General features: G+C 43.4%; 5 protein-coding genes across 6 annotated transcripts; 4 read left to right on the forward strand and 1 right to left on the reverse strand.

Annotated features, from left to right (window-relative positions):
- Positions 1-15,560: 15,560 nt before the first annotated feature.
- Positions 15,561-18,189, forward strand: RB195_007285 (uncharacterized protein; the record flags this gene model as incomplete). The annotated part of the gene is made up of 7 exons (XM_013445973.2): positions 15,561-15,623; positions 15,974-16,132; positions 16,322-16,450; positions 16,596-16,772; positions 17,288-17,407; positions 17,459-17,788; positions 17,854-18,189. 7 exons carry the CDS (start codon positions 15,561-15,563, stop codon positions 18,187-18,189), a joined length of 1,314 nt encoding a protein of 437 aa, XP_013301427.2.
- A 5,113-nt stretch (positions 18,190-23,302) lies between these two features.
- On the reverse strand, positions 23,303-23,784 carry RB195_007286 (uncharacterized protein; the record flags this gene model as incomplete). The annotated part of the gene is made up of 3 exons (XM_064180835.1): positions 23,303-23,354; positions 23,422-23,619; positions 23,687-23,784. The coding sequence occupies 3 exons, from the start codon at positions 23,782-23,784 to the stop codon at positions 23,303-23,305; spliced, it is 348 nt and encodes a 115-aa protein (XP_064037674.1).
- Positions 23,785-39,643: 15,859 nt separating this feature from the next.
- RB195_007287 (uncharacterized protein) lies at positions 39,644-40,129 on the forward strand (the record flags this gene model as incomplete). The annotated part of the gene is made up of 1 exon (XM_064180836.1): positions 39,644-40,129. The coding sequence occupies one exon, from the start codon at positions 39,644-39,646 to the stop codon at positions 40,127-40,129; it is 486 nt and encodes a 161-aa protein (XP_064037675.1).
- Positions 40,130-40,403: 274 nt separating this feature from the next.
- On the forward strand, positions 40,404-40,931 carry RB195_007288 (uncharacterized protein; the record flags this gene model as incomplete). Its single annotated transcript, XM_064180837.1, has 1 exon — positions 40,404-40,931. One exon carries the CDS (start codon positions 40,404-40,406, stop codon positions 40,929-40,931), a length of 528 nt encoding a protein of 175 aa, XP_064037676.1.
- A 1,896-nt stretch (positions 40,932-42,827) lies between these two features.
- RB195_007289 (uncharacterized protein) lies at positions 42,828-53,853 on the forward strand (the record flags this gene model as incomplete). Of its 2 annotated transcripts, XM_064180838.1 has the most annotated exons (14): positions 42,828-42,931; positions 47,711-47,786; positions 48,620-48,776; positions 48,844-48,911; positions 48,973-49,103; positions 49,184-49,328; positions 49,397-49,535; positions 49,845-49,990; positions 50,071-50,142; positions 50,200-50,227; positions 50,472-50,545; positions 50,754-50,913; positions 52,869-52,993; positions 53,755-53,853. In XM_064180838.1, 14 exons carry the CDS (start codon positions 42,828-42,830, stop codon positions 53,851-53,853), a joined length of 1,524 nt encoding a protein of 507 aa, XP_064037677.1. The 2 variants fall into 2 exon arrangements, with proteins under 2 accessions (XP_064037677.1, XP_013293003.2); XM_013437549.2 differs by lacking the exons at positions 42,828-42,931; positions 50,200-50,227; positions 50,472-50,545 and adding exons at positions 45,048-45,124; positions 45,922-45,948.
- Between the last annotated feature and the right edge of the window lie 280 nt (positions 53,854-54,133).

A 54,133-nucleotide genomic window follows, 5' to 3' on the forward strand; every position in this document is an offset into this window, starting at 1 on the left:
GAAGCGACAGATAAGCAATAAATCAACCGAGGGCAACATTGGTCTAAAAACTGAATAGGAATGTCTACTTGTGACATTTATTAGTGAAATGTGAAGTGAAATTGAACGCAATGGATTCTAGAGAAGAAAAATGAATAGATTTGAGGAAAATATGAATCCATGGGTTTTGGCTGAGTAGCATAAAATCCCCCCGGAGGAGGAAAGTGACATGAAAGCGTTTCGGAAAGTGCAAATGTCATGCCATGTCTATAGTCGGCGTCAAACTGGTTGACACTACGCGGTCCGATGCGACGAATGCGAGCATCCCCGCAACGAGTAGCATTTCGTCGGCTAAGCAGGACCGAGTCAAAGAGGCCGGTGCCTTCGGAAGAGGCAGGGTATTACGGAGTTTTTGCGCCGAACGTGTCGCGTCAACCCGGCTGAAGGCACCGGCACTAAGAATTACGGTAAAGACCGTTTCTTTGATATTTAACTGCTTGAATGTACAGAAAATGTAAACTTCGTCAACGCAAAATTTATCGAAAAATCGAGAAAAAAAAACTCGAAATAAATTGGTTTCTCCGGGGGTTATTTGCTTTTAGCAGATGGGATAGTATTCATAGTTATAGGAATTACATGGATAGGTGATACGTTTACTTACATGAATAGTTTATACCGCATTTATAACATTTACATCTATTTTTACATTATTATTTTCCTATCTTTCATTATTTCATTTATTTTTCCTTTACTCATTATTTCATTCATTAGCATTTACATCATCATTCTTTTTTTTTTCTGTTTTCACATTTAAAGGGAAAGAAATAGAAAAAGAGAAAAAAGGAAGAAAGAAAAGAAAAAAGAAAAAAAAGAAATAAAAGAATTTGATTCTGATTGGAGGGGAAAAAATTGTGAAAATATGTACATTCCACTGGGTGGAAACACGAGAATTACGTCACTTTTGTTAATTATTAATAATTTGTTAATAATTCTTCCGTTTGAGGAATTTTTCTTTTTCGGAGTCAAAATGAGAAAAAACAAAAATCATTGAGACCAGTCTTCTAATCAAACAATTTTCTGGTGGTGGAACGAAAAACGATCACTTCGCATTCGTTCTTCCGTGAAGATCCATGAGAAAAATGGTTCAGCTACAAGATCGCAGTTCTAATAGGAGCGATAGGGAATGAGAAAGGGAACTCGCCAGTTTCCACCCAGGATTACTACGATGACTTCAAAATGAAGCGATTTCCAGTGCTTCTGCTACTGACTGGTCGAAAAATGGTCCTTTTTTCTTCACAGATCTCTCTCCGATTTCTCAGGAATCACATAAATTTGGCACGAATAGAATACGTAATAACATTTGAATATTCCGTACCCCAGAGAATATTATTTACCTGTTGAGAATTTTCAAAAAAAATATTCAAATATAACTAAAACAAAAAATATAGGAAATCTTAATATAAAAAGTAGTTATGAAATATATAAAATTCAAATATACTAATATTCAAATATGTGTGAACTTTACATTGTTCGAAAAAAAAGGAAATCTAGCGCAGAGATCGATACTTCCCCCTTTATAAGCCTTCCATAAGGAAGGAGGAAAGAGGAAAAAATGAATATCGAGAACAAATCCTAGAGGAGCTCAAAAATCCACGAAGTCAAAGATTTTTTTTTGGTGTTTTTCATTCTCAGATGATCGATTGTTAGGTGAATGTGTTTTTTTTTCGGTTCGGAAGAGGCGGTATCTCATCAAGATTCGAGAGCAGCAAGAAAAAGTACAGTGGCAAGCGAATGCTTAATGACATTTCTCATCGCGACGTTAAATGTCAAAGTGGATTTTTTCCCCCCAAATGTCTCCTACTCATTAGCCAAAAGGGCAAATAGTATAGCTGACCACTAGTATTGGAATGGTCACAGCGAAAATACTGTACTTAGACGATAGGAGTCTATAAAATGTTCCTAGCACAATTAGGGAAAAGAAAGAATGTTGCGGGGACGAAATTCAAGAGGAACAGAAAAATGAATTGAATTTAGAGAATTCTCACCCATCTATCCAAGAATTTAAAGAATTATTTATACTTAATTAAGAGAATTTCATCCATCCATTCAAGAACCAACAATTTAGAGAATTAAAGGCATCACCCCACGAATCTGAGGTGGTACGGATTTCAGGTGGAGTATTCGTATACGGGATGGGAGACTACGGAGAGGGGGCTGATTCCGTCCATTTCTTCCTAATTTCGTAAAAACAGCTCGGAAGATACGACTTCGAGCGTTCCGGCGCGCTATTTTCTACAACGAGTTCGATTGGAGCGCGCCAGCCTTGTGCACGCGCCGCATCTTCCGAGCCGTTTTTTACGGCAATTAGGAAGAAATGGACGGAATCACCCCCTCTCCTCAATCTACGATCTCGTATACGAATACTCCACCTGGAATCCATACCACCTCGGATTCGTGGAGCGATGCATTTAAAGAAGAGGGATTTTCCATTCTTAGATGATCAAATGCTACAAATGCTATTTTTTGGTAATGAGGTTATCTTAGGAATGAAATATAGGCACTCATTGAGGTTCTGGGCCTAAGCTCTCGAACAGCGTCGCCTCAATCTGATCATAAAACGGAACGTTTTGTTTGTTAGCTGCTCTTCCGCAGGCAGATAATCAGAGTATCCTTTCAGAATAAAAAATAAATAAAGAAAAAAATCACTGAAGTATCAATCCACTTGGGATACGCCAAAGCGTCTTACTGTAATTCATGATCGTTGAGGTTTTGGAACGCGTGTTGGCCTATAGAATGACTTGCGGGGGCCAGTCGATGATCAAGTCAGTGTTTTTGTCCTCCCAGACAAGTCTGGTACCAATTTATCGACCCCGGACGGATGAAAGACTTGGTTTGCAGCACTAGAACGGTTTCGAACCATCGACCGTATGGCTACAATGGATCTCTAACCGACTGCGCCACTCTCTTTCTCTCTTCCTCTCTCTTAGAGTATTTGTATAAAATTTCACATGGCCACCTAATCGCAAATTCTGACCGATGACTACGTATGCTCTACTGCACTGCACTAAGCCTTTTTTCTGAGATTTCTAGGAAATCTACATCCTCAGAAAAAAACAAACCCACCTACGACAGCATATTCCCGAGACTACAACAGAATGATAAATGAGAGCTGAGAATTTCTTTTAAAGTGTCACCTCTTTTTGTGGAAATCGTCCTCATTTTCCATTTTTTGAGATGATTCCACATAGAAATTTCCATGAGGACATTGACAAAGAAAGAAACCCAAAAAAAGAGACAGAAAATGACATTCTTCTTTCATCTTTTCCTTTTTTCCGCTGCACCATGGGTGTATGTGGATAAATAAAAAAAGATAAAAAGAACACTAAGAACAACGATGGTTCTTTTTGGATTACATCTTTAAAAGTTACTGTATTTTCGAATAGGATTTTCTTCTACAATAATGTTATCGAAGAAGATAAAATTGATGCTACAGAGATCAGTGAAAACACAAAAAAAGTGGTCCCTACACATACGGGTCAGGTAATTCGGCAACAGTTCGAATTGCTATTTTCAAAATGACAAATGCGGAAAAGGAATCTCGGCAGAAGGTTTTGTAGCTGACGAAAACAAAAGTGTAATTCTAGTGTGGTTATTTGCCCTTCACTTCAGTTGTCGCGAAAAGCAGCGCCGTATGCTCTTGAAACAAGCGGTTTGCTCGAAAAGAAAAATAAAAATTCGTTTACTACTGCGCGAAAGAATTATACAAGGTAATGAGATCATCTAGAAGGCTTTTCAAATTTGTTAGTTTAAGTGGTGAATATATGAGTGAGTCATAAATTCGTAACATTTGTTAGAATCTTATATTCTTTGATTGGGCCTAACTATCTCGTTGTTTGACGTGAATTTTATTCCAATATTGATTTCAAAGGGGTGGGTGTAGTGTAAGGGGTAGAGGGTTCCCCTCTTTCACCAAAGAAAAAAAGATAAAAACCCCCCTTAGTTTTCCCAAGGGACGCGCGGATAAAGAGAAGTGTTCAGAAAACACTGGCTGCACATCGTAACCCCCAATTTATCCTGTTATTCATAACCTAGGCTTTTAGCTTCATTTTATCATTGGATAAGTAGGAAGTTAGGGCGACATCCTTTATTTCGTCGCTAGAGGTCGTTAAATATCACAACTTCCGAACGAACTTGGAACTTGACAAACGAAGTTCTCACCGCCCGATCCGAATTTCCCAAACATCACACAGGTTCTCACACAATTATTGTGATGATTTCTTGTTATTGTGATGTATTGAGCTTCTCTGCTAACCATCTCGTTGTTTGGCTTGAATTTTGTTCCAATATTGACCTCTAAATATCGTCAACGAATTTTGAAGGCCAACTACCTTCGGTTCGTCATTCAAAGTCACATCACAAGAATGACGGAATCTGATAGAGAAATTTCTAACCGTCCGATCCCTAATCACCTTTTTACCATATACTTTGCATATTTTTTGAAGCCATGACCGCAAAATATTACCTTATTAAAATTCTCAAAGCATCACATCGCGTGAGTTCTATTTTTTTATTCTTCTTTTTCAGAGTGTACAAAAAAAATTAAACGTAACGTGCAAAACGCTAGACTGCTGTCTAAAAACTAAGCGAACCTCTGCTTCTATAGCAGGCAACGTCCTTTGTTTGGGTAACTCATTGCTTAGGTAAACAATTACAGGAGGTACGATGTACCTGGTCGGAAGTTATTTATGACTCGACCTGATAAAAGGATAAAGTTAAAATTTCTGGTGATAATCGATCCGCTTGGGACGCGCTCCCGCGTTCACTTCAATTCAGAATCGTTTGAGGTTTACGGGCGTGTAACTGGCCCATACAATGACTTGCAGGGGCCGGCCGATGGGTCAAGTCAGTGTTTTTATCCTCCCGCACAAGTCTGGTACCAATTTATCGACCCCGGAGGCATGAAGAGCTTGGTGGGCACTAGGGCGGATTCGAACCTCCGATCGATCGTGCAGGAAACGGAACCTCTAACCGCTACACCACACCCGCCCCTCAACCAACCTGGTATGTCGTGTAATTTCTCGAAACCTCGTGTGCATCATCTTTTTTTTTTGTTTTTAAGCAGCACTAAGAAATTACGAAGTAATATGACGAGCATGAGAGACCTTGATTGGAGCAGCAAATGGACAAACGTTTCAAAACTGCTGTCAAAATAGCTAGGGTAGTGGAAGACGTTAGGAATAAATGTATCGTCTTGAAAAGTCCTGATTAAAGGAAAAAAAAGGTGGCATTGGTGAAGAATAGGTGTGACCATATTGTGAAAAGAAAAAACTCATAATTAAGGAAAAAAAAAGAGAAAGACTAATGGAAGAAGTCTGTTATATGGTTCCAATGAAACTTTCTCATGCGTTCAGTGCAAGTAATGTTTTGACTTCAAAAGTCATTAAAGACACCTCATACATTAAACTAACTAAATAAATAAATCTTTTAAAGCCAAAACAAGTAGGAGGCAGTTGAGGAATATGAGAGTCAATTAGATACAGACATGACTAATGATGTAAATATGCGCCACATCAGGAAAATTGAGACCAATTTCAACTAGAATTCGTCACTAACTTTTACTTTCCCGTTAAAGGCACCATCCCACGAATCTGTGGTGGTACGGATTTCAGGTGGAGTATTCGTATGGGGGATCGTAGATTATGGGGAGAAGGGTAATTCCGTCCATTTCTCCCTAATTGCTGCAAAAAACGGCCCGGAAGATATGGCTTCGAGCGTTCCGGCGTACTACTTTCTACGAGTTCGATTGGAGCGAGCCAGCCGTGTGCACGCGCCGCATCTTCCGGGCGGTTTTTTTACGGCAATTAGGAAAAAATGGACGGAATTACCCACTCTCCATAATCTACTATGCCATATACGAATACTCCACCTGAAATCCGCCCCACCTCAGATTCGTGGGGTAATGCCTTTAAATGGATCTACACAGCGTGAAATCAGTACGCATTCATCACTAAATCTATGGTGAGGTGGAAATTATCGACTCAGCACGAGCTGAAATTTCTGAACTTAAACTTCATTTCTGAAGTCGCCGTGAAATGGAAATCATTACGGAGACTTCAGAAATTGAGTTTGAGAGCATCACTCCACAAATTTGGTGTGGCACTGGTTTCAGGCGGATAATGCCTATACGGGGTCGTAGATTGTGGGGAAGAGGGTAATTCCGTTCATCTCTCCCTATGCCCGTGTATACGAACGATCCCGGAATACTGTTTCTTATGACGGTTCTTATGACGGTCTGTTGTAATGCGCAACGTTTGCGCCCGCCCCGCCCCGTCCGAATGGGTTTTTGACGAATCACAGGCAAGAGGGGGCGCAAAAGTTGCGCATTGCAACAGAACCCGTCACAAGAAACAGCATTCCGGGGTCGTTCGATTCCACTGATTCAAGAAAAGATGAACGGAATCACCCTCTTCCCCACAATCTACGACCCCGTATAGGCATTATCCGCCTGAAACCCGTACACACCCCAGATTCGTGAGGTGATGCCTTTAAGTCATTCATTCTAATTTTCATTGTCAAATCATTCTACTCGAACCTTTTCCGTTCGTCAACTCCTATGTGAACCCCGATCGTTTCTACTGGTCTCACCAAAGGTTTTCCCTTCGGTAAAAAATTATGGAATTTTCTCATGTGTTTAATGAACATTCTCTCATTCACTGTAGTAATGTTTTGACTTCTTCTCAAGAATCCTCCTCAAACATTGGGAAAACAAAGGAGACAATGGTCAGAAAAAGGTGCAAAATCTTTCGAAAAAAAATCATAATTAAATTTCATTCGATCATTTCTACTGGTCCTACCATGGGTTTCCCCTTCGGAAAAACATAAAGGCAGCGTATCAGGATGGCGACGTGATACGGAAACCGCAAAGAAAACGTAAAGTTCAAGTTATAGATAACGGGAACAAACGTGGCTTTGCTAATCCTTCTCTAATCGTCTTAGAACATGGCGTGGAAGACGACATTCTTTCCTACGAAATCAGTCGCTAAACGCCACCCTTGGGCCACACGTTGCGTGCACGAGCGACTAAGAGTCCACTCAAAGATTAATAAGTACTCCTTGACGAGTTGTCAAGTAAAACCAATCCATAGACTGCTGAGGGACCGGAGCATGAACAGGGATGCGCGTTCAAACGTACCTCATAAGAACTAAAACGGTTTCCACGCCATTTTTTTGGAACGATAGGAAAGAGTTGAGTTGAACCTTACTGGTTTTCGCAAGCTATAAATGAAACTCCAGGTTTACGCTGTAGTTCCCAGTCAAAATCGTGGTGCGCTGCCTTTAAGTTTCATTTACTTCTCAATAAACAACTTTTACAGTCAAGTGTTCTTTGGTCTTTGCTTAATTGTATATATAGCTGCATCAAAGCGACATGAAGCATGGATGGTTGCTTAAGCGGCTGCGCTCGAAGCGGCGCGGTGGAGCGTAGCGGTTTGGGACCGTGCAAGGATCCTCGCTACCGCCGCCCATCTCTGCACTTCGCCATAGTCCCACCTCGATCCCAACCGCCGATGAAACGGCCACTCAGCCCATTTGGATAAGGCAGAAGATGAGATGGATGTCATGCGCATAAACTTCTGTGTTGGACTAGATGTACCACAATTATAGATAAGTACTGGCAGATAATACATCAGTTGTGGTGTACGAGGAAATAAGGTAAGAAAAATAACTCCCGTGAAACTAAACAAACAAATAATACAGGGAGAGTCTTTGAATCCTAGAAAGCGTCGGAATAAGAATCTTCGAGCAAAAAAATGGGTGTACACCGAGTGGTAAAGGACAAAGTGCTTAATATTGAACAGCCCCTCTGGAATGGTCCAAAACGCCTATCCTCAGTTGAGAATCCGAGAGGTTCATGAATGTATCTTCGGTCTTTACAATGCCTTCAGGGGTGCTAGTCGATGCATCAGGTAGGCACGCGTACTCAGAAGCAAATCTAGCACTTCAGAAGCGATTCTAGCACTTCAGAAGCGAATCTAGCATCAAATCATCGACTCCAGAGAAGATTTGGTCGGACCAGGGTGGTTTCGAACTTGTCAACAGTGCAGTCGCAGTGTTGACCGTGTTGTTGCTGAGAGTTTTAAAACCACCAAGAGACGCCTGTCTGAAGCCGCCTGTCTGAAATGTAAGAATCTTTATAATCTCTGGATCATAATACAATGTAGACTACACTACCACACTACGACTACACAGTGCCTCAACTACACGTCCAAAAAAGTGAAAAGTTTCTTTTTACCGCTCCAGTTTAGCAGCAGTCATATAATTCAAATTTCGTAAATTTCCGCGAAAGAATTTTCGGGTACCAAATGTGGATTTCAGTTGTTTTTTCAGAGCATAGTGTAAGTCCTGTGTATTCAACTAGAAACTAGTTCACAGTTCAGTTTATCCAGAGAAAAAACGACTTCTAAGATCCTTATCGATTCCTTATTTCAGCTTTGATTGATCTACTTCATGTCGAACCAAATCAATTCTGTTTATCTAGTCGAAGAAGAAGTTATTCAACTGAATTATAAATTTTTCAGTGGTCATCACTAGATAATATCACTTTTCTAGTCTTCTGTTGAGGTTTCAAGCTTCCCTCCTTTTTTTTCCTCCCTCCTTCAAGCTCTTTTTTTTTCAACTTTCGTCTGTCCCAGCTATCGCTTCAGCTCAGTTCTTCTTAGAAAAGTGTTACTTTGTTTCTTTTTCTCCTTTTCTAACCTGAGATCCAGATAATCCTGACCCACAGGTCTTAGATTAGTTCCTACTTCAGGGTTCTTAGCACGTTGGTGTTGATGGAAAATATATGATTTCTACTACCCATGGTCGTGAATCGATGAAATCTTTCATTTTTTTCTATAAGGTTCTCATCAAGCATTGACAAAATACACTACTATTAAGGTTGCATGGGAGTCATGTACAGAAACGTGAAAAACGTACCCGATACGAATTTCGCAATCGCTCCCCACAATGAATCGCGTGATCGCATCGAACGCTATCCGTTTCCCCTTTATCAAATTGATGAGTGTGAATAGAGTGGAATATGTGCGGCATTTAATCGCTCATTATTTGCATGCCACGTTGGTTTCATCGCTCCACGCCATTCTCTTTTGATTTTTCTCGGCATAACGTTTAGTCAGCCCGAATTCCATGCTTATTCCGCCACTAATGACATCAAAGAGCGATCCATACGACCCTTCGAATGTTCTTTGTTCGCATCTGATTTCTTCTAGTGATGAGTGAGCCAAAAAGAGGGTTTTTATTGGGTCGTAATCGGTTTAGAGTCATTCAACAACTCTCGTTATCAGTTTCGATCAGCTCGGGTCCAATGAGTTCATTTGTTTTCTCATTTATGTTGCAAACTAAGGAACTTGGGCCAGGCTTAAGTTAAAGGCATCACACCCCACGCATCTGAGGTGATACGGATTTCAGGTGGAGTATTCGTATACGGGATCGTAGATTATGGAGAGAAGGGTGATTCCGTCCATTTCTTCCCAATTGCCGTAAAAAACGGCCCGGAAGATACGGCTTCAGGCGTTCTGGCGCACTATTTTCTACAAGGAGTTCGACTGGAGCGCGCCAGCCTTGTGCGGTGCCGCATCTTCCGGGCCGTTTTTTTTACGGCAATTAGGAAGAAATGGACGGAATCACCCCCCTCTCCATAATCTATGATCCCGTATACGAATACTCCACCTGAAATCTGCACCACCTCAGATTCGTGGGGTGATGCTTTTAAGTTGAAGGATAAAGGATAAAGTTTCTGGCGCTTATCAATCCGCTCAGGATGCGCCACCACGTCCACCTCAATTCAGAATCGTTTGAGGTTCACGAACGTGCAATTGGCCTATACAATGACTTGTGGAGGCTAGCCGATATCTCAAATCGCTGCTTTTATCCTCCCAGACGAATCTGGCACCAATTTATCGACCCCGGAGGGATGAGGGACTTGGTGAGCACTGGGCTGTTTCGAACCATCGATTGAATTATATAGTTACAGCGGAATCTTTTAGTGACTGCGCTACACTCACCTCTGAGGAAAGTACTGCAAAATTCGCTGGAAATTCAAAAATGACAGCAACAATTAAGGTTGCATCGATATGAACTAGTATAAATAAATTAGTTAATATAGTATAAGTCATAAGTTACTAGTTACTATATTAAATGACCAGACTAATGGGCTATTCGAGAATGGTGCTAACAAAACGTGGTGCAAGCACTGGATACTACGCATTTCTGCAGAAATCTTTGCTTTTTGTCTCTGTCAAACGTTTGTCTCCCAAATTCTTTTACATATAGTTATTCCTATATTTATTTACTTATTTAAACTTCGAATAAGGTCGCTGATGGCTAAGGTGAAGGGATCTGCGAAATGTTTGCCGAGAATAAAGATTTCGTTAAGAGATTGAGATAGCAAGCCAAGAGAAAAGTTGTACCACACCACCATCCAGGAATTAATGGAATGTCGGACACGGCAACTGATTTATACATGCAAATTTTGCTTTCAAATGCTAGATCTACAGTGCACGTAATGCTTCTTCCCGTATTTAGCCTTCGTTTCCAATGCTAAAGTATGCAGCAACTGTGATAAATTTCCATATTAGTAGAAACTTGGAGGGAAGATTTTCTTCATGGTTTGAATATAAACTAATAGTTGTGGTGGCTGTAAGTTTGAAGACTAGTCCCCATTTTGCTTACACATGTACTGATGAACATTATGAGCGCCTTTTTTTTTTTTGAAATCCGTCCACACTGAAACACTAGGCATATATAGTAGGGTCAAAGCCACATGAAGCACGGTACAATTACGTAAGATGCGATTACGTGCGCTCGAAGCGGTGCGGTGGAATCGAGGTAGGACCGCCGCGAACTGCAGCAAAAAATGGTGTCGGTGAGAGTCCCTTCTTGATTCTAACCGCTACACTCCACCGTACCGCTTCGAGCGCAGCCATTTACATAACTCCACAGAATTTCGCGAGAGTCGCTTTAACCCGAATATATCCTTTTCTCGAAAGACTGCCATATCCATAGTGTGGAAATCTCTTCGTATCCAGAGGGGTGTTAAGAAAGAACAAATAAATCGACAGATTGAAATCCTAGAAACTTCAAAATATATTTTGAAAGAAGGAAGTTCAGACATATTCAAAGTTGAAATCTAAGATTTACATAGATATCGTAGACCTCATTTTCCAATATGTTTATGTGAAACTAATTTTATCTCTCACCGGCATCACATTTAGCCTTGAACTTATCTGCTTTTGTCATCTCTAGGAGAAGTTAGGATAGTACTCGTCTCTGCATTTTAGCTGTGCATCAGAGGGCATCACAGTTCCCTGACCGTTTCTTTCAAGTTATAACTTTTTCTGGCTTTTCCATCCTGAATTCTAAGCGTTTAATTGTCGTTGTTTGTTTTCGTTTCGCAGGAAGAATTCTATTTTGACGATTTTTGCTCCTGTTCTTCGCATGAAAGTTCAGGAGATGTCTAGGGGTTTTCACTAGTAGTAGCAGCTCACCTATCCTCGAATACCTGAAATTAAGCGTTAAGGATCTGATAAGAGAAAATCAAACATCCTTCTTGGTGACTTAGCGTGGCGGCAAATAAATAACAAAGTAGCTCTTCAAAATTACTGTGGTTCTGTGACCGATAAAGAAATGATGACTTTTCCACTGCACTGGCAAACAAACAGGTTCCTACATCAGCACCAAAAACACCTATGAAATCATGGAAGACGGCAACGAGTTGTGTCAGTAAAAATAGTGTCGACAGCACTCATCCAGAGATGGAAGAATAAAGTCTGGTTAAGAATAGGATAAAATTGCTATTGATTACACGAAGATCCCCGGCCATAGATGGCCGTAACAGCGGAAACGGAATGAAATTCTCCTCCTTCATCTGTGATGTGTTCAAAGATGAGGAAGGAATCATCGCCATGATTGGCCATTGATTGGAGAAAATGGAGCATCCGAGGAAGGAGAGGAATCATCGCCATGGTCAAAGAGAATAGGTAGAATCCGAGAAAGGAGAGGAATCATGGCGATCGGATGCTCCTTATTCTCTTTGACCAATTCTAGTCGCGATCATTCAGTTGAATACAATCGACGATGACCACATGCAGGTTAGGGAAATTTCACGTGACTAATCAAGCAGTAATTATTCTTAACTCTGGAATTTGCACTTGAAATTATACTCGAGTCCAACTCTGACATAAAACTTTGTGCAGTTACGTAAGCGGTTGCGATCGATGCAGTGCAGTGGAGCTGGTACTTGAGATCGCGGTGGGACCATCTCGTGCTGGAGCGATGAGTTGTGCTAGCAATGGCACCTCTTGATCCTAGACCTTACGCTCAACCGTACCGTTTCGAACCCAACCACTTATGCAATTGCACCAAGCTTCGTGTCGTTTTCTATTTAATAACTATTCTAATCTCTTATTTCCTTCATATTTAAATATTTATTCACTGTCGATCAACGTGTTATACATTATATATATATATATGCATATATAAGTCTAAAATATTATATACGTTATATTCTCGCAATTCACGAACTTCAAGATGTTTCCCGTTGTGCTGCTGATGGATGGACATACGGTCCACGCATGCGCTATAGGACCGCCGCCGCACCTATGGAGGCAGGACAATAGCTGTAATGTAATAATACGCTCATATTCAGCAGCGAGGGATTAAAAACAGCTCGAACCCCTCAAACGCAAACGTAACGTTGGGCCTTTGGCGCAGACGTAATCGTTTCGTACCGTACTGTCCGTCGAACTTCTCCACTATCAATCAATATGTGTGTGTGATTGATGAAGGAGAGCCGGTAGCATGGTATTTCCGATAACTTCTTCTTCTGCACTTCTATCAATCAATGAACGTCCTTGAATTGTTCTTAGATTTATATCATGTTTATAATCTATTGAAATAGTGATGAATCATTACCGATATATTCAAATGTTGCGCTTACAGGTTCGAAATTCTTCCATATCTCTAATTTATTTTCATATGATCTTTCTGGTGTCACGGTAAAGGTATTTTGACATCGAATGCATAGTTTCTTTCATAATATATGCTTACAAGTGAGGGAAAAGTTGGTTGCATGACATTTTCGACAACTCCTCTCCAACCCTTTTTCAATCAATCGATGATAGGATTTCATTTCGAAACTGTTCGAAACTAGTTTGATGTGCATTGTCGTTCAATTGAAAGAAAAAGACAAAGCACGTAGTCATATTCATTCATTCACCGCACATTCTAAAACCCAATTATGTCCTATTGAACAAAGCAAAAGCAGAAAATGGACGTTTTCGACGCGCTTTATTCTCTTCCAGAAGGTTTTGAGTGCGTGAAATGTTGTTAGTGGACAAGAAGAAGATAGGATATGAGATGTCTGGCCTTACTGGACCCACTTGGGATGCGCCACCACGTTCACTTCAATCTAGAATCTTTTGAGGTTCCCGAACGTGTAATTGGTCTGAAATGTCCCAACTGGACAACAAGAAGGTAGGACAAAGGATAAAGATAGAATATGGGATGTTTGGCCGTAATGAATCTGCTTGGGATGCGCCACCGCCTTCGCTTCAATTCAGGTTCGTTTGAGGTTTACGAACGCGTAACTGGGCTATACAATGACTTGCGAGTGCTAGTCCATGTATCAAGCCAGTGTTTTTATCCTCCCAGACAAGTCTGAGACGAATTTATTGACTCCGGATGGATGAAAGGCTTGGTTTGCACCAGGGCGGTTTCGAAACATCGATGGCAAATAAAACAAACAAATGGCTACAATGGACTCCTAACCGGCTGCACTACACCCTCCCCAAAGTAGAGTTATGAGTGACGAAGCCGCCTCGTTTTCAGCAGGATTCCCTTCCTCTGAGACCACTTTTATAAAGAAAGTAGGCTTTCGTGGAACACAACAACCCCTGATTAATTTCGCCCGATATGAAGAGGTTATCTCGAACGGATATCTGGAAGGAAATCGCGAAGATGTGTGCTATTAGATTAGATCGCATAGATAGGGAAATATACGCAGTAGGCATTATTTCTATGTCTTGTGTCAGTGTCAGTAACCCCCTTCTGGAATCCTCCTTTACTGCATAGATGCACTAATCTAATTAAGTCTGTTTGGAGAGTTCAGTGAATTTAAAGCATTAGTAGTTCCAGCACTCTTTTTCTTCACTTAGTAGCTTTAGTCTACATGTCACTGATCATCTAAGACTAATCCACATGTTTAAGGGTCCCGACTGATACAGTTATTCACTTCTAGTGGTGATCTATCGATTGATGAACCAGTGCCTTGTCGAATGTGAAAGTCATTTGACAGTTAGGAACGGTTCCTTGTGCTCTAGCAACGATCTTTGCGCTCCAATTGCAGTTCGATTCGATTCGAGCACCTTTGTGTCCTCCGAACATTCTATTTCAAAAAAAAAAGTAGTAGTGAACTACACCAAGGCACAAATTAGCTGCAATGTACTGAGGTCTCCGTCTTCTTCAACGCTGCCACGTTTTAGTGCTTGGTCGCCAGTCCCGTTATCTTTTTTTCGAGCAAACACAAACTCGATTGTTATCGCCTAGCGATGCCAACAACTTCAAAGTCATTTGCGTCCTGGTGGAGTCCGTGTCTATGACCTCAGTGATCGTCGTCTGAGTCAACACCGGCATGGCGTGATTCCTCTTATCAACATTCAGGGCGGGACCACATTGGGGCGGGACTTCGCCAGCTCTATAAGTAGCGGTCGATTGGCCTTTGCTGTGCCGTAGGAGTACGCGCTGAAAATGATGGAAAACACATCCGAGCATGGCCGTAAATTGAAGATTCTCATTCACAGTCCACATAGATGTCTCTTTGAAAATACTTACCTTAAAAAACATCACCGAATGTTTGAGTATATAAATTTCTATGGTTCTTATATCTTTGTTCCATTCCATATAGGCGTATTCTTGAAATGGGGAACTTTTTGAGACGAGGATGTACTTCACGAAAAAACCCTTCTTAGGAAGATAAGTCCTTAAAGGACCAGCGGTTTAGGACTTCAAGAGCGTGAAACGTTAAGAATTCAAGTCCAGTTGCAAATTTATTATCGTAGAATGTACATGGAATTAGAAGACAACTAAGACTAGAAACCTAGACAATCCAGGCAGCCTTTTCTTGCTTTTGAAAGCTAGTAATTTCTCTTGATTAGTATTCCATCATGTTTTTTTTTTTTCAGCTAACCACCAACTTTTAGCAAAACACTACTTCCACCTATGTATGATAGTGTATGTGTGTGAGACAGGACCTCATATTTTCCTCTGTTTGTACAGATGGTGAAATATGCAAGTTTGCAGTTTACACAATGCACTCCTTGCACATAGTACCGCCCAAAATTGCGATTTCAAAAATTTTAGGCATCTACCCTGTCAATTCAATATCGTGAAGACTATTCGCTTGTTCATGGATTATTCTTCTCTTCACATTTCATTTCTTTCAATAGCCTTCAATAGAATCCTCATCAGCGTGTCAAAGCATCTAGTTCCTATATCTGAATCGTACTTTTTCAGGTAAAAACGACAAAATGGCCGCTTCAAAGCCCGCCTATAAGGTCGCTGATATTAGCCTTGCTGATTTTGGCCGTAAGGTAAATTTTTAGATTTTGAGTAATAGATTAGTCCCAATATAATACGAGTTTACAACAATGTTAGATATTTGCTGGTTTGCAGGTTCACGGTTATATTCATTGCTATTTTGTTGTTTATTATTTGTTTCTTTAATAGCAGATATCATTTATTGGCTAATTAAACCTTGAACAGCCTCATTTACTTATGTAAACTGTTTTCTTTTATTCTGTGCCTATCAGAATTGCTATAATCGTAGGAAATTTCTAGAGAATAGCTTCGGTGGATCTACTATTGGTCCTTCTTTGTAGCTATGTGTGGAAAGAAAATTATCAAACACATGTTACCTTCTTTCTTACTCCTTTGTTTCTAGGAAATCATCATGGCTGAGAACGAAATGCCTGGGCTGATGTCTATGCGCAAAAAATATGGACCTTCCAAACCTTTGAAAGGTGCTCGAATCGCCGGTTGTCTTCACATGACCATCCAGACTGCCGTTCTCATTGAGACACTTGTTGAACTCGGAGCTGAGGTATTCTAACAACTTGTGTTTTCTTTCTCGTATTTCTCATTGGTTGTGGCTCAGAAGTGGTTATCAAAGTGTACGATGTGGTGAGGGTATCACCGCATCATACACTTGTTTATACGCTTGTTCCTAGAAAAAAAAACGCAAACAATATTTTGGTACATGTACAAATTAGTGTTAATTCCATAAAAACAGGTTCAATGGTCCTCGTGCAACATCTTTTCCACTCAAGACCATGCTGCTGCTGCTATCGCTGCCACCGGTGTCCCAGTTTATGCTTGGAAAGGGGAGACCGATGAAGAGTACGAATGGTGCATAGAGCAGGTAAAATGTGTATAATTTATTTGCTCCGGAAGCGGATTTGTGCGTTAAACTCTCGATGTAAGGGCTTAGATCAAAACTTTAACTATTTAACTTTAACTATTTGCAGTAACAAATACGTTCACTTCTAACCCATAATGATTTTTAGACACTTGTGTTCCGTAACGGCGAACCACTGAACATGATCCTTGATGATGGAGGCGATCTTACCAACCTCGTGCACAAAAAGTACCCGCAGTACCTCCCTGGAATTCGGGGACTTTCTGAAGAGACCACCACTGGTGTGCACAATCTTGCAAAGATGCTCGAGAAGGGAGAACTTAAGGTCTGTAGAATATTGTTCCCTTTTAAAGTTGATTTGAATCAACATTCGTTCCACTTTTTTCTCAAGCAAACTTATTTGTATGGATGTATTCCTCTCATTCAGTTGAAAGGAGAGTAACGATACGAATTTTCTTTTATTATTCAGACATTGCTCTGCGATTTTATAATATCTTATGTAGAACACCCTCTTGCATTGTACTAAATATTCTTTGAGAACCCTGAATTTGGATCTAACTGTCCTAATGTTCGTCTGTAAAGTCGGATTTGTAAATTGTGCACTTGATTTGTGTTGCTGGTGCAATTGCGCGTAAGCTAAGAAACGGCATGATGAAAAATGAAGTCCTAATGGAGTTAAAAGTAGTCCGACCACAATCACAACCGCTCTATCCAGCGCGTAGCTTCGAGCGCGGCTGGGTACGTAAGCTGTCGCAGGCTTCGTGACCCGACTATCTACAAGATGCTTCTTTTTTTACAACTTTTTACATCCTAACTTTCCCCAGAATTTGTTATTTTAAGATCCCAGCTATCAATGTTAACGATTCCGTCACCAAGTCCAAGTTCGACAATCTATACGGGATTCGTGAGTCGCTTCCTGACGGAATCAAGCGAGCCACTGATGTTATGCTTGCTGGAAAGGTATTCATTTCTATTAACCATTCTATTCTTATAAGTACGATTATTCTGCAGGTCTCAGTCGTCTGTGGATACGGAGATGTTGGCAAAGGATCAGCTGCCTCTCTGAAGGCTTTCGGATCACGTGTTATTGTTACCGAGATCGATCCTATCAATGCTTTGCAAGCTGCGATGGAGGGTTACGAGGTGACCACTTTGGATGAGGCAGCCCCGAAGGCCAACATTGTTGTCACCACAACTGGATGCAAGGATGTTGTTCTTGGGAGACACATGGAGCTTCTACCAAATGACGCAATTGTCTGTAACGTTGGACACTTTGACTGCGAAATTGACGTAAAGTGGCTTAATCAGAACGCTGTCAGCAGGGATACTATCAAACCTCAGGTAGGATTGGATTTTTTCTCGAACGGATATTTTCTCGAACAGTTCAGAAACGGCACTCATTTAAGGTTGACCGATACTTGATGAAAAACGGTCGACACATCATCCTGCTTGCCGAGGGTCGGCTTGTGAACCTCGGTTGTGCTACTGGACACCCTTCGTTTGTGATGTCGAATTCATTCACCAATCAAGTGCTGGCTCAGATCGAGATCTTCACCAAGTACGGAACTGCAAAAGAATACAAGGTTGGGCTGTACGTCCTGCCAAAGAAACTCGATGAAGAGGTCGCAGCTCTCCACCTTGGAAAGCTCGGTGTCAAACTTACTAAACTCACCGAAGAACAAGCCGCCTATCTCGGTATTCCTGTGGAAGGACCCTTCAAGCCTGAGAATTATAGGTACTAAGGGATCTTCTGACATTTCATCCAGACTTTTATCACTGTTCCTCGTTTCGCCTGTTTGAGTATCGTTCTTGTTCTTCTTACTTGATTTATCGTAATCGACTGTTGATTGTGATAAGGCATAACTCAATTTTCACAACGTTTTACGTTCTTATGGTTAGTTTTGTTGTTAGGGTTTGCCATTGCTGATGTGGACTTTATTGTTACATATACGGGAGCGCTTAATGAGAATGTGTCGTCGATAAAAGTGTCTCATGCGATAATGTGCTGCCAGCTGGAGCAGAGAGATACAATCGGGCACACCGGAAAGGGATAACGAAGCAGAGCTTAGTTAAACTCAGAAAGTCTATGTATTTTACGACGAAATGAAAACTCAAAGAAAGGATGAATACGACAGTTAAGAATTCTCAATTGAACATCTTCTCCATGCTTGCTCTGCTTGAACCGTATTATGTTAAGACGAAAGATTTAGAAAAATATTGGCTATTTAGTTAGTATATTTTCCAACGACAAAGTGGGGCCTTAAGACTTCAGTAATCTTTTCCCACAGTGATCTATGAACTGCACTGTTCAGTAGAATATCAAATGAGAGACAGGAAAGAAATCAGCCGGACCACCTAAGACTCCCATTCTTCTCTGAATTGATCGAACGGGTGCCACCAATGCCTTCATTTCTTCTGATCGTGCGTTCCTCAGTGTTTCTCCTTTCACAAAGGGCACAAAGTGTATCAAATCTTTCTATCCTTCTTTGAGAGAATCTCTCTATCTTTCTTTGAGAGGTTTCGTCAAAAAATTTGAACAGGAAGTCTTTCTGCAACACGCTTAATATCCCGTGTAAACCCAGTCGCTCACTTATCTGGTCCAGTGGTTGACGTTCAAACCCACAAGGTGTCCGGCCCATCTTATCTTACCTCTCTTGTAGAACGCTGAGGCGTCTCTGATTTTTGACCGCTGATTTAAGTCAGAACTTCGAATACTCTCTTTCAGCTGTGTCAAGTTGGATACTCACTGACACACGTTTCCGATCAAGCGACTAATAACGCTCAATTTCCTTCGACGTAGGAGTTTTCTGGTTCCCAGTGTTCTAAAGGGTAGGAGAAAGAACCTCATACCCAATCCTCCTCAAGCTACTCGTTCTCTCCTTCCCCAAGCCACATCCGTTTCCCATAAAGGCACTCTCTTGTAGGTTTAAAGGCATCACACCACGAATCTGAGGTGGTACGGATTCCAGGTGGAGCATTCGTATACGGGATCGTAGAGTATGGAGAGGTGGCTGATTCCGTCCATTTCTTGCTAATTGCCGTAAAAAAAAACGGCCCGGAAGATGCGGTGCACGCACAAGGCTGGCGTGCTCCAATCGAACTCATCGTAGAAAATAGTGCACCGGAACGGTCGAAACCGTATCTTCCGGGCCGTTTTCTACGGCAATTAGGAAGAAATGAACTGAACCACCCTTCTCTCAATAATCTACGATCCCGTTTACGAATACTCCACCTGAAATCCATACCACCTCAGATTCGTGGAGTGATGCCTTTAACTGAAGACGTTGAATTCGGCCAGCATTCGCTCCGCCTGGCTGATGACAGTTGATGACACAGGACGTCATCAACAAGATGCAGATAATGTAGCTACCCGGTATTAATTTCCACTCCCATGTTATCCCATTCCAACTTTCGCACTGCATTCTTGATGAGGGCACTAAATGTTGAGGGTGAGATTGTATTGTTGTCGGCATTCTCCCCTCACAGAATAACATATTTATAGAATGGTGATATTTTAGTTGCAAATTACTGTTTCAAGGTGATCTTCAGGTACTGACTGACCTTGGTTGTCCAGGACTTCCATCCATAACCCCATCCGTCCGAACTGAATCAAGGTCTTCTTAGGGTCAATGAATTGTCGACACAGCGGGATGCAACCTCTCATATTTCAATGAGCATTGAGACGGTGTATGTGTGGTCAATGGTACTGAGTCGCTTTCGGGGTCTGCTGGCTCGCAATGTTGGCTTTCACCCAATCTTTTTTTTTCGATTCCGGTAAAAGATCACTCTTGTAAAGAGCTTTCATGCAACGGGCAATAAGAAGATAGGCAGTAGTCGCCGATATAATTAGATCCACATTCTTCTACAACAACACAGTCCTGTTTTTCATCCACAGATAGGGAACAAAGTCAAGCTGTCAAGATGGAGTAAAGCAGTCGCGAATTGTCAGGCCGTTTGAGCATATCACAATTCGCCATTGTTCGCACATTAGCTATGGTAAATAAGGCACGCAAAATGAATTAGAACCCTAGTGTAAATATATCGGGCAGAGTCTTTCGCCAGCGAAATGGGCACTCCACAGATATACATCTCATTAAAAAAACCTATTGCTTCCGATGGAATGCCCTCCTGGAGCAAACTGTTCATCGTCATTTTAGTACAAGAGGAAAGTTTGGGTCCAAGAAATAATTCAGAAGCAAAACTATAAGTTGTTGTCTTTAGAAAGATCTCTGATCGCTCCTCTGGATATCCCCTGAAGAGCACTCCAAAAATTGAGGATTCCAACCCTGTGCAAAGCACATGTCAGCACCCTTTAGTACCTTGTGATACTGGGATTAATCCAGCCACGCTCACCTCCGCTGACAGCCGAGGTTTGCTGCGCCGTATACCCTCCTGGAGCAAACTGTTCATCGTCATTTCAGTATAAGAGGAAAGTTTGGGTCCAAGAAATAATTTCAAAACAAATCTCCTACTTATCACACCCAAGAAAGTATCTCTGATCGCTCCTCTGGATATCCCTGAGAGCCCCTGAAAAACTGTTCATCGTCATTTCAGTACAAGAGGAAAGTTTGGGTCCAAGAAATAATTTCAAAACAAATCTCCTACTTATCACACCCAAGAAAGTATCTCTGATCGCTCCTCTGGATATCCCCTGAAGAGCAAACTGTTCATCGTCATTTCAGTACAAGAGGAAAGTTTGGGTCCAAGAAATAATTTCAAAACAAATCTCCTACTTATCACACCCAAGAAAGCATCTCTGATCGCTCCTCTGGATATCCCCTGAAGAGCACTCCAAAAATTGAGGATTCCAACCCTGTGCAAAGCACATGTCAGCACCCTTTAGTACCTTGTGATACTGGGATTAATCCAGCCACGCTCACCTCCGCTGACAGCCCGAGGTTTGCTGCGCCGTATGCCCTCCTGGAGCAAACTGTTCATCGTCATTTCAGTGTAAGAGGAAAGTTTGGGTCCAAGAAATAATTCAGAAGCAAAACCATAAGTTGTTCTCTTTAGAAAGATCTCTGATCGCTCCTCTGGATATCCCCTGAAGAGCACTCCAAAAATTGAGGATTCCAACCCTGTGCAAAGCACATGTCAGCACCCTTTAGTACCTTGTGATACTGGGATTAATCCAGCCACGCTCACCTCCGCTGACAGCCCGAGGTTTGCTGCGCCGTATACCCTCCTGGAGCAAACTGTTCATCGTCATTTCAGTATAAGAGGAAAGTTTGGGTCCAAGAAATAATTTCAAAACAAATCTCCTACTTATCACACCCAAGAAAGTATCTCTGATCGCTCCTCTGGATATCCCCTGAAGAGCACTCCAAAAATTGAGGATTCCAACCCTGTGCAAAGCACATGTCAGCACCCTTTAGTACCTTGTGATACTGGGATTAATCCAGCCACGCTCACCTCCGCTGACAGCCCGAGGTTTGCTGCGCCGTATGCCCTCCTGGAGCAAACTGTTCATCGTCATTTCAGTGTAAGAGGAAAGTTTGGGTCCAAGAAATAATTCAGAAGCAAAACCATAAGTTGTTCTCTTTAGAAAGATCTCTGATCGCTCCTCTGGATATCCCCTGAAGAGCACTCCAAAAATTGAGGATTCCAACCCTGTGCAAAGCACATGTCAGCACCCTTTAGTACCTTGTGATACTGGGATTAATCCAGCCACGCTCACCTCCGCTGACAGCCCGAGGTTTGCTGCGCCGTATGCCCTCCTGGAGCAAACTGTTCATCGTCATTTCAGTGTAAGAGGAAAGTTTGGGTCCAAGAAATAATTTCAAAACAAATCTCCTACTTATCACACCCAAGAAAGTATCTCTGATCGCTCCTCTGGATATCCCCTGAAGAGCACTCAAATTGTTCCAACCTGTCAGACAGGTTGGGTTCAAACAATCTTTACCTTGTGATACTGGATTATCCAACCACTCCTCCGACTGTTACGGCCCGAGGTTTGGGTCAGAAATTAAATCTGAAGTATCTCTGATCGCTCCTCTGGTATCCCTGAAGAGCAAACTGTTCATCGTCATTTCAGTACAAGAGGAAAGTTTGGGTCCAAGAAATAATTTCAAAACAAATCTCCTACTTATCACACCCAAGAAAGTATCTCTGATCGCTCCTCTGGATATCCCCTGAAAGAGCACTCCAAAAATTGAGGATTCCAACCTGTGCAAAGACATGTCAGACCCTTTAGTACCTTGTGATACTGGGATTAATCCAACCACACTCACCTCCGCTGACGGCCCAGGTTTGCTGCGCCGTATGCCCCTGGAGCAAACTGTTCATCGTCATTTCAGTACAAGAGGAAAGTTTGGGTCCAAGAAATAATTTCAAAACAAATCTCCTACTTTTCACACCCCAAGAAAGCATCTCTGATCGCTCCTCTGGATATCCCCTGAAGAGCACTCCAAAAATTGAGGATTCCAACCCTGTGCAAAGCACATGTCAGCACCCTTTAGTACCTTGTGATACTGGGATTAATCCAACCACGCTCACCTCCGCTGACAGCCCGAGGTTTGCTGCGCCGTATGCCCTCCTGGAGCAAACTGTTCATCGTCATTTCAGTATAAGAGGAAAGTTTGGGTCCAAGAAATAATTTCAAAACAAATCTCCTACTTATCACACCCAAGAAAGTATCTCTGATCGCTCCTCTGGATATCCCCTGAAGAGCACTCCAAAAGGACCAACCCTTGCAGCACATGTCAGACCCTTTAGTACCTTGTGATACTGGATTAATCCAACCACACTCACCTCCGCTGACGGCCCGAGGTTTGCTGCGCCTCCTACAAACTGTTCATCGTCATTTCAGTACAAGAGGAAAGTTTGGGTCCAAGAAATAATTTCAAAACAAATCTCCTACTTATCACACCCAATAGAAAGCATCTCTGATCGCTCCTCTGGATATCCCCTGAAGAGCACTCCAAAAATTGAGGATTCCAACCCTGTGCAAAGCACATGTCAGCACCCTTTAGTACCTTGTGATACTGGGATTAATCCAACCACACTCACCTCCGCTGACAGCCCGAGGTTTGCTGCGCCGTATGCCCTCCTGGAGCAAACTGTTCATCGTCATTTCAGTATAAGAGGAAAGTTTGGGTCCAAGAAATAATTCAGAAGCAAAACTACAAGTTGTTGTCATTAGAAAGATCTCTGATCGCTCCTCTGGATATCCCCTGAAGAGCACTCCAAAAATTGAGGATTCCAACCCTGTGCAAAGCACATGTCAGCACCCTTTAGTACCTTGTGATACTGGGATTAATCCAGCCACGCTCACCTCCGCTGACAGCCCGAGGTTTGCTGCGCCGTATACCCTCCTGGAGCAAACTGTTCATCGTCATTTCAGTACAAGAGGAAAGTTTGGGTCCAAGAAATAATTTCAAAACAAATCTCCTACTTATCACACCCAAGAAAGCATCTCTGATCGCTCCTCTGGATATCCCCTGAAGAGCACTCCAAAAATTGAGGATTCCAACCCTGTGCAAAGCACATGTCAGCACCCTTTAGTACCTTGTGATACTGGGATTAATCCAGCCACGCTCACCTCCGCTGACAGCCCGAGGTTTGCTGCGCCGTATGCCCTCCTGGAGCAAACTGTTCATCGTCATTTCAGTATAAGAGGAAAGTTTGGGTCCAAGAAATAATTTCAGAAACAAAACTCCTAGCTTGTACCCTTAGAAAGATCTCTGATCGCTCCTCTGGATATCCCCTGAAGAGCACTCCAAAAATTGAGGATTCCAACCCTGTGCAAAGCACATGTCAGCACCCTTTAGTACCTTGTGATACTGGGATTAATCCAACCACCCGCTCACCTGCCCTCCGGCACTGGGTCGAAATAATTTAAAAATTCTCACACCCGAAGGTTTTCTGTCGCTCCTCTGGCTCTCCCCTGGAGCAAACTGTTCATCGTCATTTCAGTATAAGAGGAAAGTTTGGGTCCAAGAAATAATTTCAAAACAAATCTCCTACTTATCACACCCAAGAAAGTATCTCTGATCGCTCCTCTGGATATCCCCTGAAGAGCACTCCAAAAATTGAGGATTCCAACCCTGTGCAAAGCACATGTCAGCACCCTTTAGTACCTTGTGATACTGGGATTAATCCAACCACACTCACCTCCGCTGACAGCCCGAGGTTTGCTGCGCCGTATGCCCTCCTGGAGCAAACTGTTCATCGTCATTTCAGTATAAGAGGAAAGTTTGGGTCCAAGAAATAATTTCAGAAACAAATCTCCTACTTGTCACACCCAAGAAAGTATCTCTGATCGCTCCTCTGGATATCCCCTGAAGAGCACTCCAAAAATTGAGGATTCCAACCCTGTGCAAAGCACATGTCAGCACCCTTTAGTACCTTGTGATACTGGGATTAATCCAGCCACGCTCACCTCCGCTGACAGCCCGAGGTTTGCTGCGCCGTATGCCCTCCTGGAGCAAACTGTTCATCGTCATTTCAGTGTAAGAGGAAAGTTTGGGTCCAAGAAATAATTTCAAAACAAATCTCCTACTTATCACACCCAAGAAGGTATCTCTGATCGCTCCTCTGGATATCCCCTGAAGTCAAATGTGTCACCTTTGCTTGATACTGGTTATACTCTCTTTTATGCCTCCTGGAGCAAACTGTTCATCGTCATTTCAGTATAAGAGGAAAGTTTGGGTCCAAGAAATAATTTCAAAACAAATCTCCTACTTCTTACACCCAAGAAAGTATCTCTGATCGCTCCTCTGGATATCCCCTGAAGAGCACTCCAAAAATTGAGGATTCCAACCCTGTGCAAAGCACATGTCAGCACCCTTTAGTACCTTGTGATACTGGGATTAATCCAACCACACTCACCTCCGCTGACAGCCCGAGGTTTGCTGCGCCGTATGCCCTCCTGGAGCAAACTGTTCATCGTCATTTCAGTATAAGAGGAAAGTTTGGGTCCAAGAAATAATTTAGAACAAAACTCCAACAAGGTTTTGTCACCTCTTTAGAAAGTATCTCTGATCGCTCCTCTGGATATCCCCTGAAGAGCACTCCAAAAATTGAGGATTCCAACCCTGTGCAAAGCACATGTCAGCACCCTTTAGTACCTTGTGATACTGGGATTAATCCAACCACACTCACCTCCGCTGACGGCCCGAGGTTTGCTGCGCCGTATGCCCTCCTGGAGCAAACTGTTCATCGTCATTTCAGTATAAGAGGAAAGTTTGGGTCCAAGAAATAATTTCAAAACAAATCTCCTGCTTCTTACACCCAAGAAAGTATCTCTGATCGCTCCTCTGGATATCCCCTGAAGAGCACTCCAAAAATTGAGGATTCCAACCCTGTGCAAAGCACATGTCAGCACCCTTTAGTACCTTGTGATACTGGGATTAATCCAACCACACTCACCTCCGCTGACGGCCCGAGGTTTGCTGCGCCGTATGCCCTCCTGGAGCAAACTGTTCATCGTCATTTCAGTATAAGAGGAAAGTTTGGGTCCAAGAAATAATTCAGAAGCAAAACTACAAGTTGTTGTCATTAGAAAGATCTCTGATCGCTCCTCTGGATATCCCCTGAAGAGCACTCCAAAAATTGAGGATTCCAACCCTGTGCAAAGCACATGTCAGCACCCTTTAGTACCTTGTGATACTGGGATTAATCCAACCACACTCACCTCCGCTGACGGCCCGAGGTTTGCTGCGCCGTATGCCCTCCTGGAGCAAACTGTTCATCGTCATTTCAGTATAAGAGGAAAGTTTGGGTCCAAGAAATAATTTCAAAACAAATCTCCTGCTTCTTACACCCAAGAAAGTATCTCTGATCGCTCCTCTGGATATCCCCTGAAGAGCACTCCAAAAATTGAGGATTCCAACCCTGTGCAAAGCACATGTCAGCACCCTTTAGTACCTTGTGATACTGGGATTAATCCAACCACACTCACCTCCGCTGACGGCCCGAGGTTTGCTGCGCCGTATGCCCTCCTGGAGCAAACTGTTCATCGTCATTTCAGTATAAGAGGAAAGTTTGGGTCCAAGAAATAATTTCAAAACAAATCTCCTGCTTCTTACACCCAAGAAAGTATCTCTGATCGCTCCTCTGGATATCCTGAAACAGCCCAAACGAGCAAACTGTTCATCGTCATTTCGTATAAGAGGAAAGTTTGGGTCCAAGAAATAATTTCAAAGCAAATCTTGTTTCTTAAGAAAGATCTCTGATCGCTCCTCTGGATATCCCCTGAAGAGCACTCCAAAAATTGAGGATTCCAACCCTGTGCAAAGCACATGTCAGCACCCTTTAGTACCTTGTGATACTGGGATTAATCCAACCACACTCACCTCCGCTGACGGCCCGAGGTTTGCTGCGCCGTATGCCCTCCTGGAGCAAACTGTTCATCGTCATTTCAGTATAAGAGGAAAGTTTGGGTCCAAGAAATAATTTCAAAACAAATCTCCTACTTCTTACACCCAAGAAAGTATCTCTGATCGCTCCTCTGGATATCCCCTGAAGAGCACTCCAAAAATTGAGGATTCCAACCCTGTGCAAAGCACATGTCAGCACCCTTTAGTACCTTGTGATACTGGGATTAATCCAACCACACTCACCTCCGCTGACGGCCCGAGGTTTGCTGCGCCGTATGCCCTCCTGGAGCAAACTGTTCATCGTCATTTCAGTATAAGAGGAAAGTTTGGGTCCAAGAAATAATTCAGAAGCAAATCTCCATTGCTTCTACACCCAAGAAAGTATCTCTGATCGCTCCTCTGGATATCCCCTGAAGAGCACTCCAAAAATTGAGGATTCCAACCCTGTGCAAAGCACATGTCAGCACCCTTTAGTACCTTGTGATACTGGGATTAATCCAACCACACTCACCTCCGCTGACGGCCCGAGGTTTGCTGCGCCGTATGCCCTCCTGGAGCAAACTGTTCATCGTCATTTCAGTATAAGAGGAAAGTTTGGGTCCAAGAAATAATTTCAAAACAAATCTCCTACTTCTTACACCCAAGAAAGTATCTCTGATCGCTCCTCTGGATATCCCCTGAAGAGCACTCCAAAAATTGAGGATTCCAACCCTGTGCAAAGCACATGTCAGCACCCTTTAGTACCTTGTGATACTGGGATTAATCCAACCACACTCACCTCCGCTGACAGCCCGAGGTTTGCTGCGCCGTATGCCCTCCTGGAGCAAACTGTTCATCGTCATTTCAGTATAAGAGGAAAGTTTGGGTCCAAGAAATAATTTCAAAACAAATCTCCTGCTTCTTACACCCAAGAAAGTATCTCTGATCGCTCCTCTGGATATCCCCCTGAAGAGCACTCCAAAAATTGAGGATTCCAACCCTGTGCAAAGCACATGTCAGCACCCTTTAGTACCTTGTGATACTGGGATTAATCCAACCACACTCACCTCCGCTGACGGCCCGAGGTTTGCTGCGCCGTATGCCCTCCTGGAGCAAACTGTTCATCGTCATTTCAGTATAAGAGGAAAGTTTGGGTCCAAGAAATAATTTCAAAACAAATCTCCTGCTTCTTACACCCAAGAAAGTATCTCTGATCGCTCCTCTGGATATCCCCTGAAGAGCACTCCAAAAATTGAGGATTCCAACCCTGTGCAAAGCACATGTCAGCACCCTTTAGTACCTTGTGATACTGGGATTAATCCAACCACACTCACCTCCGCTGACGGCCCGAGGTTTGCTGCGCCGTATGCCCTCCTGGAGCAAACTGTTCATCGTCATTTCAGTATAAGAGGAAAGTTTGGGTCCAAGAAATAATTTCAAAACAAATCTCCTGCTTATCACACCCAAGAAAGTATCTCTGATCGCTCCTCTGGATATCCCCTGAAGAGCACTCCAAAAATTGAGGATTCCAACCCTGTGCAAAGCACATGTCAGCACCCTTTAGTACCTTGTGATACTGGGATTAATCCAACCACACTCACCTCCGCTGACGGCCCGAGGTTTGCTGCGCCGTATGCCCTCCTGGAGCAAACTGTTCATCGTCATTTCAGTATAAGAGGAAAGTTTGGGTCCAAGAAATAATTTCAAAACAAATCTCCTAGCTTCTTCACACCCAAGAAAGTATCTCTGATCGCTCCTCTGGATATCCCCTGAAGAGCACTCCAAAAATTGAGGATTCCAACCCTGTGCAAAGCACATGTCAGCACCCTTTAGTACCTTGTGATACTGGGATTAATCCAACCACACTCACCTCCGCTGACGGCCCGAGGTTTGCTGCGCCGTATGCCCTCCTGGAGCAAACTGTTCATCGTCATTTCAGTATAAGAGGAAAGTTTGGGTCCAAGAAATAATTTCAAAACAAATCTCCTACTTCTCTACACCCAAGAAAGTATCTCTGATCGCTCCTCTGGATATCCCCTGAAGAGCACTCCAAAAATTGAGGATTCCAACCCTGTGCAAAGCACATGTCAGCACCCTTTAGTACCTTGTGATACTGGGATTAATCCAACCACACTCACCTCCGCTGACAGCCCGAGGTTTGCTGCGCCGTATGCCCTCCTGGAGCAAACTGTTCATCGTCATTTCAGTATAAGAGGAAAGTTTGGGTCCAAGAAATAATTTTCAAAACAAATCTCCTTTTACACCCAAGAAAGTCTCTGATCGCTCCTCTGGATATCCCCTGAAGAGCACTCCAAAAATTGAGGATTCCAACCCTGTGCAAAGCACATGTCAGCACCCTTTAGTACCTTGTGATACTGGGATTAATCCAACCACACTCACCTCCGCTGACGGCCCGAGGTTTGCTGCGCCGTATGCCCTCCTGGAGCAAACTGTTCATCGTCATTTCAGTATAAGAGGAAAGTTTGGGTCCAAGAAATAATTTCAAAACAAATCTCCTACTTCTTACACCCAAGAAAGTATCTCTGATCGCTCCTCTGGATATCCCCTGAAGAGCACTCCAAAAATTGAGGATTCCAACCCTGTGCAAAGCACATGTCAGCACCCTTTAGTACCTTGTGATACTGGGATTAATCCAACCACACTCACCTCCGCTGACGGCCCGAGGTTTGCTGCGCCGTATGCCCTCCTGGAGCAAACTGTTCATCGTCATTTCAGTATAAGAGGAAAGTTTGGGTCCAAGAAATAATTTCAAAACAAATCTCCTACTTATCTTACACCCAAGAAAGTATCTCTGATCGCTCCTCTGGATATCCCCTGAAGAGCACTCCAAAAATTGAGGATTCCAACCCTGTGCAAAGCACATGTCAGCACCCTTTAGTACCTTGTGATACTGGGATTAATCCAGCCACGCTCACCTCCGCTGACAGCCCGAGGTTTGCTGCGCCGTATGCCCTCCTGGAGCAAACTGTTCATCGTCATTTCAGTGTAAGAGGAAAGTTTGGGTCCAAGAAATAATTTCAAAACAAATCTCCTAAGCTTGTTACACCCAAGAAAGTATCTCTGATCGCTCCTCTGGATATCCCCTGAAGAGCACTCCAAAAATTGAGGATTCCAACCCTGTGCAAAGCACATGTCAGCACCCTTTAGTACCTTGTGATACTGGGATTAATCCAGCCACACTCACCTCCGCTGACAGCCCGAGGTTTGCTGCGCCGTATGCCCTCCTGGAGCAAACTGTTCATCGTCATTTCAGTATAAGAGGAAAGTTTGGGTCCAAGAAATAATTTCAAAACAAATCTCCTACTTCTATTTATATCGTGGTTTGGGTGATAATTCTATCACACCCAAGAAAGTATCTCTGATCGCTCCTCTGGATATCCCCTGAAGAGCACTCCAAAAATTGAGGATTCCAACCCTGTGCAAAGCACATGTCAGCACCCTTTAGTACCTTGTGATACTGGGATTAATCCAGCCACGCTCACCTCCGCTGACAGCCCGAGGTTTGCTGCGCCGTATGCCCTCCTGGAGCAAACTGTTCATCGTCATTTCAGTATAAGAGGAAAGTTTGGGTCCAAGAAATAATTTCAAAACAAATCTCCTACTTATCACACCCAAGAAAGTATCTCTGATCGCTCCTCTGGATATCCCCTGAAGAGCACTCCAAAAATTGAGGATTCCAACCCTGTGCAAAGCACATGTCAGCACCCTTTAGTACCTTGTGATACTGGGATTAATCCAGCCACGCTCACCTCCGCTGACAGCCCGAGGTTTGCTGCGCCGTATGCCCTCCTGGAGCAAACTGTTCATCGTCATTTCAGTATAAGAGGAAAGTTTGGGTCCAAGAAATAATTTCAAAACAAATCTCCTACTTATACACCCAAGAAAGGATCTCTGATCGCTCCTCTGGATATCCCCTGAAGAGCACTCCAAAAATTGAGGATTCCAACCCTGTGCAAAGCACATGTCAGCACCCTTTAGTACCTTGTGATACTGGGATTAATCCAGCCACGCTCACCTCCGCTGACAGCCCGAGGTTTGCTGCGCCGTATGCCCTCCTGGAGCAAACTGTTCATCGTCATTTCAGTATAAGAGGAAAGTTTGGGTCCAAGAAATAATTTCAAAACAAATCTCCTATCTTATCACACCCAAGAAAGTATCTCTGATCGCTCCTCTGGATATCCCCTGAAGAGCACTCCAAAAATTGAGGATTCCAACCCTGTGCAAAGCACATGTCAGCACCCTTTAGTACCTTGTGATACTGGGATTAATCCAGCCACGCTCACCTCCGCTGACAGCCCGAGGTTTGCTGCGCCGTATGCCCTCCTGGAGCAAACTGTTCATCGTCATTTCAGTATAAGAGGAAAGTTTGGGTCCAAGAAATAATTTCAACAACCCTTTACCCCAGATCTCTGATCGCCCCTCCGATATCCCTGAGAGCAAACTGTTCATCGTCATTTCAGTACAAGAGGAAAGTTTGGGTCCAAGAAATAATTTCAAAACAAATCTCCTACTTATCACACCCAAGAAAGTATCTCTGATCGCTCCTCTGGATATCCCCTGAAGAGCACTCCAAAAATTGAGGATTCCAACCCTGTGCAAAGCACATGTCAGCACCCTTTAGTACCTTGTGATACTGGGATTAATCCAGCCACGCTCACCTCCGCTGACAGCCCGAGGTTTGCTGCGCCGTATGCCCTCCTGGAGCAAACTGTTCATCGTCATTTCAGTGTAAGAGGAAAGTTTGGGTCCAAGAAATAATTCAGAAGCAAAACTATAAGTTGTTCTCTTTAGAAAGATCTCTGATCGCTCCTCTGGATATCCCCTGAAGAGCACTCCAAAAATTGAGGATTCCAACCCTGTGCAAAGCACATGTCAGCACCCTTTAGTACCTTGTGATACTGGGATTAATCCAGCCACGCTCACCTCCGCTGACAGCCCGAGGTTTGCTGCGCCGTATGCCCTCCTGGAGCAAACTGTTCATCGTCATTTCAGTGTAAGAGGAAAGTTTGGGTCCAAGAAATAATTTCAAAACAAATCTCCTACTTATCACACCCAAGAAAGTATCTCTGATCGCTCCTCTGGATATCCCCTGAAGAGCACTCCAAAAATTGGGGATTCCAACCCTGTGCAAAGCACATGTCAGCACCCTTTAGTACCTTGTGATACTGGGATTAATCCAGCCACGCTCACCTCCGCTGACAGCCCGAGGTTTGCTGCGCCGTATGCCCTCCTGGAGCAAACTGTTCATCGTCATTTCAGTATAAGAGGAAAGTTTGGGTCCAAGAAATAATTTCAGAAACAAATCTCCTACTTATCACACCCAAGAAAGTATCTCTGATCGCTCCTCTGGATATCCCCTGAAGAGCACTCCCAAAAATTGAGGATTCCAACCCTGTGCAAAGCACATGTCAGCACCCTTTAGTACCTTGTGATACTGGGATTAATCCAGCCACGCTCACCTCCGCTGACAGCCCCAGGGTTTGCTGCGCCGTATGCCCTCCTGGAGCAAACTGTTCATCGTCATTTCAGTATAAGAGGAAAGTTTGGGTCCAAGAAATAATTTCAAAACAAATCTCCTACTTATCACACCCAAGAAAGTATTTGATCGCTCCTCTGGATATCCCCTGAAGAGCACTCCAAAATTGGGGATCCACCCGCAACTGTTCTGTTTGGAGAGTTTGGGTCAGAAATAATTTCAACAATCTCCTACTTTCCAGAAAGTATCTCTGATCGCTCCTCTGGATATCCCAAGAGCACTCCAAATTGAGGATTCCAACCCTGTGCAAAGCACATGTCAGCACCCTTTAGTACCTTGTGATACTGGGATTAATCCAGCCACGCTCACCTCCGCTGACAGCCCGAGGTTTCCTGCGCCGTATGCCCTCCTGGAGCAAACTGTTCATCGTCATTTCAGTATAAGAGGAAAGTTTGGGTCCAAGAAATAATTTCAAAACAAATCTCCTACTTATCACACCCAAGAAAGTATCTCTGATCGCTCCTCTGGATATCCCCTGAAGAGCACTCCAAAAATTGGGGATTCCAACCCTGTGCAAAGCACATGTCAGCACCCTTTAGTACCTTGTGATACTGGGATTAATCCAGCCACGCTCACCTCCGCTGACAGCCCGAGGTTTGCTGCGCCGTATGCCCTCCTGGAGCAAACTGTTCATCGTCATTTCAGTATAAGAGGAAAGTTTGGGTCCAAGAAATAATTTCAGAAACAAATCTCCTAAGTTGTTACACTTTAGAAAGATCTCTGATCGCTCCTCTGGATATCCCCTGAAGAGCACTCCAAAAATTGAGGATTCCAACCCTGTGCAAAGCCATGTCAGCACCCTTTAGTACCTTGTGATACTGGGATTAATCCAGCCACGCTCACCTCCGCTGACAGCCCGAGGTTTGCTGCGCCGTATGCCCTCCTGGAGCAAACTGTTCATCGTCATTTCAGTGTAAGAGGAAAGTTTGGGTCCAAGAAATAATTTCAAAACAAATCTCCTACTTATCACACCCAAGAAAGTATCTCTGATCGCTCCTCTGGATAGTAACCCACTATACACCCAGAAAACTTGAGGATTCCCTCAGACTGACCCTTTGACCTTGTGAACTGGATTAATCCGCCACGCCCCTCTACGCCGGTTCTGGATGCCTTGGAGCAAACTGTTCATCGTCATTTCAGTATAAGAGGAAAGTTTGGGTCCAAGAAATAATTTCAAAACAAATCTCCTACTTATCACACCCAAGAAAGTATCTCTGATCGCTCCTCTGGATATCCCCTGAAGAGCACTCCAAAAATTGAGGATTCCAACCCTGTGCAAAGCACATGTCAGCACCCTTTAGTACCTTGTGATACTGGGATTAATCCAGCCACGCTCACCTCCGCTGACAGCCCGAGGTTTGCTGCGCCGTATGCCCTCCTGGAGCAAACTGTTCATCGTCATTTCAGTATAAGAGGAAAGTTTGGGTCCAAGAAATAATTTCAAAACAAATCTCCTGCTTATTACACCCAAGGAAAGATCTCTGATCGCTCCTCTGGATATCCCTGAAGAGCACTCCAAAAATTGAGGATTCCAACCCTGTGCAAAGCACATGTCAGCACCCTTTAGTACCTTGTGATACTGGGATTAATCCAGCCACGCTCACCTCCGCTGACAGCCCGAGGTTTGCTGCGCCGTATGCCCTCCTGGAGCAAACTGTTCATCGTCATTTCAGTGTAAGAGGAAAGTTTGGGTCCAAGAAATAATTTCAAAACAAATCTCCTACTTATTTCCCCAGAAAGTATCTCTGATCGCTCCTCTGGATATCCCCTGAAGAGCACTCCAAAAATTGAGGATTCCAACCCTGTGCAAAGCACATGTCAGCACCCTTTAGTACCTTGTGATACTGGGATTAATCCAGCCACGCTCACCTCCGCTGACAGCCCGAGGTTTGCTGCGCCGTATGCCCTCCTGGAGCAAACTGTTCATCGTCATTTCAGTGTAAGAGGAAAGTTTGGGTCCAAGAAATAATTTCAAAACAAATCTCCTACTTATCACACCCAAGAAGGCTACGGGGGTGAAATAATTTCAAAACAACTCCTACTTATCACACCCAAGAAAGTATCTCTGATCGCTCCTCTGGATATCCCCTGAAGAGCACTCCAAAAATTGAGGATTCCAACCCTGTGCAAAGCACATGTCAGCACCCTTTAGTACCTTTTTGGTTAATCAGCCACGCTCACCTCCGCTGACAGCCCGAGGTTTCTGCGCCGTATGCCCTCCTGGAGCAAACTGTTCATCGTCATTTCAGTATAAGAGGAAAGTTTGGATCCAAGAAATATTCAAAAATTCAAACAATCTCTCACTTATCACACCCAAGAAAGTATCTCTGATCGCTCCTCTGGATATCCCCTGAAGAGCACTCCAAAAATTGAGGATTCCAACCCTGTGCAAAGCACATGTCAGCACCCTTTAGTACCTTGTGATACTGGGATTAATCCAGCCACGCTCACCTCCGCTGACAGCCCCAGGTTTCCTGCGCCGTATGCCCTCCTGGAGCAAACTGTTCATCGTCATTTCAGTATAAGAGGAAAGTTTGGATCCAAGAAATAATTTCAAAACAAATCTCCTACTTATCACACCCAAGAAAGTATCTCTGATCGCTCCTCTGGATATCCCCTGAAGAGCACTCCAAAAATTGGGGATTCCAACCCTGTGCAAAGCACATGTCAGCACCCTTTAGTACCTTGTGATACTGGGATTAATCCAGCCACGCTCACCTCCGCTGACAGCCCCAGGTTTCCTGCGCCGTATGCCCTCCTGGAGCAAACTGTTCATCGTCATTTCAGTATAAGAGGAAAGTTTGGATCCAAGAAATAATTTCAAAACAAATCTCCTACTTATCACACCCAAGAAAGTATCTCTGATCGCTCCTCTGGATATCCCCTGAAGAGCACTCCAAAAATTGGGGATTCCAACCCTGTGCAAAGCACATGTCAGCACCCTTTAGTACCTTGTGATACTGGGATTAATCCAGCCACGCTCACCTCCGCTGACAGCCCCAGGTTTCCTGCGCCGTATGCCCTCCTGGAGCAAACTGTTCATCGTCATTTCAGTATAAGAGGAAAGTTTGGATCCAAGAAATAATTTCAAAACAAATCTCCTACTTATCACACCCAAGAAAGTATCTCTGATCGCTCCTCTGGATATCCCCTGAAGAGCACTCCAAAAATTGGGGATTCCAACCCTGTGCAAAGCACATGTCAGCACCCTTTAGTACCTTGTGATACTGGGATTAATCCAGCCACGCTCACCTCCGCTGACAGCCCGAGTTTTGCCGCCCGTATGCCCTCCTGGAGCAAACTGTTCATCGTCATTTCAGTATAAGAGGAAAGTTTGGGTCCAAGAAATAATTTCAAAACAAATCTCCTACTTATCACACCCAAGAAAGTATCTCTGATCGCTCCTCTGGATATCCCCTGAAGAGCACTCCAAAAATTGGGGATTCCAACCCTGTGCAAAGCACATGTCAGCACCCTTTAGTACCTTGTGATACTGGGATTAATCCAGCCACGCTCCACCTCCGCTGACAGCCCAGGCTTTGTGCGCCTGTATGCCCTCCTGGAGCAAACTGTTCATCGTCATTTCAGTATAAGAGGAAAGTTTGGGTCCAAGAAATAATTTCAAAACAAATCTCCTACTTATCACACCCAAGAAAGTATCTCTGATCGCTCCTCTGGATATCCCCTGAAGAGCACTCCAAAATTGAGGATTCCAACCCTGTGCAAAGCACATGTCAGCACATCATGTCAGCACCCTTTAGTACCTTGTGATACTGGGATTAATCCAGCCACGCTCACCTCCGCTGACAGCCCGAGGTTTCCTGCGCCGTATGCCCTCCTGGAGCAAACTGTTCATCGTCATTTCAGTATAAGAGGAAAGTTTGGATCCAAGAAATAATTTCAAAACAAATCTCCTACTTATCACACCCAAGAAAGTATCTCTGATCGCTCCTCTGGATATCCCCTGAAGAGCACTCCAAAAATTGGGGATTCCAACCCTGTGCAAAGCACATGTCAGCACCCTTTAGTACCTTGTGATACTGGGATTAATCCAGCCACGCTCACCTCCGCTGACAGCCCCAGGTTTCCTGCGCCGTATGCCCTCCTGGAGCAAACTGTTCATCGTCATTTCAGTATAAGAGGAAAGTTTGGATCCAAGAAATAATTTCAAAACAAATCTCCTACTTATCACACCCAAGAAAGTATCTCTGATCGCTCCTCTGGATATCCCCTGAAGAGCACTCCAAAAATTGGGGATTCCAACCCTGTGCAAAGCACATGTCAGCACCCTTTAGTACCTTGTGATACTGGGATTAATCCAGCCACGCTCACCTCCGCTGACAGCCCGAGGTTTCCTGCGCCGTATGCCCTCCTGGAGCAAACTGTTCATCGTCATTTCAGTATAAGAGGAAAGTTTGGATCCAAGAAATAATTTCAAAACAAATCTCCTACTTATCACACCCAAGAAAGTATCTCTGATCGCTCCTCTGGATATCCCCTGAAGAGCACTCCAAAAATTTGGGGATTCCAACCCTGTGCAAAGCACATGTCAGCACCCTTTAGTACCTTGTGATACTGGGATTAATCCAGCCACGCTCACCTCCGCTGACAGCCCGAGGTTTCCTGCGCCGTATGCCCTCCTGGAGCAAACTGTTCATCGTCATTTCAGTATAAGAGGAAAGTTTGGATCCAAGAAATAATTTCAAAACAAATCTCCTACTTATCACACCCAAGAAAGTATCTCTGATCGCTCCTCTGGATATCCCCTGAAGAGCACTCCAAAAATTGGGGATTCCAACCCTGTGCAAAGCACATGTCAGCACCCTTTAGTACCTTGTGATACTGGGATTAATCCAGCCACGCTCACCTCCGCTGACAGCCCCAGGTTTGCTGCGCCGTATACCCTCCTGGAGCAAACTGTTCATCGTCATTTCAGTATAAGAGGAAAGTTTGAGTCCAAGAAATAATTTCAAAACAAATCTCCTACTTATCACACCCAAGAAAGTATCTCTGATCGCTCCTCTGGATATCCCCTGAAGAGCACTCCAAAAATTGAGGATTCCAACCCTGTGCAAAGCACATGTCAGCACCCTTTAGTACCTTGTGATACTGGGATTAATCCAGCCACGCTCACCTCCGCTGACAGCCCGAGGTTTCCTGCGCCGTATGCCCTCCTGGAGCAAACTGTTCATCGTCATTTCAGTATAAGAGGAAAGTTTGGATCCAAGAAATAATTTCAAAACAAATCTCCTACTTATCACACCCAAGAAAGTATCTCTGATCGCTCCTCTGGATATCCCCTGAAGAGCACTCCAAAAATTGAGGATTCCAACCCTGTGCAAAGCACATGTCAGCACCCTTTAGTACCTTGTGATACTGGGATTAATCCAGCCACGCTCACCTCCGCTGACAGCCCGAGGTTTGCTGCGCCGTATGCCCTCCTGGAGCAAACTGTTCATCGTCATTTCAGTATAAGAGGAAAGTTTGAGTCCAAGAAATAATTTCAAAACAAATCTCCTACTTATCACACCCAAGAAAGTATCTCTGATCGCTCCTCTGGATATCCCCTGAAGACCTCCAAAATTGATCCACCCTGTGCAAAGATGTCAGCACTTTGTACCTTGGCTGGGATTAATCAGCCACACCTCCGCTGACAGCCGAGGTTTCCTGCCGTATCCCTCCTGGAGCAAACTGTTCATCGTCATTTCAGTATAAGGGAAAGTTTGGATCCAAGAAATAATTTCAAAACAAATCTCCTACTTATCACACCCAAGAAAGTATCTCTGATCGCTCCTCTGGATATCTCCTGAAGAGCACTCCAAAAATTGGGGATTCCAACCCTGTGCAAAGCACATGTCAGCACCCTTTAGTACCTTGTGATACTGGGATTAATCCAGCCACGCTCACCTCCGCTGACAGCCCGAGGTTTGCTGCGCCGTATGCCCTCCTGGAGCAAACTGTTCATCGTCATTTCAGTATAAGAGGAAAGTTTGAGTCCAAGAAATAATTTCAAAACAAATCTCCTACTTATCACACCCAAGAAAGTATCTCTGATCGCTCCTCTGGATATCTCCTGAAGAGCAAACTGTTCATCGTCATTTCAGTACAAGAGGAAAGTTTGGGTCCAAGAAATAATTTCAAAACAAATCTCCTACTTATCACACCCAAGAAAGTATCTCTGATCGCTCCTCTGGATATCCCCTGAAGAGCACTCCAAAAATTGAGGATTCCAACCCTGTGCAAAGCACATGTCAGCACCCTTTAGTACCTTGTGATACTGGGATTAATCCAGCCACGCTCACCTCCGCTGACAGCCCGAGGTTTGCTGCGCCGTATGCCCTCCTGGAGCAAACTGTTCATCGTCATTTCAGTGTAAGAGGAAAGTTTGGGTCCAAGAAATAATTCAGAAGCAAAACCATAAGTTGTTCTCTTTAGAAAGATCTCTGATCGCTCCTCTGGATATCCCCTGAAGAGCACTCCAAAAATTGAGGATTCCAACCTTGTGCAAAGCACATGTCAGCACCCTTTAGTACCTTGTGATACTGGGATTAATCCAGCCACGCTCACCTCCGCTGACAGCCCGAGGTTTGCTGCGCCGTATACCCTCCTGGAGCAAACTGTTCATCGTCATTTCAGTATAAGAGGAAAGTTTGGGTCCATGAAATAATTCAGATGTACCTCTTACTTATTCCACTCACGGTAGTATGTATGATATCCCTGAATGAAGTAAAAATGCCCTTTCAACAATGTAATATCGCTTACCTCCACAACGGTTTACCGCCTCATAGTGGCGTGGAGGTGACACTAGGCGTTGAACTGCGATGCACAGCGGAGGTTCGTCCTCCGGCAGGGTCTCCCAAGCTGAGAAAGAGTTCGACACATCCGACATTCCGACTTCTCGGAATCGGAAGCCTAGCTAAGAGTAAACCACTGCTAAGATTCACCACCGTCTTGGCAAAATGTCGCAAGGTGGTTCCCTGATCCATATAGGTTGGGCGACGACCTGTGGTGAAAGCTAAGCTCGCCGTGGCATGGCTGCTTTGTTTGGGGAAAAGTCTTTTTGCCACTCCAGCAAATCCAGTACCCTGCACACTGGCCCCTGCCGTCTCAAGCGTCGGATGGTATGGCGACCCGTGAGAGGCGATCAAATCTCAGCTTGCTCAGGACGTCTTTGATTCTGGACCAAGGCGACACACGCTCGCACGTCTTCTCGTCGTGAGATGGAAATCATTACGGAGAGGTTCTACTCGAACCTTTTCCGTTCATCAACTCCTGTCTCAAGCCCAATCATCCCCACTGGCGAAGCTCCACCACGGATTCTCCCTTCGGAAGTACAAGAGCATGAAACCTGGCACAGCCCCCGGACCTGATTTTATATCAGCAGACTTTCTTCGGGCTGGTGGCCATCCGCTTCATGTAATCTTAGCAGCGCACATGACATCCTATCTTCAGAAAGAAAGGATCCCAGACCAGTGGAAGACTTCGCGAACCGTTCTTATCCATAAGAAAGGTGACCGAGAGGACCTTCGGAACTACCGTCCGATAAGCTTGCTGAGCGTGTTATACAAAGTATTCACCAAGATCATCCTCACACGCATAGCTAGGACGCTGGATGAAGCCCAGCCTCAAGAACAAGCTGGATTTCGTCAGGGGTTCAGCTGCTTGGACCACATCCAGACCGTGTCGAGGGTCATAGAGGTTTGCCAGGAATACTGCCTGCCCCTTGCCTGCTTTTCCACCGCCCTCTCACCATACCCATTGGAAATGGGGTACGACAAGGCGATACTATATCGCCGAAGCTGTTCACAGCTGCATTGCAATGGATAATGAAATCACTATCCTGGGAAGAAAGGGGCATACGTGTTGATGGAAGATTTCTTTCGAACCTTCGTTTTGCGGACGACATCGTTCTCTTTTCGAGCAGTACCAATGAAGCAGAAGCGATGCTCAACGAATTGAACGAAGCAGGGAAGAGAATAGGACTACGAATAAACAGAAAGAAGACACAGTTCATGAAGAACGCCTACTGCGAGGACGGAGGAGTGCAACTTGAAGGCTCCCAAATCGTGGAAACTCCGTCATACGTATACCTTGGACGAACATGGAAAACGACTTGAAGGAAGAACTAAATAGAAGAATGAGAGCAGCATGGGCAGCATTCGCAGCCATCAGGGAAGCTACGGACCAACTGACGGACGCCTACCCTGCCCATCTGTTCGACTCGACAGTCCTTCCAGCGTTCTGTTACGCAGCGGAGACGTGGGCAGACACCGCGGCCACGTCTAGGAAGCTACTTACTACCCACAGAGCCCTTGAGAGATGTCTCCTGAAGTTTAACCGGCGCACACACCTAGCCGGTCTTCGTAGCTCCGACTTAAAAGGAATGTCCCTTCTTCGCGACCCAGCGGAATATGTATCGAAAGCAAAACATAGATGGGCCGGTCACATCATGAGAAGAATCGACGATAGATGGACTAAAAGAACGCTAGAGTGGATCCCGAGGGACGCTAAACGTCCCCGAGGGAGACCGCCAACGAGATGGGGTGACGTGTTCGCTACAGGGATGGACCAGCTGAAAGCTCAGCTGGTACGGCTCAAGGACCTCGTCAACGTCACTCACGAAGCTTGAGAACATCTTGGATGACAATAGCGAGGGAACGAAACGAGTGGAAGAGATGCTGGGGCCCGCACGTCCAGTGAAGACGGGCCATCTAAGTATCTAAGTACTAGTAATATCGCTTACACACTACCTTTGTGCTTTCTTCGTATTCCTCCTTTCGGAGGTGGGCCGATCCCTGCAGCAGTGCAACGCTGGGCCGACCCGTGATGAAGCGCGAGCAAGCCCACTGCTTCATCCGGTTCCAAAAATCGGTTAACCTTTACGAGACTCAATTGAATCTCTATCGAAGGTTAATTCGATAAGAACAGAAACTAAACTTTGATCTTAGCCAAAAGGCCGAGAAGCGATGTCATTGTTCTGAGAGGAGAACACCTTATTTCCAACTGCTCCGTATGACAACTCAGCAAACGCTAAGACCACTCTCTTCTACCGTGAGACTGCAGACGAAATGCGCTGTGGAGTGATAGCCACATGATAAGAGTTGCACAACATTGCGGATGAACAATTAACACGTCCCCTCCCGTCTCCGGTTAGATTATCATGATTATTGATGTCAACAAAGAGCGAAGATTGTTAACACTCTTCGTAAGTGTAACATTTTGACGTCGTTGCCTTCTTCAGAGCCCGGCAAGTCAGAACACTTGTATCCTCTCGAATATCAGCTTTATCCAGAAGAAGTCATCATACTTTTATATATATATATATATATATATATATATATATGCTAGATATTACGTCCGAAACCAAAAACCGGAAGAACCCAAATAGTTGTACTTATGGAGTAGCCGCGTTGCGGTGATGTTTGCAGTCCTCCGCTTGATAGAATCGCTCCTTTTATACAATTGGGATGCTATCCGGATATGACTTTGAAGATCAAATACCGTAGAGGTATTAGGTAGTACAGAGGCAGCTCTTTAATGGCTTATTTATTTATTTTTGGATCCTTTGCGTTTAACCAAAACGCCTATAGAGTTTTGCGAGCCATGATTTCGAGTTCCCACCATAAGATGGCAGCAGCTAAACAGATAGGAGCATTTTCACGGATTTGCATGCTGTGAGCTCGAAGACTGATCGCTCCTTTTGAGTGATTCATCCCCTTAGAGATGTTCTTTGATGCTGTGCCCGGCTGTGCATTCACACTCGACGTTTGCTACACTTTTGGTAAAGTATATGGTTCCGTAGTGAAGGTTGTTGTTGTGTTGCCACACTGTTGCCTGAAGACACAGCGAGATAGCGACGCAGGCGAGTGAAGAGGTAGTGCAACATGGTGGCATTGGATTCGCTGCACGCAGCGCTGTCTGGGGAAGATGTTTAGTGCGGATTAATGGATGCGGCTGTGTTCAGGTCCTTGATGTAGAGGCGAGTATGGACTTTAGCCTGTGCTGCGGTTACTTGTTCTGTTTTGATCTTTGATCATCTCCGTGATAGACTGCCGTGTCTCCGATTTCCGTGTGATTTCCGAAATGAGTTCTCTTTGTGCGCTGGTATCTTCATGGATACCAAGGTAACTTTGTTAAACTTTTGTAAGGTAATTATGGTGACAATAGGTAGTCCTTGCAAATATAGATATAACATGTGAGATAGCGTTGGAAGGTTCGCTTCTTCGACAAATATGTCTCGCAAGCTGATAAATAATCGTCGCAGATGAACGCTTCCACTGTCCAGATTTCACGTGCGGCTAACTAGGAGAGACCGAAGGTGTGGTCGAAGTGGATGACAAGAGATGGGGTTTGTGCTAGACGTACGGCATGACCTTGTTCCACGGGAAAGCTGTTGTGTTCCAGTAGGGTATCCAGAAGATCGAAGTTTCCTTGAGCGTATGAGTGACAATAGGATGAAGCAAACGAAGAAAGGTGACAACTTGAGGAAATTCCTGAGACGGCGCTTCTTCCTCTTGTTAGTGTTATGACTGAGTTGAATGAGGAGATGGTTCTGATCAAAAAGATGGATATGGATCCGCAGCTGACGCTGACTCGACACGCGACAAAAGAAGACATGCGCACATATGGGTGAAGGTAAGCTGCTTCTGCGGATATATTTCCATAAATGCGGAAGACGTGTCACGTACTTAATGAGAAGGTTTAGAAGACATTCGAGACTGCACAGAAGATGGAAAATTAGAACTAGAAAAAGAACTTATCTGTTCTCCTTGGTGCACAGATACGCTAGCAATTGGCTTAACAGATAATTTCTGACATCCAAACATCAATAGTTATTTAGTAAGCACTGAGTAAGCAAGACAGCAGGTTTGGTCAGACCTAAGATGACCCTGCAATCAATGCTAGAGCGGTATGAATAGGTCGTACTAGAACTGCGATGAAACGAGAGATGGACAAGCGTGAGAGGCTAAGATGGATAGCAGCTATCCGTGAAGATGGTGGAATACCATGTAGCTAACCTGAACTGACCTGTCTAAATGGTCATACGTCAACAGCTGCGTAGCAAGATAAAATGCGGTGTGTTGAAAAGCGAGGAGAAGAAAAAACGAAAGGAAAGGATGTAAAAACATTACAAATAGAGCTAAAACTAACAGGTACTAGATAAGTAATAGATAGAAGGCTATGTAAGCGAGAATGGTGAAGTAAGTAAGCTACGGTGTTTCGAATTAACTGTATACTTATTACGAAATAAGCGAGAACTCGAAAAGATTAGTGTCAAAACTACAAGAGAAGCTACTAAGCAATCCAATAAACAGAGACAAACTAACAGTATGATATGAAGAATAACTAAAGAACAACAACTAAAGCGAAGTAAGGAGGCAAGAATGAAATACGCGTAGATAAAGTGGAAAGTAGTAACTGCGAATGCGACATCAAATAATAAAAAGGTGGTGAAAAAGGTTGATGTGTGGCTGAAAGAAGCGACGTGAACAAAGTAAGATGGGTTTCGTAACCTATGTGGACATAGGTACGCCAACTACTGTAGCGATGGTCCTAGGTGGAACAATTGGATCAGAGCGCAGAAACTTAAGAACAAGTAAGAGAGGCTGTACAGATAGCGAAAAGATATGCGGGTGTGGAATGGGAGGCGGGTCGATGCGGAATGATGCGGCGAGATGCGAATAAGGGAAAACTGGTGCAGTTAAAGGAAGAGCAAGCGGTAAAAGTGGTAAATGTGGAACAACAGCATAAACGTTAGAAGATAATAGAATGGTATATAAGTGGAATCAAGTGAATTTAAAAAAACGAAAAGGGCAACGAAATCAAAAAGGCATTAAAGTAAAAGGGCAAAAGCATCATACGAGAAAGCTAAAAGCACTAGATACCGAAGCAAGTATATTCTTACCCTCGCTTCGTACCAAGTGCAAATCGCATCCGTTTGGCTGCTCATGGTGGTTGAATTTGAATAGGTTGTTAGTGACTCTTCCTCGGGCGCGAATCTTCCTGAGCAGGAATCTCCAATGGCTGTAGTTGACTGGTCGATCTCTGCAACTCATTACCATTTGCGATGCGGACTGTGGCTGATCTGTGTACATTAGCTTTACTGCGGTTGATAGCGGTTATGATAGCTAGAGGCCATTGTCCACGTGGAACATTCTTAACGACAATGAGAACAACGTCCGCTACCGAGGGAATGAGAGGACTTGACCTTCCCTGGTGGCACCATACCACTGTTGCACCGCATTATTTGTGCGACACGTACAAGACGAACCTTACATGGGAACAGCGTACTACACGTGGTACTTTCAAGTGGTAGCACTATTCGATATAGCGATCATGTCAACTCTTCTTTCAAACACAACAAGCGGTGGGATGAGAATGCAGGTTCGCGGATGCAAAGGCCAAAAGGCTTAAGGAGATCATCTGTCTGAGCGCGTGCGATTATGCGGTTTGTGAGCGCCATATGCTAGCTGTGATTTCGGATCCAAGGTTCCCACTGGAACCCATTACTCCTTCCCTCCAGCAAGCTGCACTAAGCGCAAGATGCATAAGGAATCTACATCCCGACAGGAGTGCAGGCAACCACCGTCATGGAAACTACCTCAGAGATTGCTCCCACCAATTCTAAGGATAATCCTGGTTCAGTCCTCTTCATGCAGAGTGCAATAACCTCAGTCGTGAACCTCACAGAATGAATGAATCCTTGCACCCTAAAACCTAGCCCCATGCTCATGTTCGGCACAAGATGAAAAGTACCACGGCACGACATGGTCAGGGGCAGAACAATGAAAGTCCTCAAGGTCAGCCAACGCACGACAACGGGTTCGGTTAGGCCGATGCACAATTGTCGTCCCCGGGGTCAGCTCCGAAGAGGACCGATAGGCATCGATGAGCAGGAGTCAAAGACGACTGCCGGGATCCGGAGCGACTCGCGCTGGGCTAGCCACCACTGGTGACTTAGTCTCCCCGAACCATGCGAGCTCGAATCTCCAATCGAGGGTCTCGGGATTGCCTCCAGTTCCCTTTGCCCCAGACCAAATAGTAATGTGGTGATGTATATGGTGCACGAGTATTTATAAATATGGTTCATCCTCAAGGCAATACAATGCAACAATATATCGTATACACAACACAACAGATGGCAAGTAACATCGATCACTGCATGTCAAGATGGTTAAGCGGCTAATGGTTATCGGTTTAAAAGCGGTGAGTGGTTAACGGTTCGTGCCCCGTCGCAGCCAGCACTGGTATACGCGGTTGTAAGCGGTGGATGGTTTGCAGTCGGATACGTGCTTCAAACATGGCACGAAACGCTGCCTATGCCGTATGCTGCCTACTGTGCTAGGATCTAAAATACGTCTAAGGACCCACTCAGTTTCCTCCAATCTTTGAAAAACGACGTGGGAGCGGCGTTTGTTCCAAGGAGGTACGTTAAAGCTCACCATCCATGTATATGCTACGCATACCTTAGCATTCTATCAATTAGTTTTGCTTGGACAGGCTGGTGAGTAGAACTCATTTATTCTCGATCGCTTGCTCGCGGCGCGTGCACAAAAAGTTGGTGCGTTTTCACGCACCTCTTCGCATGAACATACGCTGTTTCCCACGCCGTTTTTCAGGATCATCAAGGGATTTGAGTGGGCCAAGTTCGTTCCCGTAATCTACAATCCGAACTTTGGAGTTTCCGTACTAGGTCAACTTCACGACACGATATAGAGATATCAACATCGTCAGCTTCGTGATAAAATGCCTTTGAATAGTGCTCAAGCACGCATCCTTCATTAGCTTGATGTCCCTTCTCATCACTCACTTAGATGAATGAGTTTTTCGAAGCATAAAAGTCCATGAGAAATTTTTTTGGGGAAGTTTGGGATGCGTAAGATGATACCAACCGCTGTCTCCACCGCACCGCTTCAAGTTACTGTCCGTCCCTCATGTCGTTTTCACCCGATTTAGCGACTAGCATCAAGTGGGGTCCTATGCTACCACCTTTCATCGGTGAAGCTAGCAATGGTCAGATCTCGATTTCAACCGCTATTTCCGCCGCATTGCTTGGACAAAGCGACATAAAGCACTGCGCAGCTGCGTAAGCGGCTGCGCTCGGCCACAGCGCCCCTAGCGCAGCAGCTTACGTGAGTGCGTTGTGCTTCATATCGTTCTGACCATAGTATATGATAGCGCAAGAAAAAAAAGAATTTTGATTTTCAGAATTCTGAATGGGGTCGTAAACATTGACAAAGTTGCGTTCTCTTTTCTTTTTCCTATTAGTCGGCGACGAGAAGTAAGACAACAAAACATAACCTTCCTTTAGTCAGGGTTCTGTAATATGTTTTTTTTTTTGTGCATAGAGCAGACTTCGACAACAGCAAGTTGAATAAATTTCTTCGTCCCACTAATTAGTTTTTTTCGTTGGTTTGCTTAAGTTTGTTAGATCCCTATCACATATTTTCTTTTTTCAGCCCTTAGCACTTATATTTGATTCCGTTTTTTTTTTGTTTTCGTTTTTTTAAAGATGCTTTTGATCGCTTGTGGTTCCTCTCTTTATTTCGGTATTCACTAAGAGTGGTATTGACATGTCAGAGTTTCAGCTAGATCAAAGGACCATACCATTCTTCTCATTCTACTTCATTTAATTAATTTAATCTAGGCAGCGTGTAGCGCAGTCGGCAAGAGGTTCCAGTGTGACCGCACGAAAGATCGATGGTTCGAAACCGCCCTAGTGACAATCACGCCCTTCATCCCTCTGGGATCGATAAACTGGCATCAGACTTTTATGGGAGTGTAAAAACACTGACTTTACACATCGGCTAGCCCCCACAAGTCATTGTATAGGCCAGTTACATGTTCGTGAACTTCAAACGATTCTGAATTGACGTGAACTTGGGGGCGCATCCCAAGCGGATTGACTAACGACAAACACCTTGTCCCTTATCCACTTAATTTAACAAAAACTGGTGTATTTCGGTATATCGTTTACTTCGTTCAGGTTTCATTAGGATAAAAGGTGTATTCCGTAGGTCTGCACTTTTAACGCGAAATGTTGTGTGATTTCGCGTAAATTATCTGGAAGCTGATCTGCTCCTGAAAATTGCGCATTGATGTGAGTCGATGCAGTGATCACGGGCAGTGCACGTGGCCAAACTTCAAAAACCTATGCTCAGCCTTGTTACGAGTCGTATTGCTGGCGATCCGAAACGCCGCCGCCACGTGTATTATTTGCTCAAGCCTCCTATCGCATAATTCTATCGATTTTCATGCATCATCGGTCCGCATATGAGTTCTTATAGCATGAGATTCTCATCTCATTTCATGGTGTTTTATTCAGTTCATACCAGTTTGTTGATCAGTCGATCGATAACGCTTGATGTTATCTTTGAAATTCGTCAGCACTTCTTTTACTTGTTATAGGTCGCCGCTCGGCGGCAAGCCGACCTCCGAAACAATGTCTTGCTCTGCTATTTTTATTCTAGACCTCAAAGGAAACGTAAGTTATTGAAAACTTTTGCAGTCGAAAGCAAGCATGAGTATCAGAGACCCGTATCTTGTCTTTTTTTCTTCGCATAAATTGATGATTACAATAGATCAACTACTTTCATAGATCTCTTGCCCTTTTTGAAGTCATTTGTTGCATGTTTATTTCTTGTTAAAGAGAAGTACAATCAGTTTCGTGCTCTTCATTAATTTTTACCGCTTTTTTCATTGACAGACCACGTTTTCGATTGTATGTGGGACCTAGACTCCAAGTTTTTGAACTTCTCTAATTTGGGAGCAAGTCCCATAGTATACCCTTAGGGCAATATTCGCCAATTTCTGTTGATTCAGCACGCATTTTCCTTCAAAAAAGCATCTAGATTCCCTTTTCGGAATCGCTCGGCTTTCGATAGTGAGCGTACGTCTAAGGTCAAACGCATCTTCTCGGACCATTTGCACCCATTTCTTTCATTTATTGAAGGCGATGGATGGAGGATGTCGGAAATACGTTTTTAAATGGATATTTATGTGGTGTACAGTCTCTTGCTGGAAGCAAGCAAATCTGAAAATAGAGACCTGGGCTAGAAAGTGCATAACTTTATCTTTAAGATCATATATTTCTATATATTATAGAAATAATCTGGAAACCACGTAGACAAACGCATTTCCTAGCAATTACGTTGCGTCTAAATAAGTTTTCCACTTCAACACCATGATTTATTGTTTCGGATACTTTTCATGCAAACATCTAACATAGCATAACAGCTCACGGTGCTTGTCTATTAAATTTTAAGATTGCGTCAAATCTAAACCTGTTATCCAAACCAATCAAATGTTACTCTTTAGGTGATCGTATCACGCAACTACCGTGGCGATGTTGAAATGTCGTGTATCGAACGCTTTATGCCTCTTCTTGTCGAGAAGGAGGATGAGGGTATTCATTCTCCTGTAATCCAGGCTGGAGATATTAGCTATACGTACATAAAACACATGAATCTATACCGTATGTTCCGTGTTTTTCTACTGTTTTATTTTGATTTCTTCTATGTTATCTGCATCCAGTCCTTCAGTTGTGAGCATATCAAAGAAGAATATGAATGCAGCTCTCGTGTTATCCTACCTCTATAAATGTGTTGAGGTGATTTTTGGACTAATGTCCACATTCGGTTCCACATGTTCATTTGAATCCCTTCGCTTAGGTGTTTTGTGAGTACTTCAAAGATCTGGAAGAAGAGTCTGTCCGAGACAATTTCGTAGTAATCTACGAGCTTTTCGACGAAATGATGGACTTTGGTTATCCGCAGACGACAGAAAGTCGAATTTTGCAAGAGTAATTCATTTAGTTAATTGAAAGTATTTCCTACTTCGTAATATTCGAGTGGTTTCCAAGTGAAATCTTTTATTTTAAAGATACATCACGCAAGAAGGTCATCGTCTCGAAATCGCTCCTCGTCCTCCTATGGCTGTTACAAATGCTGTGTCGTGGAGATCAGATGGCATCAAGTATCGAAAAAATGAAGTGTTTTTGGATGTTATCGAGAGCGTAAACATGCTGGTAAGTTATATCTTCCTCAAATTGGAGGACATTTGCTCAAAATACCAAAAAAAGTGGAAACTGTCTAGGCCAATGCTTCGGGAACAGTTCTACGAAGCGAGATCATCGGTTCGATACGAATGCGGGTAGTGCTGAGCGGAATGCCAGAACTACGACTTGGATTGAATGACAAAGTGATATTCGAGCAGGCGTCTGCTGGAGCTCGAGGTATTTTACAATTAGTTCATATTTTATACATTTACTTATTCTGCTAACAATTACTGCGGGTAATAATTACTTCCATTGGCCTTCAAATTTGTTTTGCGTTTCTACTTCTTTTTTTCTCCTTTGGATAGTGTGTCAGTCTAACCAGCTTTGCTAAGAAGTTTTTTTTTTTTTGTTTCGGAAGTGAGACAGTTTCTGATAATTTTTTCTTGTTGCTTATTTGCTCAAACTATTTTCTTTCCTCTCTATTTGAGATTTAACTTGACTTTGTTGACTGTTCATTGTGTAATTCTTCTAGAAAGGGATTTCCAGGAAGTCGTAGTGGAAAAGGTGTTGAATTGGAAGATGTGAAATTCCATCAGTGTGTACGGTTGTCACGATTTGAAGCTGAACGTACCATTTCTTTTATTCCGCCAGATGGAGAATTTGAGCTTATGAGCTATCGTCTTACAACTCAGGTCAGGCAACCTCAAGTCCTGTTTTCCCTCAAGTCTTTCCACTCTTGGACATTCTTTACTGCTGTGAATTATGTTTTCAGGTGAAACCACTCATTTGGGTGGAGGCTGTTGTGGAAAAACATACTCATTCTCGAGTTGAGTACATGGTGAAGGTGCGGTCGATAGTCAGAAAAGTTTTCTTTTTCTCTTCCTTATATGTTAGATTACAGGCGAAGTTTTCTTGCCTCCCATTACCAGGTATACAATTCATGTAGTGATTATGTAATCTAACATGCTTTTCTTGTGCTTGTCGAGATTCATGTATTTTTAAAGGATAGATATAGTCATATCAAAACGACGTGAAGCTCATGCAGTTGCTTAAGCGAAGCGGTAAAGCTGCCGGTTGGGACTGAGGTGGGACCACAGCGAGCTGCAACGATGAGTGCTGGTATCAAAACTCCTCCTCAATCCTGATTGCTACGCTCCACCGCACTGCTTCAAGCACAGCCGCTCACGCAACTGCACCCTGCTTCATGTCATTTTGAATTGACCATTGCATTTGATTGCGCTGTTCACGTATTGCATGCGTTTTTGACTTTGAACGTTGTTTGGATTGAATCATATCATTAATTACCTGAACTATTGAGCATTAGGAGTGTACGTGGAATGCTGCAAAAATGATTTGTTTGCAGATTGTCATATTTCTGCAGTTTTAGGATCGATATTGCAATGATTGATCCTAACGTTTAATTATGATACTTTTAAAACTGGAGAAAAGTTTCAGGCTAAATCGCAGTTCAAGCGACAATCAATTGCCAACCATGTTGAGGTGATTATCCCTGTGCCTTCGGATGCTGACTCTCCGAAGTTCAAAACAAGTGTGGGGTCGGTGAAATATGTACCAGAGCTGAATGCATTCGTATGGACGATTCGCAGTTTTCCTGGTATGTTTCGTTCGGTGACTGACTTCTTCGGTATTTTACGACTCCTTCAGTGCTATATCATGTACTACTTTTATAGCTTAAGTCGCTTGAAAAAACAATAACATATAATTTTGGTACACGTTTAATGCTCATGTTTTAAAGGCATCACCCCAGGCAATCAGGAGTGGTACGGATTTTCGGTGGAGTATCCGTGTACGAGGTCGTAGATTATGGGGAGGAGGGTGATTCCGTTCATTTCTTCCTAATTGCCATAGAAAACGGCCCGGAAGATATCGCTTCGAGCGTTACGGCGCACTACTTCCTACAAGGAGTTCGATTGGAACGCGCCAACCCTGTGCGGTGCCGCATCTCCCAGGCCGTGTTTTACGACAATCAGGAAGAAATGGACGAAATCACACTCCTCTCCATAATCCACGATCCTGTATTCGAATACTCCACCTGAAATCCGTACCACCTCAGATTCGTGTGGTGATGCCTTTAAGTGAGCAATAGCAGAAGTGAACTCTGAGAAAGTTTACAAAGGTAGTCGCCAAAACCATCAGTAGTAGTATAAATTGTACTGAATACATATCAATGATAACTGAATTAAATATTCTATGAGCACATGCTTTCAATTTGACTAAAATTCACGATTGAGCCAAAAAAAAACAGTCTGATTTATGCACAAATTTCTCAGACTTTATGCTTTATTACTACAAGAAAGTTTACATGTGGTAATTTCGTGAAGTGTTTGTTTGTGCACTTTTTCACTCAAAAGTCCGATCGAGCTTTGAAGTCGTTAGCCTTGAGATCTACGCTGAGTGACTTGGTTCAGGAAAAATTATAGAAGAAAAGTGCAAAAATAAAAGGAATGGACAGAGATGTAAAGATTTTATCGTAAGGAATAACGGGTACTAAATGTTCAATAAAACTGTCATTGGATATCGTGAGAATGTATTGTGAGAATCGCAGAACAGTAAATGTTATCTGGGAGCGACACAAAAAGGTTGAGAACACTCTTTTTTTTGCATTTTACGCGAAACAAACAATAGTCACAGAGCACTTAGGAAAAAGAAAATCTGAGGATGAAGCACGATCAACTACAGCTTCCCTACCCTGAGAGTCAGAAACATGATGAGAAAACATACCGAAAGAGTTGCCCCTTCTCCCAGGAAAGGTGCGCATTCCCGTAATCAAAGTAGTTGTTTCGTAAAATAAAGAATTTGGCAGTACTTATGTACCCGTCATTACATCACAGGTTTTCATATAACACAGTTATTTTTTTAAGTTGTGATGCAATGGTTACAAAAGCAGCGGATTTCTCCGTCTGGAAACTTTGCTTGGTCAAATGGTTGCCTTAGTTTGGCTCCGCTGTTCACCTCTTTCACGTTACTTTTGAGTAGATTTTGTAATACATGAACTGAAAATGCATGCGCAAACTCAGAACGCAATAACTCATCGCACGCCTTTGTAGAGGTCCGACGCAACTCTATCGCAGCCACCACTAAAATCTATCATTTGGGAGTTTTTGGAGGTGGAGAATTCAACATTTTGAGTCTGGTCCAGCATATTTTATGAGTTTTTCTTAAAATTGGTATTGCTGCAAGGGGATTCTTCAAGAGCGATTTTGGCATCACTTTATGCTACTGTTTGTCAAATTTTTCAAATTATTCATATTTTATGTGTTCATATAAAACGAAAAGAAGCTTTACATGTATATCAAAGCCACTGGCTTCAGTTTTTTGGAAGTCATGAACTCAACAAATAAATATGTGTTTCACATTTGTGTTATGCTGCACTTACTCATTTTCGACCATCTAATTCTATTCTTTCATCTAATTCTATTCATCTAATTAACAGAATTATCAAACATCAATGGAACAGTGTACAGAAGCTCTCTTAATTTGGACAAATTTCTTAAAATCCGTCAAATTCAGGCAACTTCCCATACACTCGTTTAACTTTGCTGTTTTCAGGTGGTCGTGAATACCTCATGAGAGCACATTTTTCATTACCATCTATTGTGAGTGAAGAAGTGGAAGGAAAACCTCCGATTCAAGTGAAATTCGAAATACCATATTACACTACCAGTGGTCTTCAGGTAGTAACCTTTTCATCAACCTTCCTATATTTTATCTTTTTTTTTTCTTATTCTTCTCCTTAATATTACCTATGAAGCAGTGAAGCTGAAAAATCCATTATGTGATTGATACCAACCAACCAATGAAGCTGCGTTCATCCTTCGTGTTGAGAGTTTAGAAGAGATCCATATCTGCTTGGATTTGTCAGCACAGGGTCACAGTCAGTAGGCTACAGGTTGTTCCGATGAGGGGTTGTGGACATGTTGCATTTTCGCTCTGCTTGAGGTGAATATTACTACACTCAAGATCGACCAAGGAAAGTCCTGATGATACTTGAACGATGTAAACGGGGTACAGCTAGACTGTTCTTCTCGTGTTTGCTGAAGCACAAAAAAAAAATCCGAAAACTACGAATAGCGATATCTGCATGAAACTGGATGAAGTTTACATTGTTGTACTTCATAGTCATTAGGTTGGCACGATTTTCAAGTTTATCCGCAGAAATATTCAAGTTGTTATCTCGTTAGCCAGAAAAGATCGTGCAAGATGGAAGTTTTTTTTCAAAATTTCGTTTTTATATCCTTGTACTTTGTCTCTTAACACTTGTTCTTTCTCATGGACTGAATAACTTGGCTTGGCGAATGTGAATGCGTAAAAAAGCGTTTTCTTTTGGTTACTTGTTTCCTGGTCGAATCTGCAAAAGTACTTGGAATACATATGGACTTGGCTGTCATTAAGTGGTTCAAGAGAATTTCAATGAAAAGTGATTTCACCAGTTTAGGTTCGTTATCTCAAAATAATCGAGAAGAGTGGCTACCAAGCAATGCCATGGGTTCGATATGTGACACAAAATGGGGATTATCAGCTGAGGATGACGTAAAGTTGTTTTCTTATTGATGGTAATGAGTAATATTCAAGATCCTCCTGTCTTTTTGACGTCTTTTGAAGGCAGTTCCTGTGTATTCCAGTTGTTACGTTCTTCTACCTAATTTCTTCACTTATTAATTAACAACATTGTTGATTGAAATGTGATATCAATCAGGTTGTGATGTTTTCCTTGGAAATTCTTGGTGTCAACCCAACAAAGAAATGGGAAGCTCGATTTATACAATAATTTCTATCTTCTCTTCTCCTAGAAGTTCCGCCATTTGTATCTTTTT

The sequence above is a fragment of the Necator americanus genome, chromosome I (assembly GCF_031761385.1).
Source record: "Necator americanus strain Aroian chromosome I, whole genome shotgun sequence".
Classification (NCBI taxonomy): Eukaryota; Metazoa; Nematoda; class Chromadorea; order Rhabditida; family Ancylostomatidae; genus Necator; species Necator americanus.